The 64,436-nt window shown below is 36.5% G+C and overlaps 3 protein-coding genes across 5 annotated transcripts; all 3 read right to left on the minus strand.

Annotated features, from left to right (window-relative positions):
• Positions 1-6,797: 6,797 nt before the first annotated feature.
• Positions 6,798-14,488, minus strand: LOC108670600 (AFG3-like protein 1; the record flags this gene model as incomplete). The annotated part of the gene is given in 13 exon segments (XM_018158066.1): positions 6,798-6,996; positions 8,035-8,235; positions 8,591-8,672; positions 8,757-8,871; positions 9,305-9,386; positions 9,788-9,933; positions 10,413-10,566; positions 11,304-11,425; positions 11,708-11,754; positions 12,073-12,091; positions 12,324-12,489; positions 13,837-13,930; positions 14,421-14,488. Coding segments are annotated over 13 exon segments (1,495 nt in total), but the record flags the coding sequence as incomplete, so codon positions are not given.
• Positions 14,489-14,642: 154 nt separating this feature from the next.
• Positions 14,643-21,102, minus strand: LOC108670601. Its single transcript, XM_018158067.1, has 3 exons — positions 21,000-21,102; positions 16,133-16,516; positions 14,643-14,750 (listed from the first exon to the last, which is right to left on the minus strand). Exons 1-3 carry the CDS (start codon positions 21,069-21,071, stop codon positions 14,643-14,645), a joined length of 564 nt encoding a protein of 187 aa, XP_018013556.1. The 5' UTR covers positions 21,072-21,102.
• Positions 21,103-21,896: 794 nt separating this feature from the next.
• Positions 21,897-31,309, minus strand: LOC108670602. 3 transcript variants are annotated; one of them, XM_047883146.1, is made up of 3 exons: positions 31,226-31,309; positions 29,133-29,262; positions 21,897-23,023 (listed from the first exon to the last, which is right to left on the minus strand). In XM_047883146.1, the coding sequence occupies exons 2-3, from the start codon at positions 29,195-29,197 to the stop codon at positions 22,318-22,320; spliced, it is 771 nt and encodes a 256-aa protein (XP_047739102.1). In that variant the 5' UTR covers positions 29,198-29,262; positions 31,226-31,309; the 3' UTR covers positions 21,897-22,317. The 3 variants fall into 3 exon arrangements, with proteins under 3 accessions (XP_047739102.1, XP_018013558.1, XP_018013557.1); XM_018158069.2 differs by having other exon boundaries at positions 31,197-31,309; XM_018158068.2 differs by lacking the exon at positions 31,226-31,309 and adding an exon at positions 29,526-29,630.
• Between the last annotated feature and the right edge of the window lie 33,127 nt (positions 31,310-64,436).

A 64,436-nucleotide genomic window follows, 5' to 3' on the forward strand; every position in this document is an offset into this window, starting at 1 on the left:
TTCAACAGCGCCACATAACTCTAGTGTCCCAGCTACACGCTGGTTTAAAAGATGGTAGATGGATCAGATTCGTCAGGTGAAGAGACGATCTATATAAATTTTGCATCAATAGCAGAAGCATTTTTATATTTTATTATACCTCATAAGAAAACAAAAAAAATATATATGTTACGAATGTATATTTTGTAAAGTTTCATCCTACCGGTTAAATAAGTTGACATGTTAGCGGAAAATGATATTTGACTTGAAATATATTTTGTCTATTGTATTTGTGTCAGCAGTCTTAAATACCCGCATGAAACGAATAGAATATGTGTCACAATGTTTAAAATTATTATTTCGTGCAAATATTGCATTATTATTTCAAATATTTTTGTAGAATTTTTGAATATAGCTTTTAGGGCAGTTACCGAAAAAATTTTGAAAAGTTTTCTATTTCAAACCTTGTTATTGGGATAACTCACTTAAAAAAGTAGTGGAATGAAATAGATTGTATAAAACTCATGTTTACTCTCCAAAATGTACAGTAAGTTATTAGTTCATTAGTTGCATCATAGTAAAAAATTTTAAAGCCAAAGAAAAATATTTATCTAGAACAATTGTGTATATAAAGGGCAAAGTTTATAGTAAATAAAGATTGAACTTTATGTCACCTGTCACCTGACATCATGTGGTCATTGTGGAGTACACGATAATTATAATAATCCATCGCTATTATCCATTCATCGACCGTTATAAATGATTTTGAGGTCATGAAAATATTGAGCATTAGTATAAACTTCAATAATAATTCAGCGGATTATGGATTTTAGGGGAACTCTTACTAAATCGAGAGACAAGGTCGACCTTGTCGAGTCTGACGCGTTTATGCAGCGCTGTTCGAGCGTCGATGCAAACTGTCGCTTTTCCTCACAGTTGCCGGGGTTTTTTGGGCGGGCAAACGAGCTGGACACAGACAGACGACAGACACACCCAACCCAACTTAACCGATAAAAACCTCGTGTATTTTGTCTGTCTCCCTCAATTAATTAATTTTTTCATGATTGGGAAAACAGGGAAGGAATTAATGATTTACGCTAACAATAAATTAGGTTACTTTTTAAAAATATTTAAAAAGTTTTTGAGAAAAACATCCTGAATGAAAAATACGAATCCATTGCTTCCCAATGGTAATTATATACGCGTATATCAAATATATATATGTCAAAGAGTACTTCTAAGTTTACAGTAGTTATAATATATTATATATTATGTTAAAGTTTACATCAAGGTCTCGCTATGTATAATGTATCATTGGGATTTATTTTATCTCAATAAAAACTTTTTATTCATGCTACTTCTCATCTACGTATCCAAATAAATAAAATTTCCAATTTTTTTGAACATTTTTAATCTCCATAACGATCATTTAAGATATAATATTGAAATATTTCAATGCGGCATTTAATGAAGATGGTTATTTCCTAAATGTCATTCAGTATATGTAACTGATTCTTTCACTTGTCTTTTTAAGTTAACTATCCCCTGAGATATCATTTTTTACGATTGAAAACCGACGAAAATATTCGAGCGGTGACAGAAAAAGGCTTACAAACAAATATGATATACTGTATTATCGACGATAGGTTTAAAACTTATTATTTTGAATAATAACTGCATTATATATTATATATATTGCTTCAATTTGTAAAATTAATACTTAGAATTTACATTTTAATAAATTCATTCAGCATCAGGAAACTGAGGAGCTGAGCTGATTAATCTATTCAGTAATATTGGTATATGCTGGCAAAATTTGTTCCTTAATCCCTTTCGTAACGGCAATGTTTTCTACAACTTTTTATTCGTATTTTTCTACAGAATCATCATGAACTTGGACTAAATTTTACATCTCCGTAAAAAATAGTCAAATATATGTTAATGGTAAAAATTATATTAATTGGAGTAGAAAATCCCGGTAGTATATGGTTCCAACTGAGGTGACAAAAATTTGCGACATCACTGATTTTGCAAAAAAACATTTTCGTAATACTTTTTGTTAGTAGTTGAATAATATCACAAACTTTCTTTGGCAAACGCGTGTTATTGTGGCGTGTAATAGCTTATAACAACATACCCCAAAAAGAACAAATAATAATATTCCTTTAGATTGGACATATGTAGGCGCAGGAGTGTTTCTAATATGTCCCTGTAGTTAGCTATGCCTTGAATTTAGCGCTACATGCAAGTTATAGAGTAAATCNTAAGCTGTGCCTCGAATGGTACGCTGTATGCAAGTTATGGAGTAAAACATTGAGTGGGACGTCACAGTCCGTCAGTCACGAAAGGGTTAAAGCAGGTTTCATTGAAGACCAGAGAATTTGTTTCATTGACAATTTCCTTATTAGTTTATTCAATAGATCGAACAAGATTTTTAGTTTGCACGGGTAAATGGAAAATCAGATTACCGAAGGACATTTTTATTTCTTTAACGACGTTTCGAATGTCTCTATCATTCATTATCAAGTTAAAAGGCGAATTGATTGATGGAATTTGGCTCGACATTAAGTACAAAATCATAAGTACACCTAAGTTACTAAGTACACCTCATTGATAAATTCCGATAGTTGGCCATCAAATTTTTCTACGTCATCAGTATCTCAGGGCCGGAGTCGACGCCCGAGTTATTTGATATCGCCCAGTAACTCGAACGTTACTCTAAATTATTTTTGAAGGCTGAAAAGCCACTAAGTCTTTTGGACTCGTTATATTAGGGAGATGAGGCTAGCAAAATTGCTGGTGTAATCAACAGTCGGCCAAAATATTTGCAGGTACTTAACAGCAGAGGAAGGTCTATCTAGCGTTGATCTATAAAATGTATGAATTAAATAATGTTATATTTATGGCTGAGGTGTAACAATACCTCACCTGTAAATAACAACATACCAACTTATTATTCCTAAGAAATTTATATTACTAGAGAGCTTTGTTTGAACGAAAAAAATATTCTTAGCAGAATAGAAAACTTCAAGATATGAATTTCGGGAGATATTTTCATACAGACTAAAAAGTATGTTCACCGTATAGTTCAGTATCTTACGATTACGTACATGATAAATAAATTTAATTTCATAATCATTTTCTAAATATATTTTAAAAACGCCGTCGAAAGTGCTTTGGGCTGATTTTACAACGTATGAGCTTCATACGTTAAATAAATATTTTATATTTATATATATACAGCGTATATATATATAAATAATATAATATAGCGTATTATATTTATATATATGTATACAGCGCCTCATACTATGAGGCGCTGTTGAGAGGAGCGTTATTTCGTTGGCTCCCAAGAGGTTAAACTCCAAAAATTTCTATTGCGTCCTCTCATCTTCTTTAAAAGTATGTAAAATCGTCGTAAAATTTTAGAGTACAAATGACTCTATGAGTAATGCTAATAAGTACATCTGATAACCTAAAATTCACTGAATAATTCATTAGTATGCTAACTATGCTTTTCAACCTTGTAAAATTCACGCAAACAAGCATTTCTGTACGATTACCTTCTACGTTTTGATTTTTTTTTTTCAATAGCTCCCACGAACACAGTATACGCTCAAGAACTGTCCATAGAAAACGAAGAAAATGATACCGTAGAAAACGAGCTAACCATGACTGAATAAAAATTGCTGAGCAGTGAGAATTAAGTCGCCAAGAAATAAAATCGCCGCTTCCACCTCATTAAGTAAAAAATACTTTATCGAAGGGGAAAAAATATTAAATAGCATTTAATCGTACAATCGAGACTAAAAATCCACTAAAACTATGAGAAATTGGTTTGATTTTTTTTTCCAAATAGCGAATAGCGATGCATGTTATGGCGTTTGTTTATGTTACTAACCTTCAATATTTTGTATTTATTTTTCTAAGTACGTCACGCGTTCTCAAAATTGTATTAGCTAAATAATTTGTTAATTATTGTGTTAAAATATAATTAAGCGGTAAATAATAACTAATATTTAACAACGACGAATAAATAATAAATCTGTTTTACTCAAGTCGTCATGATAATATAAATTAATAAATGTACAATATCCACACACAAATGTGCAGATAATTTCATCACAGTTAATAAATACATTCCACACAATGTAAATAAAACAGTAAATACATATTTATACAATGTATATTTGCATTGAAATCCGCGGCAAAGTTTTTCGTGTTGATTTTTTTACAGAACATTTTTCGAGGCGCAGAGGCAATAAAGCTGTCAGAGTTTTGAAATTTTAGTCCACGGTAAAAATGTTCGTATACACTAAGAAAAATAAATAGATCATATTATCCAAATAATAACACACTACACAGCTCATGAGAAGCAAATTAACGCCATATAGCTCGATACTTGGACAATGACCCGTTACATTTCCTGGAGTATCAGGCAAAATGTGAAAATTTCGACAGAATTTTCGAAAATATTTCTAAATTTTCAACTGTAATACTGGGACGAAATAATCGATTTCTGCATACGAACCCATCATAAAAAAAAACATATCATCTGAAAAAAATTCCATCTCATTATATCAAAATAAACTATAAAAAAATAAAAAAATTATTCAGTATCAAGTATGGAATATACGTAAAATTTCGACAAAATTTTGAACTAAAGCAAAATATAATTAATATAAATATTTGCAGGCCAAATAGAGTGATATCAATAATCAAAAGTTTTCCCTAAAAAACGAACACAACCTTCGAAAACATCGCACAAACTATCACTCAGGAAAATCAATGAGTCATAATGCCCAAATAATGACACACTTTCTTACCCACAGTACGAGACGAGAGCGGACGTAGCACTGATACGCCTGAGCGTAACTGAATCAGGATGACTCACAAGAGAAAAAAGTGTGTCAATATTTGGAGAAATTGTCACTTATATCTTTGAGTGTAGGGACGACACATGTCCTTAGAAAATCCTCCATTGATCCTAAAGAAGCAGAGAATTTCCTCCATATCGCCAGCATATAAATATTTCTCAATCGATTTTAAATGGAAATCAAGGATATTCGCTACGAACGACTGCCGTGTTTCGATCAAATAATTTATCGTTACAGAAGATAGTTTACAGACAATCTGAGAGGACTAACCCCTTTGACCCCTCACAGTAACTAGGTCTGTGGACCCCCAACCCCTTCATCCTCCATGCCTCCCTTGAGCCCCAAACCCCACTGATTTCCAAACAGGAACTGTGCCTAAATATGCACTAATGATCCCAGAAACTAGGCTTTAGGGGGACACTAATATTTCCCTTAAGCCCCCCTGACCCCCTCTCAAGCTCTCGAGCCCCATCGATCCCCCAAGATACCCCCAAGCCATCCGGGGTGAATAGTAAATGAAGGCCCGCTTAATCCACCCCAGAGTTCCCAGGTCGCTTCCATAATCCCCCCTTCTCTAGATACCACCCCCAGCCCCCTCTGGTCCTAACCCTCAAGCCCCCCTGATTCTCTCTAAAACTAGGCTTGCACGAGAATGCTCACCGCTCATTGGCCAGGACAATATGAATAAATTTCAGGCAACTGTGCTCATTCATCTAACCTACAATGCCGTTCAACTCTCCTAGTCATCGTCAGTTAAAGCCGGTTCAGTGGCTGTGGTATATAATCACGACAAAGCACTTAAAATAGTTTATTCAATCACTTTGTTTAAAATCAGTAAAACATGGTAAAGGGCAAGCATAAATTCCGACTAAAATAACTTATGAGAAACGTTCAATTCTATTCCCTATTGCACAGCATTAATGCACGTAGTTCAGGTTACCGTAATTCGCATAGGCGAACGATTAGCAGGCAAGACTAAGTCCTCACGGCACAGCCACAACTCCAGCGTTAAGCACAGAATGCCGACAGTTAACAGAGCTGAGGGTTCAGTTATGAACCTCACTATAGGGCTGGCAGGACACGACTAACTACCTGGCGCACAGACGCTCAGACCTGACCTGGTACTAGACAGTTCCAACTGCTGTAGGTCTGACTCGCATGTCACTGGCGCGGCTTCGCCATACGTAATAGAATAATTTCGTCACAAGAAAATGCTCATTGAATAAATTAGTGAACGATGTTCCTCGTTCACAGTCCCAAATAGTGACACGCTTTCTTACCCGCAGCACGGGAAGTGTGAGCGGACGTAGCACTGATACGAACTTGTGAAGGGTCAAACTGGGTCAGGATAGCATGCACTAGGACAGAAAATGCATAGGGATAAGAGGCCCTTCATTTTTATAATCCGCTAAGTTAACGTAAATACTTACGCTCTATTTTCTTGTCTATGATTGGTGGATTTTGCTTGAAAGGCCGTCAATGATTGGCTGACTTACGATCTCTTAACTTTTCGTTGAAAGTATAGGCCCTAGACAATGTATAATTTCTTTCTTCGAATATACACATTTACCCACCTTCTTGACAAACTCCTGCACGACCCACCTTCTTGACAAACTCCTTGACCCACCTTCTTGACACACTTGACCCACCTTCTTGACACACTCCTGCTTGTCAGTAAGCAGCTTGATGGTGGCACTATAAGCCTGATCAATAAGCAGTTTGACCCACCTTCTTGACACACTTGACCCACCTTCTTGACACACTCCTTCTTGTCAGTAAGCAGGGTGATGGTGGCACTATAAGCCTGATCAATAAGCAGCTTGACCCACCTTCTTGACACACTCCTTGACCCACCTTCTTGACACACTCCTTCTTGTCAGTGAGCAGCTTGATGGTGGCACTATAAGCCTGATCAATAAGCAGCTTGACACACTCCTTGACCCACCTTCTTGACACACTCCTTCTTGTCAGTGAGCAGGCTGATGGTGGCACTATAAGCCTGATCAATAAGCTGTTTGACCTCCTGGTCTATGGCGGCCGCGGTCTCCTCGCTGTAGGGCTTCTCCATGACCATCTCCCCGGGCTCCGGCAGCTGGTACACGCGCTGCCCTATACGCGCGTTCATGCCGTACTGCACCACCTGTGCGTTAATATAAGCTCTTATATACATCACTTAATACCACCTCTTATATTCATGAGCTATTCCAGCTGTTATATGCATGTGTTATACCAGTCATGCCGTACTGCACCACCTGTTTATAAATACCAGCTGTTATGTCTGTTGCTTAATACCACCTCTTATATGCATTAGATATACCAGCTCTTATATCTCTTATTTAATAGCACTTCTTATATTCATGAACTATACCAGCTGTTATATGCATGTGTTATATATCAGTCATGCCATATATTGCACCACCTGTTGGTCGGTACCAGGTGTTAGATGGTGCAATAGGGAGTCAACATTCAGTTCAATGTAGAAGCACTCGACTTCTGTAAATAATCTCGTAAAAAAGCACGCAGGAAGTCATAAAAATATTATGCCTGGGCATTAGCCATACTTGCCTGGGCATAAGCCATACCCATAAGCCATACTTGTCTGGGCATAAGCCTTACAACTTGCCTGGGCATAAGCCATACCTGCAAGCCATACTTGCCTGGGCATAAGCCATACTTGCCTGGAGCTGTAGGGCTTCTCCATGACCATCTCCCCGGGCTCCGGCAGCTGGTACACGCGCTGCCCTATACGCGCGTTCATGCCGTACTGCACCACCTGTGTGTTAATATAAGCTCTTATATACGTCACTTAATACCACCTCTTATATGCATTACATATACCACCTGTTAAATGCATGTGTTAGACCAGCTGTTATATCTCTTACTTAATACCAGCTGTTATATGCATTAGATATACCAGCTGTAATACCTCTTACTTAATACCACCTCTTATATTCATGAGCTATACCAGCTGTTAAATCCATGTGTTATACCAGTCCTGCCATATACTGTATTGCACCAGGTATTAATTAGATGGTGGCCATAGGGGGAAAACATTCAGTTTCAAGTAGAAAAAGTACGTAAACTTGACTTGTATGAAGAACCTAGTAAAAAAGCATGCAGAAAGTTATAAAGATGATATTGTGCCTGGGCATAAGCAATCCCTATAAGCCATACTCGCCTGGGCATAAGCCATGCTGGTGACTTTCTGGAGGTCGTCCTGGGCGCCCGTGGTGATCTTGTCGAAGAAGATGCGCTCGGCGGCGCGCCCTCCGAGCATGACGCACATGCGGTCGAAGAGCTGCTCCTGCGTGAACAGGAACTGTTCCTTGGGCAGGTACTGCGCGTACCCCAGCCCTTTGCCCCGCGGGATGATGGACACCTGTTGACAGGGGCAGCGTCAGTGACAGGAACTGTTCACCTACAGGAGGGTCGGGACCCAATAGTATCCCCAGAACCCTCTTACTTAGATGGACAAGAGACCCAATTTTAACCTCAGGACCCACGTCGCAAGTGGTTCAGCGGACCAATTTCCAGAAGTCCCCATCTCGATGCATGGGTGTTTGGTCCACCCACCTTCAAAAGAGGGTTATCATCATAAGTAGGTCAGCGGTTGACCCACCTTGAGAAGTAGGTCAGCACAGGTTGCCCCACCTTGAGAAGTGGGTCAGCGTGCTCAAGGAACCAGCCACACACGGCATGGCCCGCCTCGTGGTGGGCTACGGTGATTGACCCACCTTGAGAAGTGGGTCAGCGTGCTCGAGGAACCAGCCACACACAGCATGGCCCGCCTCGTGGTGGGCTACGGTGGTTGACCCACTTTGAGAAGTGGGTCAGCGTGCTCAAGGAACCGGCCACACACGGCATGGCCCGCCTCGTGGTGGGCTACGGTGATTGACCCACCTTGAGAAGTGGGTCAGCGCAAGTTGACCCACCTTGAGAAGTGGGTCAGCGTGCTCAAGGAACCAGCCACACACGGCATGGCCCGCCTCATGGTGAGCTACGTTGGTTGACCCACCTTGAGAAGTGGGTCAGCGTGAACCTAATCATTTGTAAACCATGATGAATAATAACTTATACATTTTAGTTAGGTACTTCAGAGCCTATAACTGCTGAGGCTTCATGATGATGATAATCATAAAATAAAGCTATCACTTATGAATGATTACATAAAACTTTCAGCACAACTTTCCTTGCCTGCTCATAAATTACCCGCAAAAAATATCCATCCAATGTCTAGCACCAATTACCCCAACTGCTAAAAAATTAACTTAAAAGCACAAAAATTACCCTGCCTGCCCAAAAATTTCCACAAAAGACCCCAAAAATACCCCAAATGCCCACAAATTATCCCGACTGCTCAAAAATTACCTTAAAAGCACGAAAATTACCCTGACTGCCCAAAAATTACCCTGACTGCCACAAAATTACCCCGACTGCCCCAGAATTACCCGTAAACCCTGGGGTAAGCGCTGCCATTTTCCTTGCCAGCTCCGCCTTGTCCAGATCAGTGCGCAGCGGCGTCAAGTGAACCTGCAATCATGATTGTGATGATGAATCAGTGAATATGATGGAATATATATAGAATTATATCCTACATAATTTCATTATCTAGGTATATAGGTACATATGTAATAATGCTGCACTATTTCTCGTAAAATTATTTTAGGATTAAAAAAACAAATGAAGGCCTTGCCTACAGAGCAAGGCCTTGTAGGCGTAGATGAAAGGCTTATCTCCAGACATATTATTTACAATAACATTATATTATAATTTTATGAGATATAAATTAAATAATGCTGCAGCATTTACCATAATATTGTTAAAGGATAATAATAATAAACAAAGATACCTTAAATATAGAGGCGCGCCCCTTAATGTCAGGCGGGGGCACGTAGATCTTATTTAAATATAATAATAAGATATAAAGATACCTTAAATATAGAGGCGCGCCCCTTAATGTCAGGCGGGGGCACGTAGATCTGGCGGTCGAAGCGGCCGGGGCGCAGCAGCGCCTTGTCCAGGATGTCCAGGCGGTTGGTGGCCGCCAGCACCACCACGTTGCTGGATGTGTTGAATCCTGCACGGCATTTATACCTTAGTTCAACACGAATTAAACATTTTCAACGTTATTTAACCATGGGTTCAACATTTTTAACGTTATTTAACCATGGGTTCATCATAGGTCACACCACGTTGCTCGACGTGTTGAATCCTGCACGGTATTTATACCTTAGTTCAACACTCGTTCAATATTATCAACGTTATTTAACCATGGGTTCAAAATTGAAAACATTATTTAACCTTGAGTTCAACATTTTTAAGAATATTTAACCATGGGTTCAACGACGGCAAAATTTCAGCGTTGAAACTTCCAGCAAAAACCTTAACTCTGAAACTTCAACGCTGAATATTCAATGCTGAAATGTAAATGAAAAGTTTCAACGTTGAAACTTCACCGTCCATCTCCACCAGGAGCTGGTTCAAGGTGTTCTCCCTGTTCTCACCGTCCATCTCCACCAGGAGCTGGTTCAAGGTGTTCTCCCTGTTCTCTCTCACCGTCCATCTCCACCAGGAGCTGGTTCAAGGTGTTCTCCTGCTCGCTGTGCCCCCCGAAGCTCTTGCCGCCGCGCTTGCGCCCCACGGCGTCGATCTCGTCCAGGAACAAGATGCAGGGGGCGTGCTTGCGGGCCATCGCGAACATGTCCCGCACCTGGGGAGGGACATGTGTTAGATGGGCCGTAATAGGAGGGACATGTGTTAATTGGGCCCTAAATAGGAGGTGCATGTGTTAGATGGGGCCTAAATAGTCCCGCACCTGGGGAGGGACATGTGTTAGAAGGGCCCTAAATAGGAGGGACATGTGTTAAATGGGCCCTAAATAGGAGGTGCATGTGTTAGATGGGGCCTAAATAGTCCCGCACCTGGGGGAGGGACATGTGTTAGAAGGGCCCTAAATAGGAGGGACATGTGTTAAATGGGCCCTAAATAGGAGGTGCATGTGTTAAATGGGCCCTAAATAGTCCCGCGCCTGGAGGGACATGTATTAGATAGGCCCTAAATTAATAAACAGGGGGTGAATTAGTCCTGTACTTGAAGGAGGGACATGAATGGGCTCTAAACTGGAGTTACGGGAGAGGGAGGAGGGGAGGGCCTCGGAGGAAGGGTCTTAACTAGGGAGGTTATAGAGGGCTCTTTACATGGGGGTCAACACGCCCCGCGTCAAAGAGAAGCTCGTCAGTAAAAAAAGTCTGAGTGCAGAACCTGCTACAACGCCAGACGGTTTTGACCAGGTTCTCCTGGGTAGTTATAATGTACTTAGAAAAGGATAAATACTTCCTTCCTAAGCAGAAGTGCAGTTCTAGCCTTCCGAGCATTTAGGTGGGCCCCATTTACCCTGCATCGCCCACATACTCTAGAGCCCCACTTATCCTAAATGACCTTACTCACCCTGGAGGGCCCCACGCCCACGAACATCTCGAGGAACTCTGAGCCTGAGGCGTAGATGAAGGGCACGTCCGCCTCCCCCGCCGTCGCCTTCGCCAGGAGCGTCTTGCCCGTCCCGGGGGGCCCTGTGGGGCCAACATACAGGTTTATTGGGGCCCAAAATCTGAGGTCAGTGGGCCAAACACCTGAGGTCAGTGGGCCAAACATTTAGGTTCAGTGGGCCAACATTCAGTGTCAGGTGGAAGAAAGCATACATAATAATGTGGGGCCAAACATACGAAGTCATGAAGGGCCATACATTCGGAGTCACGTAGCGTAAAACATGCGGAGCCCTTGGGGGCGCACATACGCAGTCATGTGGGTCCAAACATACAGGGTGAGTACATCTCCTTCTTTCTGCCCCCCATCTGTAAGTATGGCCCCCTTGGGGATCTTGGCCCCCAGGTCCCCCCACCTGTAAGTCTGTCTCTTATACACATCTAGATGTGTATAAGAGACAGATTGTCATGATGGTGGACCATGCATTGTCATGATGATGNAGCCTGTACACATCATTTGTATTGTTATACATCATGTAGACCAGGAAGCCTTTATACATCATTTGTATTGTTATACATCATTTGTATTGTTACACATCATGTAGACCAGGAAGCCTGTACACATCATTTGTATTGTTATACATCATGTAGACCAGGAAGCCTGTACACATCATTTGTATTGTTATACATCATGTAGACCAGGAAGCCTGCACACATCATTTGTATTGTTATACATCATGTAGACCAGGAAGCCTGCACACATCATTTGTATTGTTATACATCATTTGTATTGTTATACATCATTTGTATTGTTATACAGGGTAATATTACCTACCTATATGTCAGCTACAAATAGTATGTCACCTACCTACAGTATGTCACCTACCTATATGTCACCTACATATAGTATGTCACCTACATATATGTCACCTACATATAGTATGTCACCTACCTATATGTCACCTACATGTAGTATGTCACCTACCTATAATAAGCAAGGTAGGCAGGAAGCCGAGCAGACTGGCGGGCTCGAACTCGTTCTTGTAGACGACCGCGAGCATGTCCTGCGGCTCCACCCCCAGCTCCTGCTGCGCCGCCTCCAGGTTACGCTCGAAGCTGTCCACGCTGCCTACGCTGAACCACAGGGTCGCCTGCGCAGGGCATGGGGAGGTATAAGAGGTATGGTGGGGAGGTATGGTGGGGAGGTATGGGGAGTGGGCAGCCTTTACTAAACATGGCTAGACAAATAAGTTGTCTATGCTGCCCACGCTGGACCTGCTGGAGGCTACGTTTGTACATGTATTTCAACATAGGAATTGATAAATACACAGGATAATACATGGATATCTAACATTAGACATGGATATGACAGGCTAGACATGGATATGCTATGATAGACCAGGATGTTGAAGGTTATGGACATACAAGGTACGTAACGTAGGTCAGGATGTTGAAGGTTATGGACATACAAGGTACATAACGTAGGTCAGGATGTTGAAGGTTATGGACATACAAGGTATGTAACGTAGGTCAGGATGTTGAAGGTTATGGACATACAAGGTAAGATTTTTCAGGAAATTCACGAATTCCAGGATTTCGATCTTGGCCTCCTCGCAGCCAGCCACGTCCCTGCAATGTTACGAATACTTCAGAAAACAGGCTCCTTAATATAATTTTATTTATTTAATTACATTTAAGTTAACTTCGTCAAAAGCTTCTTTAAATTAATTAAATTTAAGGTAACTTCATCAAAAGCCTCTTCAAATTAATTAATTTTTACTTTACTTCATCAACGGCCAATCAAAGCAAACTTCCTCAAAGTAACCTTCAACTTTGATTTAAGGCTGGCCCTTATGAATAAATAATTAAACCTTTTAATGTAAATTGTCACATTAAATAATATATAGTATATACCGGCTATATAAGAGGAATGGCAACTATAGGTAGATATAGTGAGGCATATAAGTGAAAATGGTACCAAAATTAATGATTTCACTAAAATTCATGGCATAAATAAAAAGCAAATTACAAATTACTGGCAAGAAAAAATTATTACTACATAATGAAAACAATCAAAATAAATAAGATAAACAAAATAAAAATCAAAATAAATAAAGGTACGTAACGTAGGTCAGGATGTTGAAGGTTATGGACATACAAGGTACGTAACGTACGTAGGTCAGGATGTTGAAGGTTATGGACATACAAGTTACGTAACATAAGTAGGTCAGGATGTTGAAGGTTAGGGACATACAAGGTGCGTAACGTAGGTCAGGATGTTGAAGGTTATGGACATACAAGGTGCGTAACGTAGGTAAGGATGTTGAAGGTTATGGACATACAAGGTGCATAACGTAGGTCAGGATGTTGAAGGTTATGGACATACAAGGTACGTAACGTAGGTCAGGATGTCAAAGGTTATGGACATACAAGGTACGTAACGTAGGTTACGTGTCGCACAAGGTATGTGGCATGCGGGTCCCTACATGTGAACTCACGGCGCCCTCAGCAGAGTTCCCCGGCAGGAGCTTGACGCGGACCCACTTCTTGTCCACCACCTCCAGCTTCTCAACCAGCCCTTTGTTCAGGTAACTGCTCATGGATAATGATTTTTTAATAAATAATATCCAGAATAAATAATTATATATATGCATATAAATAGTGTATAATGTACAGACCATCTCTATCTGTCTGCTCACGGATAATGATATTTTAAATAAAATCTATCCACAGGACCAGTAAAGAGTAAATACATAAATACATGTTATGCTAATAAAGACAGCACATAGACAGCACTATATGAATATAGTAAATAAGAAATGTATGATATATATAGCAACATTAGTCTAAATTATATTGAAAGTTTATCGTATTTTTAATGAATGATGAAAAATTATAATTAGAGAAGCTTTAATTCTTGGTGACGTCCTACCAGACACATATACTGCAAATTTATATTTTCACTGATTATATTGCTTGCTTATTAATTAAAATAATGTTAATAATTAAAATTATCATAATCTTATTAGAATAATGTTAATACCGGTAATCAAAATGATCATAAAGTTAAAAGAAGCTTTACTTCTTGGTGAACTCCTTCCACGTGATCTCCTTGTACGCGAGGTGGTAGTACCTGTCTCTTATACACATCTAGATGTGTATAAGAGACAGACTTAGCTCACTTGTAGCAGAACTTAGCTCACTTGTAGCAGAACTTAGCTCACTTGTAGCAGAACTTAGCTCACTTGTAGCAGAACTTAGCTCACTTGTAGCAGAACTTAGCTCACTTGTAGCAGAACTTAGCTCACTTGTAGAAGAAGTTGAAGTCCAGAGGTTTCTCAGATGGAATCTTTTTTTGTGCCTCAGCTGCTGCCTTGGGTGGAACGCTGCCGTCTTCTTTGGAAGCTGCAGGCTATAATTAAAACTTATGTATTGTTGAAAATTATTATAATAAATCCTGTTAATTATAAATAATTTTCCAAAATTTTCCTCACTTTAAATTTTTGCCACACCTAATTTCCAGGATGTTTTGTATTTTGCATCAAATTTTTCTCTCGCTTGAAATTATTCAAATGAATATTTAGGATTTATAATTATATTAATGTTCAGATAACTTCAACTCTACTTTTTATTAACTTTACATTTAAAATTCACTATAATTTTCAACTATGATTTCAAGATTACCATACCAGTAGGTTCTAGAATTTATTAACTAATTTAAAAATTGAAGTGCATATATTTCTTACATTGGGTTCTCAATACCTACATAAATAACATAATTAGTTGTGCTAAGAAATGATATTTTATGCACATGTTATAAAATTACATACAGCAATCCTTTGATTAACGCAGTTAATAAATCCCCGAGTTTTACCGTGTTAAGCAAAACCGCACTAATCAAACTTAAGAATATATAAAATAATTATAATGAATCCTCAAAAATAGCAAAGGAAAGGAAAATTATGTAGTTTGATAAAAGTGAGCAGCACCGCGTAGATTAAGGGTAGGTTGCAATTTTTTTTTCCGCGTTAATCAAAACCGCGGTATTCAAAACCGTGCTAATCAAGGGATTGCTGTATTTAAGAAAACAAAATAAATTTATATACCTACAATTTTACAATTATATATACCTAAATATTTAATAGGTAATTATTTGTATATTCTCCTGATAGTAAACTGTCTACCAGAGCACGACCTAGTCCGAATATCAAATTAATTAACTGAAATAATAATTAATTATCTTAATTAACTTATATACAATACAATCAAAATATTTAATAAAAAAACAATCAATACAAGTACTAGGCTGCATGGCAAAAAATTCTATTTGTTCTCAGTATACCTACAATTTTACAATTATAAATACTTAGCTGATAGTAAACTGTCTACCAGAGCACGACATAGTCTTAATATCGAATTAATTAACTGAAATAATAATTAATAATTAATTAACCTAATTACCTTATGATACATTACAATCAAAATATTTAATAAAAAAACAATCAATACAAGTACCTACTAGGCTGCATGGCAAAAAATTCCATTTGTTCTCTCATTTTAGATAATAAGTAGGTATTAATATTAATTATTATATTATATTATTGAAAAATAATTATGAAAACAATTAGCTAAATACAAACATGAATATTCACCAGAAATTGTAGTAAATAAAAAGCAAAACATTACCTCATTTGCACCAGCATCTCTTCTGAAATATTTTTCAAATCCTTTAGGAGGTTTTTCAGTAAATTTTAAANTTCACAGGAAATGTAGTAAATAAAAGCAAAACATTACCTCATTTGCACCAGCATCTCTTCTGAAATATTTTTCAAATCCTTTAGGAGGTTTTTCACTAAATTTTAAGTCCTGCCAGAGTCCTTCAACGCTCGGGAGGACTTCACGGCTGGCAAGGATATTCCGAGCTTTATGTGAAGCTTGCACGACCTCGGAAAAAGATAAACTTCTTAATAGCTTCTTCATGAATCCATTATTAAATATGTGTGATGATTGTGTATTATAATTAAGGGGAGTATTAAATGCTGTATTATAAGATCCATGAATTAAATGAGAATCAAAGACTGGTTCTTCAAAGTTTTGACGAGCGTCAGAAGAATTTCTTGGGCCTGCAGGCTGCCTGGCGCACGCAGAGCTGCTCAGCCGCATGCATTGCTGCAGCACCTGCAATATAAAAATGTTTACATGTTTAATGGAGTACAGAATGAATGATATTAAATAAATAAATGTATTGGTGCAGCACCTGCAATATTAAAGTTGACATGTTCAAACAAGTACAGAATGAATGACATTAAATAAATAAATGCATTGCTATATAAATAAATAATTTTTTTTAATAAATGAATGCATTGGTATACCTATAAATAAATAAATTTGTTAATAAATAAATGTATTGGTGCAGCACCTGCAATATAGAAGTTGACATGTTCAACAGAGTACAGAATGAATGATATTAAATACCGTCAACCTGGGCTACTTGGGACGGGCGGAGTAACTCGGGACAGTCCTCAGACACGGCGTAGAACTGTTTTAGTAGCAAAACTAATTGGAATATTGCAAAACTAAATATAGTGGTGTAAAGGTCAACATTTTTCCTATCTATGTAGTATAAAGGAAGTTAAAAAATAGGTACCGGTACTACATTTACTAGCTTTGAAAAATTCCTAAAAAAATGGTGAAAAACGATATTTAGAAAATTTACTTCTGCTAAGGTCTGTAGTAAAAAAAATATTTGCCATATTAAAAAATTTCGCTTAGAAAAATGTGGCAGACAAGTGTCAGCATGAAAACTTAATTTGCGTAATTTACATACAGTACACTCTGCATGCTTCAAATGTTTTAAAATGAAGTTTTATTCCAAGTGTCCAGAGTAGCCCCGTTCGACAGGGCAACTCGGGACACTCTTTTTTTGCTTCTGGCTCCTTACGAATAGCATATGGAATTTTTTTGAAGAAGCCATGTGATAGCCCTTGTAAAGAGCTTTGAAATGAGGCTAAACTTGTTTATGAAATGTTTCATGGTAAGAAGTTATTAATGGAAAACGTTCAAAATTGTCCTGAGTAGCCCCGGTTGATGGTAAATAAATGCATTGGTATATAAATAAATAAGTTTGTTAATAAATAAATGCATTGATGCAGCACCTGCAATATAGAAGTTGACATGTTCAACTGAATACAGAATGAATGATATTAAATAAATAAATGCATTGGTATATAAATAAATAAATTTGTTAATAAATAAATAATGAAATGAATTTCTTTAATTCAATGAAAATTATAGCCAATATTTCAGATTGGCTTCTTTTCAATACAGTTTCACTAATAACTGAAAGATAAGTCTAGTAATCAGTATACATAGTAGTACCTATTTGATAAATGGCAACTTGGTAAGTATGCAAGTATGAAGATGTTGCTGATGTGCCATTGAAGATGGCTATGATATCAATAACAAGAAAATCCTAATACTGAAAAATGTTCTAAATTGGTTTAAACTTTAAACCATAATACAAAACTTGTATTATAGAAAATGTTCATTTTATAGAAGTGATAATTACTTTATTTTGATAATTGAGAGAGGCAGGACTTTGAGAACTCAGGCATGTAACATTAATTAAAATTAGATGTTATTATAATTTAGGCATTATTAAAATGTTCTTGCAGTGATGTTTTCAAAATTTTAATTTAAAAACACACCTAAGTATTTAAAATTAATAATTTTATGGTAAATAACATTAATAAATTTCATAAATATGATGCAATAAATTTCATAAATATGATGCAAATATTATCAATCTGTTATGAATATCAAGAACATCATTCAACAATGTTTCACATTTATAGTAATAGCACCTAGACAAGTAAACAAGACAAGAGGTATTCTTGATTTTAATGTCAATATTTGTTGCTGTGACATTAATAAATCATTGATAGAACAATTCCATTGGCGTCTATTGATTACCATATGAATTAAATCACAATAAATGGATTCAGTACCGTAATTTATGAATCCCTATTATATATGGGAATAAAAACTTCCCAATTATTTCAGAAATATTTCAAGAATGAATATGCTTGTGAAAACTAAACTTTTGTAGTGACTGGAGTCTTCAAAATGATAAAATGGTTAATCTCAAGTATTAAGGTATAAGAAAGAGATCATTATAAGATTTGTAAGAAAAAAACCTTGTTATTTTCAACATAAAAGATAGAATGTTTTTAATATAAAAAAATATCCACTGCTCCACATCTTCAGTAATAAAAATGAGCTCTCACTCACTTGGCAACTGCCGACTGAAATTCCATCAAGTATATATATTAACTGCCAACCAGAGTCCGGACCAATCAACGAGACACTGAGATCATTGAGATGTGTGCATTGCTTTTGTTGTGTGTGTATGTAGGTCATTTGGCTCCTTAGTATACGGTATATCATTTGGATCCCTATTATATTTCACTTTGCTCTCCATATCATTGTCTTCAATTATGGTTAATTAACTAATTCATCTTATCAGTGTAGCTAATTCAATTTTTCAAATGTCTCTTTGAAGTTTGAACTTCCTAGTAATTATGTTGTGTGGCATTGATTTCATTGAAACAGAACAACTTTTTCTCAAATTATTAAACACAGTTTTTCAATGTTGAATTTTTTATCAAAATACTGGCCTACATAAATAAAAACTTCAAAAGTAATATATGAAGTAGAGTTGGCCATGGTGGCATTCTAAATGCCTTATCTATGACCATGAGACGTTTTGAGAATTGAGACCAGGCCCATCTTCATATGGAATTTAGGAGTGAGGCGGCGCATGGTGGCAGGGAATTATTGTGAGTACTTATCAGTCCACCGCCATGCGGCGGTCTTAACCCTTCACAAGGCCCCATGCCCTTGTCCCTTGGGCCCCTCTTGCAAGTTGTAATGGTCTAAACTCAACAGTTCGACCCCATGGTCTCATCACAACTCCCTTTAGAAATATGTGGAGTTTCGAAATTGATAGTAATAAATCAATAAATATTTGAACTGGGAAATTCCTTAGTTACTTAAGACTCTGATGCGTTTGGTGAAGCACCAGGATCAATAAGATCTTGACCCTCAGATGTATTAGTCATTGAGGGATCGTTTAGCACTTTCACAAATCACAATGATAAGAAAAACAGAGAGGTTCACAGGAACGTCCTCTTTCGACAACGGTTCAAGCTCTTTTTCGTGCAGAGAGTGGATGAATATTGCAAGATCTCTGGCGACGCTTCAGTAGCAAAATTTATGCCTTCAGAAGATCTTGCCGACACATTTAGATTGAAATTCTTTCATTTAATATATTTATTAGTCTTTGGCCAAGTATTTAAAAAAAGTAAGGTTTCCGCACTTTCTGGTATGTTGGATTGATCAGTATGCAGTGAAGCTTGTCCGGAATCAGTTGCAATGAGTTCCCACCAAAAAAATGTAAACATCAAGTTAACAATTACGTAGTTGTGGTCACATTAGAGTGGTCAGACTGCATTATCACATGTTCAGTTGACACTTGCTGTACAATCAGACTGTTTTTAAGGTAAAATTAGTTATTTGGAGTAACACGTGCATGCAACCTTTTAAATAAGTTCATGGCTTGTAAATAGTTTTTCATTACTCAGCGTAAATGGCTTTTCATTAAAAATTACCTGGCGACTCATCTTAAAATTACCCGGCGACGCTTAGGGCTTAAAAACCCATATATTGGCGACACTGCATCCACCCTCTGCACCATGGCTGTGAGAGAAGGTGCCAGAAAGCGCAATGGATTCAATTTAGTAATTTTTTATTTGAAATCGGTCTCAGTTCTTTGGACTAGGAGCGTAAATTACAGTGTAAAACCTATTAAAAGTTTACGTTTCTGCGTGAATTTTGATGCTGTTAGCATTGAAATACTTGGAAGTATCTCTGATGCAAGAAATACTGGCTAAATACATTTTAATTTAGAAATTAACATCGATCAAAATTACTGTTGTTCTGGGCTATGTTGGTTCTTGCGACCGATTTTTGCATCCAGTCGCTTATAATGAAAATAAAATTGTTTAAGCAAGTATTTCTTGCATTAGAGATACTTCAAAGTTTGTTGATGTTAACAGCATTATAATCGATGCAGAAACGTACATTTTTTATATAGATATTAAAAATTTAGGCTCTTTGACTTGTATACCTACTATAACTATGGCCCTATGGGTCTAGGATTTCAAATGGATGCATGTGTTCAAATTCAAATAAGGCCCGCCCACGGCCAGTATCACTCAGCTGACGAACTGCCCCTTTCTTCAGAAGCAAGAAAGCTTTTGCCGGGTAAGGTTGTGTTACATGATTGATCCTCACTCCTCGGTCCGTAAAGAAGTGTCGATCGGTTCAAAATGACACAAGACCAGGTTCTTTTGAATAACCTATAGAATTGCACCATGATCTGGCTGCGGAATACATTTTTTTATTTTAAACACTATTTTACAAATAAATGAATAGTATAAACTTTAATAACATCCCCACTTTTCTGTTATGTTGAAGCTGAAAGGTCCAGAAGGCTGGCTCACTTATCATCTCAATTCTCAATCTGTCTGAAGGACTGAATCCTGGAAAAACAAAACTTGACAAATTGTTACATAATACATCACTGATTTCAATATATTACCTGATTGTGGCGCTGGCACTGAGTTGTAGGCATCAGCAGGTTATTCTTCAAGGTTAAAAGCCTATGAGCCATTCCGGCCAACCTTGTTTTCTAGGCACCGGCGGCGGCANTATAAACTTTTGTGTCGTCGGCATACATGGAGCACACGAATAAGGTTATAATAAAAGCTTATGTCACTTTTGCTAATGAGGACTTTAAACCCATTATGAATTCTATTAGCGGCTCTTGCTTGACACATAACAATGACTTCTCTAATTCTGATTGCAAAGTTGGCCTTACTATACGAACTAATATTAACACGTCAAACAGAAACACGGTTTAGCGGCCGTAGTGATTTCATTAAAAAAACAAGAGATATGAACTCAAAATTATGCATTATCGGCATATCTTGAATAAAGTGTAGTAAATTTCTTATAGGCGACAGACCTACGGCCTGTAGTGATTTCAATACCTCGTCCTTGTACGTATGTTATGAAGAGTTCATCCAAATATGAGCGCGTCGGAAAACCCGAGAAAATATTATTCAGCTCCAGGTTTTGTTGCAACCGATCGCAATTTACACAAAATATTAGATAATATTAATTACTACAACACATGAATCACGCAGACTAGATTAGTGTTTCGACTGGAGGGATCCTACAAATTCTCCTTTTAATTCCTGAATATTAGTTATTTTATTATTGTAATAAAAACCTTCAAGGCAAATTAAGTTTAGTCATCAACAAACATTTCATGATGTAGGCAGGAATCTAAATTATGATTATAATTACCTGGAGCATCGAGAACCAATATAGGTGCACAATAATTGTAAACGTACATAATTGCCCTGCATAGAAGAGGAAGCGTATACAAGGTGAATAAAAATTCAGAAAGATTAACTTTTAGGTAAACATATTATTGATATTTTGAAGCTACATGGAGTATAGCTTCTAATATTTAAATTAAGAATACAAACAAAATTGGGCTGACTTACAGAAAGTAGAGCTGCTGGACACATAATATTTGCTTCTGCTACTTGGCTTTGTGACGCAGGAAGTTTGAGATCATAGGAAATTATTTCATAGAAATATTTTCATTAAAAAATATTGAAAGCTTCATGAATGTGTAAAAAATTTCCAATAAAGTTTGATCGGTCAACTTACCCCAGAATGACATTAAATAACATAAAATAAGCTTTACATTACACATACAAGAGATACTACATGGTCATTGTTATAAAATTCAAATAGTCAATTTTGGGACCATTATTTTAGCGCCCAGCTCTCTCAGCAGCACAGCTCCAATCGTCACTTGATTAGTTCCAAAACCTATAACCTTCCTATGAGGTGGCGTGATGGAAAAGCAGGTAATAATCGCCTCGTCTTGCCGTTGCGAAGTTGTCATTGCCTTCAAGGAACAAAGCCCTGAAGTCCTTGAGCATCACTGAAAAGGTTGCCTTGTCATCATCCTCGCTCTCACCGACTATCTTGATGACTTGGTTGTAGAAAAGCTCTCGTTCTAACCTCTTCATGGAACTTTCATCTTCTGCATTGAAACTATCCAGCTTGCGCCCTAAATCCTTCTCCATTTCATCCCGGTTAGCCAAATAATACTCCATATTGCAGGACAGCGTCACTGTGAGCAGTTCAAGAGCCTTTTCCAAAGAAATTTTTTCAATGGTCTCCACTGGATCGTTTGGATCAAACGATGGATCACCTTGCCATCGAAGCGAGTACAGATAATCAAATTTCTCCCTTGACTCAAAATAACTTGAGGGCATCAAAGACAGCCCGCAGTAATAGTCCCCAAAACTTGAGGCTTTCAGCTTCGGGTTTACAATTTCCTTCGTGTTCCAGTTTTCCTGACCCTCGAAATATTTGACCACATCTAAATTAAATCCATCCTTGTTCACATTAATTTTGTTATTTTCTATGTCGATCACCGTCGGTGCTTCATTAAGACGGTAAGTGCCATTTTCCAGGTTCTGCTGGAGATCACTATGGAAGCTGGTGAGCTTCTGGGTGGCCAATGTACGCAGCGGCGTCCTGCAAATGAAAGAGATGGTCAATCTAGAGTCAATACATAGTAAATATTTGTCATATATAGAGGCAGAATTAAATAGGGACATACAGTTAGATATTCATGTCAAATCATCATGTCCAGCCTTCCCAGCTGGACAAGAATATCCAATTCTTACCTAAATTTTGCAAGAATTTAGGAATTTAGAATCAGAAATTATTCTTGAACAAAACTAAGCCACTGGTTTAGTTTGCCTCAGAAATGCTAGTAATTGAAGTCATCTAATCAGTTATTCTCACATTCTTTGTCAGATTCAACCCATTTAACATTTAACCATAACATTTAATCATATTTTCTTAAAACTCACTTCATTAAAACATTTTGAAAATTTTGTAATAAATGAATCAAATGAACTTAATGATAATAATGCAGTAACAATAATAAAAATAAAGCCAGCAAAAAACATGCCCCCAAATAAGGCTACAGGCAACTATTTTCAAAATCTCAGGCATTCTTAATCAGTCCAACATCTGCTGACTTGAAAGAAAGTTTTATCAGAGTAGCATTTTATTGTCCTTCAAGAATCTCTCACAAACTATAGTTTGACCAATGATAATATTGTGCTACCATCAAATGGGGTGACTTCGGCCACACCTACAACAGAAACAAATGGCTGCAAAACAAAATAATAAACATTGGCCAAAGTCAACCTAATGGCCAAAATCACCCCAGTCACTTTGGCCAACGTTTATTATTTTGTTTTGCTGCCATTTGTTTCTGTTGTAGGTGTGGCTGAAGTCACCTCCAGTGGCCAAAGTCATCCACTTGACGGTACTCATTTCATGCATCAGCTATTATCTTTTTGTTAAGAAAAGTATTGGAATATTGAGCCAAATATACCTATTTCCGGACGGCAACACATTTCAATATGAGAGAACATTATTTTCTTATCTCAAGATGTATACTAGTCCTTATCAAATAAATTTTTTCACACATTATATCAAACTTTGACAACCAAGCTTCCACAAAACAAGATCTAAAAAATAGAGTAGCAAAAAATAGAGTAGCAAAGGTCAGAATCAAGCATAGAGTAACTTACAGGCTATTTTGAGTTTAAGCCATATTACATACTAACAGTCTAACATCGATATGTACTATATTCTTCACAGTTACTGAGTTAGTTCTCGAATTCTGGAATACAATTGCAGGTAAATGCTGGACTTCTTCAAAAAAAGCAGCAAGTATATAATTGAACTTCATCATAATAACTAACAAGTTAGTTTCCATGAGAGTTACCTACAATAATTATAATTTTAGTAACATAATAGTATACAGGGGTTACCAATGACTGGGTTACGACCATGCCTATGATAGGAAACAAGGAAGAGTAATATAAGGAGTCACGCACCACGCAGTGTGGAATTCTGGATAGTTAATATACTTTCACGTTTATATAAGAAAATGGATCAAAAAGCCTAGCACGTGTTACACCTTACAATGCTGTGACAATTGATACACTGAGCTAATCAGGAACTGCCGTGGTTCCGAACTTCCGTTCCGATATCGCGTGTGGTTCAGATTTCAGAATCCAATCCCGGGTCAGCAATGCCTTACTTGATTACATTCACTAGTCGTTTATCGTAGCTGACAAATTTTTGCAATGAACATGTTCTAAAATAAAAAGATTGTGTCAACTTTTACAGCTTATAGCTGTAAATATAGAAGCCTATAGCTGCAGTACATATCGACTGACTAAACAATCCGGTCGATCAGGACGGCATCTGTTATACGTTCTTCTCAGCTGGATCACGTTGAGAAGAAGCTGTGCAACGGCAGCTTTTAATTTTTCATTGTAAAATATAACTAAAGGTCAATACGTGTTATAGCGAGCACGAAATTCAAGCAAAGCAATAAGGAAAAATGATGAACGAACTTTCATTTCCTTTCATGTTGGGCAGAACCTAAATGTACTACCAAAATGTAGGCAGAAAACAAATCAATTATTAAGCTAAGCGGGAATAACGATTGAGTTTTTTACACTTAAGAGTCAGGTGGAGTGGTCGCTGAACGCCGTATCGAACCCAAACGGCCTCACGCGGTTAAAATTTCTCGGCCAGGCTCTGCCTTCTAGCGTCTGGCTGCACATTCCCCTCCTCCACTCCCCCTCCTCTACATTTTTAATCAGCGAGCGACATACTTCTAAATTTTCTACGAAATTGTACTCTATTATCAAATTGGTTGTTTTCTTACTAATAACCTTCATTGAAGGTTATATTCCTTCATTATATTATATTATATAAATAATATATTATAATATATAATTATTATATTATAATTATAAATTTTAACTAATTTATAATTTGTAACATTGAGTTCCCTGAAGTCGGAGTTCCCTGGGACCAGCAGATCTTTGTAAAATCTGCACTCGCGTGTAAGTTCGGCCGTCACCAGCCCTTGGTCTCGTTAGCACTTCAGCCACATATTTGTGGCTAACCCACCCCATGCCTCAAGGATATTGTTTTAGGCAAGGGGCGGCTTTAGGTGGCCGGTGAATTGCCAGTGGGCGGCCGGAGCTAACCTGCTCTGGCCGCCCGCTGGCCACCCACGGTCCGGGAAGGAGAGAAGGCACTGCTATGAAGGAGCACTTGACAGCGCCGAGAGAGAGATTTATGTGCTTGCGGTTCCCTCAGAAACTATTGGGCATGTTTTGACTTCAACAATTTAGGATACAAACTTTATTGGAACGTGCAGTCTCATGTAATACTAATGTAGCAGTTGCGCAAATATAGCTGCAATTTTTTTTACAATAATAATCCGTACCATGGTACTTCGCATCATTATAGTTTTCGCTCCATGCAGTTATTTGCTTTAAAATTAAGTACCGGTATTTATTTTTGCCTTTTTATTATCATATAAATCATAATTTTTACAATCACAGTATTAATAATTTAAATCAGTAATTCAGTATGATAATTCAGTGGGCTGATAATAATATTCCGTTTGATATTAATATTACAGATTATTAAGCAATATGCAATGTGTTGTTGTAATTTTTAGACTTTAGACGTCATCTAATCAGTTATTCTCACATGCCTTGTCAGGTCATATTTAACATTTAACCATAACATTAAATCATATTTGCTTAAAACTCACTTCATCAAAACATTTTGAAAATTATATAATAAATGAACCAAGTGGACTTAATGATAATAACAATGCAGTGACAATAAGAAAAATAAAGCCAGCAAAAAACATGCCTCAAACTAAGGCTACAGACAAGTATTTTCAAAATCTCTGGCATTCATAATCAGTCCAACATCTGCTGACTTGAAGGAAAGTTTAATCAGAGTAGCATTTTATTGTCCTTCAAGAATCTTTCACCAACTGTAGTTTGGCCAATGATTATATTGTGCTACTGTCTAATGGGGTGACTTCAGCCACACCTACAACAGAAACAAATGGCTGCAAAACAAAATAATAAACTTTGGCCAAAGTCAGCCCAGGTTGCCAAAATCACCCCAGTCACTTTGGCCAACATTTATAATTTTGTTTTGCTGCTATTTGTTTCTGTTGTAAGTGTGGCTGAAGTCAGCCCCGGCGGCCGAAGTCACCTACTTGCCAGTACTCATTTTATGCATCAGCCATTATCTTTTTGTTAAGAAAAGTATTGGAATATTGAGCCAAATATACCGTCAAACGGAGTAAAAAGGGATGGGTGGGGTAAATAGGGACGCGCGTCCCACATTTCGTGGAAATGTTGTAGCAGCTAAACTAATTAAAATATTGCAAAACTAAAAATAGTGGCGTAAACTTCAACATTTTCACTATATATTATGTATAAAGCTAGTCAAGAAATCAAACATTTACTATCTCTAAAAATTTGCTGAAAAAAAGTGTGAAAAGTGCGATTTTGGAGAAGTACCTCTGCTAAGGTCTGGAGCAAAAAAATTATTTGCCATATTAAAAAATTTTACTTACATAAAAGTTGCACCCAGGTGTCGGCTTGAAAACGTAATTGACAGATTTTGCCTATCTCATTCCAAAAAAATGGCAGCCATTTCAGCGCGATGGGGTAAAAAGGGACACCCCCCTGGGGTAATTAGGGACACCCTTAAAAATACATTTACAGTAGAACCTCAGTTAGCAAAGGCTCCAGTTAACAAAAAAATTGATTAACAACAAAGAATTTTGATTACATTTACCTCACTTGGCGAAAAAAATTCCCTTATCAAAAAATTAGTGCATCATCGGTGGTCAAAAAATTGTACATAGAATGCTATATATAGAATTGTGCACCGGGCATCATAGAATGAAAAGTAATTGACCTAAACTATGATTTATTTCTTTAAAACATATGATGGCTGTCACGAAAACATTATTTTCTGTTTCAGGTATGTTTTTACGATCTTTTTTGTTATAGTGAAATCACTTGACTCGACTAAAATTGTGTGAAATTACAAACCATCCTGTGAGCTTACAGATACAGAAAAAATGCTACATGGCTGCTGATATGAAGCTTGCAGTGGACAAGGTTGTTGTCAATGCTCAATGGCATGTCCATGGATACAGTAATATCACTTTAATAATACGGTAATTAATGAATATGGTAATATCATATCAATAAAGGAAAAACAAGTGAAAATCACAGAAAATGTCATTTATTCTACATTTACATCATCTACAAAGGAAGAGGAGGACTTCAGAGTACTGTTAGTAATAGATGAGTACACTCTGCATGCTTCATATGTTTAAAATTGAGTTTTATTTCAAGTGTCCCTTTTTACCCCATTTCCAGATTAATTCAGGAGCCTTTTATATTGCGTCTAGCACCTTACAAATAGCATGTGGAATTTTTTTGAAGATGCCATTCGATAGCCCTCGCAAAGAGCTATAAAATGAGCCTAAACTTGTTTCTGAAATGTTTCATGGTAAGAAGTTATAAACAAAAAACGCTCAGAACCGTCCCTTTTTACCCCATTTGACGGTACCTATTTCCGGACGGCAAGTTGCCGTCCGGAAATAGGTACCGTCACGTACCGTCACCCAAATAGGCGGGCGCTACCGCTACCGCTACAATTGCTTAAATGTAGTGCCACTACCGCTACTGAAAATGTAGCGGCCGCTACATGTAGCGTGCTACTGCCCACCTCTGCTAGACCATCAGAAGTTGAAAATACTTGAAACTGTGTGTTCAATTTAATGCAATGTTGTGATTCATCTCTAAAGTTGCACATCTCATCCACATCTGTGTTAGGGAATCTCTTGGCATCAACAAGCAAATTGAGACAGTTCTTCAACTGTGTTGTAGTCTTCAACTTGTCCAGTAGTTGAAGACTACTGGACACTTCTTCAACTTGTCCAGTATTCTTGCCTTCTTGTCTGCAAGCTTTTTTTTATCATGGTCCTGGCCATGTAAGCAACATCAACTTCATTGAAGGAAAACAAAACGCCTTTTGTTCCATAACTTTCCATGACCTGAAATGAAATCTAATGACTTTCCAGGCCTGGAAAATGAAAAATCAAATTCCATGACTATTCAGGTTTTCCATGACCGGTACACATCCTGGATGGAAGTCATCTAATCAATCATGCTCACATGCCTTGTCAGGTCTAACATATTTAACATTTAACCATAACATTTAATCATATTTGCTTGAAACTCATTTCATAATAACATTTTGAAAATTATGTAATAAATGAACTAAGTGAACTTAATGATAATAATAATGCAGTGACATTAAGAAAAATAAAGCCAGCAAAAACATGCCCCAAACTAAGGCTAGAGGCAACTATTTCCAAAATCTCTGGCATTCATAATCAGTCCAACATCTGCTGACTAGAAGGAAAGTTGAATCAGAGTAGCACTTTATTGTCCTTCAAGAATCTTTCACAAACTATAGTTTGGCCAATGATAATATTGTGCTACTCATTTTATATGTAAGGCATCATCTTTTATTAAGAAAAATATTGGTATATTGAGCCAAATATATTTACACAGACAGCACAATATGAGAACATGATATTTTTTATCTTAACATACATATTAGTCCTTATCAAACATGGATTTTTCACACATTATATTAAACTTTGACAACAAAACTTCCACAAAATAAGATCTAAGAATATTTATCTCACCCAATGACTCCAAGTAGCTTCTTGGACAAAGCTGCAAGCTCACTTCGCAGGGCTGGAAAATACATGGCCGAACTGTCACAATATTTTCAATGCTCCCAGTATCTTGTTTCCAAAACTCCAAAGGTCACTACTGGAAGGAATTCACAGAAAATTTATCAACAGTTTCTTAACAAGTATACTTTCTTATGCTTTAATTAGGTCCTTGAATAAATGGCAATACTATATTTAAAACTTCTTTTTGAAGAAAAAATGCAAAATAATATGAGATCAAGTGCATAACCTTGTGGTAGTTGCTCATAATTTTCAAAGGCACAGAGAATTTATAGCTTTTGTGTGCAATGGCTTCCAAAAAATATGGTAGCAAAAGTCATGATCAAGAGTTGAGGAACTTACAGGCAATTTTCAGTTCCAAGCCAATATACATAGATATATACTACAGTATATATTCATCACAGTTGGTTATAGAATTCTGGAATACAATTGCAGGTAAATGAGGGAATTTCTCACAAAAAGCAGCAAGTATATAATTGAACTTCATCATAATAACTAATAGGTTAGTTCCTATGAGAGTTAACTACTATAATTATAATATTAACATATAATATACTGTAAAGGCCTGCATGAGGGTTACCATTGCATGAGGTTACCAATGAGTGGGTTAAGACCATACCTATGGTAGCTAGGATATGTAATATAAGGAGCAGTGTGGAATTCTGGATAGCCTGATAGGTAATACATTCTCATGATTATATAAGAAAAGTATAAGAGCATGGATCAAAATGCCTACCTCGTTGCACCTTCTGCATTGTTTCTGATATCGCGAGTAGTTCGGAATCCAATATCAGGTTAACAATACCTTACTTGATTACATTCACTAGTTGTTTATCTGTAGCTGACAAAATTTTGCAATGAATATGTTCTAAAATAAAAAAAAATGCATCAACTTTAGCAGAAAATTTCACAATTTCCCTAGTACCAACAGTTTTTAAAAACACACAAAATGATGGGATAAGCTGCAAATCTTTCATGGCATATGACACATCTTGCAGTGATGTTAACATATGACAAGATGCCATTGCCAAGCTGGTGTCCCACACCATATTTTGGTAATGCCAAGTTTGGTTTCACAATAAATAGATTTGATCCAAATTCTCACTGAGATTTAAATGATGGAAATTAGTTTCAAAATATAAACACATATTGATATGATATGCATCCAGATATGAATTTTTTAATGTTTTTGTACTATTTTGTAATATTCTCTAAATAATTTCACTTTAGATTCTGAATGATTTTGTCGTTTAGAAGCGGCAAATATTGCATTAAATAAATCATTGAGTGCTTAGGCATGTACCATGTATTAAATAATTAAATTTTATACTACCTACAAACCACAATTTTTTCAGTCAAACAAAAATACATGACATTAGAGGCCCAAGTCCAAGATTTCATACCTTCTAAAATTATATTATAGCTATTAGAGATTTAGAGCCACGATAATTCAGATAAAAGTATAACTATTTCAGCCCTGGCAGTCCTGGCCTGATCAATGACCGTCGGGCCTGAAGGCTTGTTGCTGGTAGGCCTTTAGCCTCTTGTAGGTACCCTGTACAGCAAGTCAATGCTCTTAAGAGAGATCAGATGATGATGATGATTTGAATTTGATGGCTTCGTGTGCTAATGCACTGCCCAGCCTGATGCTGATCTCAGTCATTAGTTGGGGGCAAAAGGAGAAAGCTTGGGCCCAGCCACAAGCCAGAGCACTCCAGGCAGGAAAGTGTCATCAACAAGCACCGGACACTTGTCAAATGTCACATGCTTCAGAATGTAAGAGAGATCAGTTCTTGCGTAGCTCAGAACAAGATTTTAGGAGTTTAAAAAAGGCAAGTATTAGTGAATGGTCCGAGCCTCCGAAATAAATGCTCATTTGAGGCAAAACAGAACAGAGTAAATGAATGCTGGTTTAGCCTCAGGCATCACTTACACTAACTACTTCAAATAAATAAAACTCACGAAAAGACACGCCTAGATGACGATAAATATAGCTACAATAACAGTACCTACATAGAACATGAGTGGCACCATTCTCAAACCTGTGCATGGCCGCCGTGCATGCTTGTATGTATACAGCTGTGAGGAAGTACCCTTATCATAAATTTTAGCCGGCAATCGCAATTAAAAAAAATATAAATCGCGGAATTTTCCGGAAAAAAAGACCGTCTGGCAACCCTGTTTAGTAGCAGGGCGGGGTAGAGGCGTAGAGCAGCCGAGACCATTACACTTAGCGTTAGCAGCACGGCAGCATATCCACTGTTTGAATTCCCTCAATACAAATTGATCATTGTCAACTGGTCACTCAATCGTTCAAACAATTGAGACATGTAATAACAAGCTACCGGACAGTATTTGATTGATGAGCACACAACAACCTGATCGACTGCCCTGGGCAAACTCAAGCACCAGCAAATGGAATATGTCGGCATGAGATAAATAAAATAGGTAGGCAGCATACTAAGAGAAACACGTCAGTCAGGCATATCTGACATGAAATAAATGTAAACTAAGTAATCCATAGTAAAATAGAGCAATATCGGTCTTTATCAGGCACTCAGACCAACTCAATTTTCCACATTTGGCTTGTGCCGAGCCCACACGTGTGACGTGTTTTGGACCCACAGTCTATGCACACGGCGTCCAGCGTTCACTCACAGACATGAACTTTACTCCGGCTATCAACTTGCAACCACCACATATGTCAGATTGTTAAATTTGTTCCTAAAACAATTTTAAATTTTGATTTCGAACGTCTCTACGATATCTTTTGTATGTACATACGTCATTTCCAAATTTCGAGTGTTGCAAAACCTTTACCTGCTTGATAATGAATATTGCATATTCGAAACGTCACATTCCATTAAAATGTCGTTTGGTAACCTGCTTCTTGGTCTCCCGGCGCCAGCAAGAAATTTTCTTTGACTCGTTAAAAAAACGAATGAGAAGATTGTTAATAAAAAGCTTGCTATGGTCTTCAATCAAACTGGCATAAATGAAGAACTTCTGCCAAGCAACACTAGGTACTTTATATGTTGGAGTAATTCGGCAGAAGTTCTTCGTCGTGTAGTCGTGACAAAAATGCACGAAACTTTCAACGATTTTCAATCCATGCGCGCATCGGAATTCAATGCACGAATACGAAATTATTGAGGGACACGAAAATTATCCCAGTAACTAAGAGTGGAAGTGAGAATACGAGAAGACGATTTCATAAAAACAACAAATGTTGATAATATTATTTGAATTTCTGGAGAGTTGTGCATGTGAAATTTATCTTGTATAAAATTAAGTATCATAATATTAGAATTTAATACCATTAGACTTCTCTTCATCGATTATTTCTACAGTAAAGGTTAAGAAGATATTATCTATTAAACCCTCCTACCACGTCTCAAGAAAATTCATTCCAAAATCTGGAAAGTTCAAGCAAATCTTCAGTAAAATATCCAATCTTGGTTTTTCTGCATGATTTTCAGAGGCTAAAGAAGTGAGGCCTGCAGTTACAGCTGCATTGCAACGGCGTATTTATTAGTTGTGCGCATGCGCGACGGCGTATTTATTAATTGTGCGCATGCGCGACGGCGTATTTATTAGTTATACGCATGCGTGACGGCGTATTTATTAGTTGCGCGCATGCGCGACGGCGTATTTGTCAGTTATGCGCATGCGCGGCGGCCTATATGTTCTCTGCTTGAACGGTTCAAATTTTTATCACTGACGATGTAAAGATGATTGAGGATGGCTTAAATTCGAAATACTTCGACTTATTGACACAATGGAGTGCGAAAAGTTTCATCTACGGTGATGAATACGGCTAGAAGTAAACCTGAACAAATAATATTTTTATATAATACTGTATATGCGTAATTATTATTGATATATGGAAGGAATAATTCACTAGAATTATAATCACATTCAGTGATAATAAGACCAACTCTGCTGCCGCAATCACATCGAGGAATTTCCTTTCTACAGCGACACAATCATTTAGCAGCCGTATCACCTAACGGTAGGTACAGGCTTCAATAAATAATAATATTTAAGAAATGAACATTTCGCATAACACTGTATCTCGAAAAATGGGAGTCGTACACCACTACTGAGCATGAACGACATTTTCCTGATTTGAAGAGTAACTGGATTAAATACAAAATTCGGCTGACGTGTCTGAACCTTTTCTATGTTAAACGTACTATGAACGTTCGATGGCTGCATCAGAGTATATAAAATTGTACATCCAGAATATGCTTAAAAATGTGTAATGAGCTCCATTTGTGTTTCTTTTTTCAGAGATAATAATAAGACATCTATATTAAAAGATCAAATTGACTCACAGCGACCGTGATGTAGGGACGGAACTTTTTTCACTTACTTCAGTCGCAAGGAAATATTTAAGAAAGCAGCAACTGTGTATTGAAATTGGTTTGAGTTTACCTGAAAATATCCTTACCCGCTAAACTGTGAAATAATTCACGCGTTTCATTTTATTAAGGCCTAGATGGCGAATATCACACCTGTCGGTTTAAATATGCTACCCCGTCACTACAATCCGTGGCCACATGCTCTATGATCAAGAGGAAACAGCGAAAAAGTTTAGGGATAACTTCAATGAATTTCAGACCTATATTGCATAAAACAATTCTTTTCTCCAAGTGAAACGCCTTACTACAGCACCCTCCATCCTTCGTTGCAATTTTTAGAGCGTCCACACGGTGCCAACATATCTGTATAGTTTGCTCAGTTTTATGCGATCTCGCCATGGATTTTGTCAGTATTTTGGTCAATTTTGGCATTGTGCCTTGTTAAAAAAATATTGTATCATTTAGCCATTTAGGAAATGTGAGGAATCAAAATACCAGAGAGATGGCCTGTAGATGTCATCTTCTCCAGCTCCAGATGGAATCGATTTATTAATTTTTTCCCAATTATTTACGGTAAATACTCCTCCTATGATTTATTTTTTTACAGCTGTTTTTGTTTGCGCTTCCATAGATTTTTTTTTATTTTTCTACTAAGCTCTTATATGTCTCCACCTTTTTTGTCCCTGTTATGTCCCTTAATCCTTGAAATTTACCCGCCAAAGGCAAGAAAATCTTTCGTATGAAGCAATAAATTTCCAAGAACATTACCGCAGGTAATGTTCCTGATATTATATTTACGCCATTGTCGCCAGAATCATTGAGACTGAGTACAAATTGAACCGGAAAACGGCGCTACCGTCTGCACGTTCCGACTTATCTGCGCAGTTCATCGAATTCTATGCTCTGGAGCTCAGATATCGCTATATGTTCCAGTCTGCCAGTCAACTTACAACGTTTCACCTGGAAAGATATAAACATAGCAAGCAAATCTTCTTGTAAAACTGAGCGCATATACTGGCTTTACCTAAGTTATCGGATTCTTTCACATGAACAATATGTGAAATATATAAACAGTAACTGAGTAAGAAAGAAAAGGAACGCGATTTGAAGCTAAACTAATTTATTCGTAGCATACTTCGAACCCTCTCATGACATAAATTATATAGAACAATTTTCAACTCAAATTCGTATATTCTTGCACCGTGGCTCCATCTGCAATTTAGATACGAGAAGGAATTTAGTGTCGTTTACTTTTCGCAAATTATTGTAATATAGCACTGACCAGGGTTTCCAGATGTCCTAAAAACGCGACAAAACAGGCCAAAAAGGCCTATAACTCGATATATACTAGTATGTATATTTGTAGGTTCAGCAGTAAAAATTCCATTTCTTTTTTTTTTTATTTGGAAGAATCCCAATCATATTTATGTAGGAAGTGCCCCTATCATAAATTTTAGCCGGCCAACGCAAGTGAAAAAAACTGAGTCGCGGAAGTTGTACGGAAGAAAGACCGTCTGGCAACCCTGCATGGCACTGCCTACAGTGCATGTACATTTACAATGCAATTCAGTGCCCAGTACTGCACATCAGCATATGTTGTTGCAATCCATAATTTCTATATAATTTAGAGGAGTAAAAATTTAAAATTACTACTATTATATTATTATTTTCATTATACTTCTTGTTAAATAAATTTCAAATTCATATGAAAAAATTGATAATTTGTCTCTATAATAAAAAAATAGCGGTTTCAGCGTTATCAGGCCATAGGCCAGTCACCGATTCTTAACATCGCAGAACATTAACAGCATTTTGCGGTCTCGAACTCGCAACTCACTGCTACAATTCTGCTGTGCTTAACCGCCCGGCCTCCTAACGTGGTGGCCGAGGATACCGTGGCAGAGGTGGGTACCAGGGTTGCCATGTAGGCCGTTTTCCGGCATTTTTTCTACGGCTCTCAACGGCAAAAAATCTATTATGACCTTATCTTTGTTGTATTTTCGACGTATAAAATAAAAAGTTTAATTGCTGTTCCGTTAAATACAAACTTACTAGTTGATTTGGGGCTAATGAATCAGACTTGGAGGATTCCGACTAGTAGTGCCATTAATATTAATTTAAAGTATTACTTTAGATGTGTGAACGTTTCTTTCCAGCATATCAGAATATCATTTGACAAATATTATTATTACAGATATTAAGGATTCATTGTAAGCATATATAATCGGCACTGATTATCTTCATTCCAAATTCCGAATTTTTGTTGACCTAGTTCAATATTTTGAATTGTAAACTAGATTTAAGTTGAAGTTCTGTTAACTTAATTAATGATGACAATATTCAACAGTTTAAGGAGAGAATGCGATCCTTCCCACCGGAAATTTTGTCAAATATTAGTGATCCCAACTTAGCAATGCACTCTTTTATATCCGAGCTTTCAAAAATTTGTAACGAATCCTTTCCTGTGAAGTTTATATCTGTAAGAAAAGCAAGGCCTCCTTGGGTAACTGCTGATATTAAGTCTGTCATTAGGAAGAAACATAAACTTCTGAAGCTCTCATAAAGTTAGGAAGAAACATAAAGTTCTGATCTTTACATCACTGATGATGTATAGATGATGGCTTTAATTGGCTTATTGACACAATGGAGTGCGAGAAGTTTCGTCTTTGGTGATGAATATGGCTAGAAGTAAACCTGAACAAATAATATTTTTATATCCTATATGCGTGATTATTATTGGTATATGTGAAGCGTATATCAATCTCATTATAATGACACCCTCTGAAAATAGCAACTCGTCTCTATAACTCACTCGTAATGCACTACTATACTTCTACTGAGGCACAGTATCAATAAGCCCTTTTACCCATAGGGTAATTTAGGGCACAAAAAATTTATTTTGGAATACAATAAAAGCTATAAACATAACCAAAATGGGAGAAGTGGTGGTTGTACCGCCACTACTGAGCATGAACGACTTTTCCCAGTTTTGAAGCCTAACTAACCTATTTTCATCATTTGGTCGACATCGCTGAACCTTTTCTGCAGTAAACGCACTATGACCGTTCAGTAGCTCCACCACAGATGTGTAAAATACTTTCACATCTAAAATATGCCTAAAAATAAGTAATGTGCTTCATTTGTTATATTTTATAGATAATAATAAGACATCTATATTAAAAGTTCAAATAGACTTACAGCGGCCGTTATATATGAATAGAATTTCTCACTAACTTCAGTCTCATGCAAATCTTTAACAAAGCAGCAACTGTGTATTAAAATACATTCGAATTTACCTGAAATTTTACCGACCCACTGAACTGTGAAATAATTCACGCGTTTCATTATATTAAGGTCCATATGACGGATATGTTACCTACTGGTTTAAATATGTTACCCTGCCACCACAATCCGTAGCCATGTGCTCTATGACCAGGAGGAAACAGCGAAAATGTCTACGGATAACCTTACTGAATTTCAGACCTATATTGCATTGACCAATTCTTTTCTACTGGTAAAACGCTCTACTACAGCACCGTCCATCTTTCTTCTAAAATTAGGAGAAAAATTCGAATTCTGTTACAAATCATCAATCAGAAGTGTCATTTATTTTGCAGCAAAAACTAATTACAGACTATTTTCTAGGTCCAAACCGCCTAATTAATGTACGGCTGAAAGCGTAAAGCCCTAAGTTACTAGATAAATACGATCGAAAAGTTTAGTAAATGATGAGGCTGGTCTTACTATATAGATATAGTCTTGAATAAAAAAAAATAGCACACAACTAATTATGAGGATTTTGTTTATTAATAAGGTCGAGAAATATCCCCAACACAAAGATGCTATCGCAAACACAGCGAGATCCAGCGGACCTGCCTGCCGTATGTTTGCATATAACAATTTTTTACATTACACTTTACATTTACAATTTTTTACATTAACATCACATCAGGTTTGGTCCTTGTAGATTCGTCAGTTCATTAACCAAACCTTAAATATTACAGAGATAATGATCAGCATTTATGGTAGCGGACTAATATTATTTATTGCAGTTTTACTGTATATAAATACTGTAAATGGAGAATAATAAGTATTATTACTGATCGTGGAATTATTACTCGCAGACCTGGAATGCTGACCGATATAGCGCGATTATTTAATCCCATTAATCAATCAATTCAATATGGATATTACTCTGGAGTATAGTGTTATCTTCTACGTCGTCACCCAGTAATAATAATAACGATCTCAGTCGTAAGGACCGGAAAATTTTTAGGAAAATTTTGTGCAAATTCATGCCTTGAAGCGTTTGTTTAAACCACCGGATTTGTCAGGAGGTTGAATTTGTTCTCGGAATAACATTAAGTTTTGATCTCGAACGTCTCTACGATATTTTTTGTGTGAACTGATGTCATTTCCAAATTTTTAAATTTTGCAGAACCGTCACCTGCTTGATAATCAATATTGTATATTCGAAACGTCGCATTCCAATGAAATATCATTTGGTAGCCTGCTATTTATTCTCCTGGCGCCAACAAGAAATTTTGTTCGACTCATTGTAAAAAGCAAACAAGATTAGCAAGGACGAGGTTAAATGTTTGCATGTCCGTCACAAGGTCAACTTATATACACATACTTCATTATATAGATTTTTCATGTTCTGATGTACTGATAATGAGGGCCTCAGCTCTTGATAATGAGGGAATATGAATAAAATTCATGCTCTTTTATTTGCAAATAAAACATTCTTGATCATTTAATAGAATAATGACTGAACTCCACCATTAGGAGGTTAAATAACACCATCTTTATCTAATTCCATGTATATTGGAATTTTTCTTGTTTATCCTCATTACTTTCTTATAGTTGTGCGCATGCGCGACGGCGTATTTGTTCTTTACTAGAACCGTTAGCATTTCTATCACTGACGATGTGAAGATGATGGTTTTGATTCTCGTTACTTTGACTTATTGGCACAATGGAGTGCGAAAAGTTTCATCTTAGGTGATGAATACGGCTAGAAGTAAACCTGAACAAATATTTTTATATCCTACATGCGTGATGATTATTGAAAAACGAGAGGTGTAATTCACCATAATTGTAATCACATTCATTGAACATCACACCTACGCTGCATATCTCTCTCATGAAGTACAACTATGCTAAATCAGTTACTCATCCTTATAAGCCTACTTACCCTTAAGGTAAGTTTAGGCTACAAAAATTTAATTTTCAGAAAGGAAGCGAAATTTCATACTTTGAAAAGAGAGAATTGGTGGTCGTACCACCACTACTGAGCATGAACGACTTTTTCTTGATTTGGGGCATAACTGAAATATTTACATAATTGTATCAACCGTTGCTGAACCCTATCTACAGTAAACGTACTATGAACGTTCAGTGGCTGCTGCATAAAGTAGAAAACTTGTACCTCTAGAATGTGCCTAAAAAGCGTAATAAGCTTCATTTTTAATGATAATAATAAGATATCTATTTAAAAATTCAAACTGACACATGGTTACAGCGACTGTGATGTAAGCATGGGACTTTTCTCTTACTTCAATCTCATGCAAATATTTAACAAAGCAGCAACTGTGTATTGAAATACGTTTGAATTTACCTGAAAATTTCATGACGCGATTAACTGTAAAATATTTCACGCGTTTCATTGTATTAAGGTCTAGATGGCGGATATATTAACTGCGGGTTTAAATATGTTACCCCGCCACCACCAACCCTGGCCATATGCTCTATGATCAGGAGGAAATAGTTCATAAAGTCTACGGATAACTTTTATGAAGTATATGAACGAAATTTTGAGCTAGACTAATTTATTCGCAGAATACAGCGAACCCTCTCATGGCGTTCGTTGTATTGAACAATTTTCCGCGCAACTTCGAATATTCTTGCTCCATGGCTCCATCTGCAATTAAGACACAAAAATAAATGTATTGCCGTTTACTGTTAGCAAATTATTGTGATGTAGCAGAGACTACAGCGTATTCACAATTACCAATGCAATTAAGTGCCCAGTACAGCACATTCACGTATGTTATCGCAATCTATAATTTCTATATCATTCAAAGGAGTAAAAACTTGAAATTAGTATTATTTTATTATTATATAATCATTTTATTCCGCGTTAAATAAATTTCTAAAGCAAATGAAAAAAATGTTGTCTTTACTATAAAAGAATGATGCTGAATATCATGAAACTATTTATCAAAATTAAATTTAATATAATGGATTAATATACTATTGAAAAACAATTGCAGTAAATCAGCTTTAAGTTGCGGCTGTGGACATCCGGCGCTATGGCTTAGAGCACTTGACTTCATAGGCTGTTATGCCCTCTAGCGTTCTTACCTACGGAAAGAAATATGAAGCAAGTGTGAAGTTTGGCAAAGCTGGCCTCCGGCATGCGCCCCGTAGCGCGGCAGATGCAGAATAGGCTTGCTGGTGGCTGTGTCTTAAACGATGTTGCCAGAAGGCTTTAGTTGAAATTTGCGAAGCGCGGTAGAACTATCGTGAATTACATACTAATAATTGTCAGCAAGACGAGGTGATCATTACCTCATTTTCCATCACGTCACCTCATAGGAAGGTTATAGGTTTTGAAAATAATCAAGGGAAAATTGGAGCTGTGCTGCTGAGAGAGCTGGCGCTAAAATAATGGCCCCAAAAAAGACTATTGTAATATTCCAACTATAAAAATGTATCTCTTGTATGTGTAATTTAAAGCTTATGTTTTGTTCTTTTATGTTATTCAGGGGTAAGTTGACCGATCAAACTTTATTAAGAATTTTTTACACATATTTGAAGTTTTCAATATTTTTAGGGAAATATTTCTATTGAATGATTTCCATATAGACTGGGCATTCAATAAAATTCTATTGAATTTCTATCGAATAATAATAATTTTTTGAATTTTCTCAAACTTGCTGCGTCACAAAGCCAAGTAGCAGAAGTAAATATTATGTGTCCAGCAGCTCTACTTACTGTAAGTCAGCCCAATTTTGTTTGTACTTTAATTTAAATATTAAAAACTATACTCCTTGTAGCTTAAAAACATTTAAAATATTCTTACCTATAAGTTAATCTTTCTGAATTTTTATTTACCTTGTATGCGCTTCCTCTTCTTGGCCGGGCAATTATGTACGTTACAATTGTCGTGTGCCAATATACGTTCTCAATGCTCGATGTAATTTGACTTAGGATTCCTGCCTACATCACCAAACGTTTGTTGATGACTAAACAAAATTTGCCTTGAAGGTTTTTGGCACAATAATTAAGTAAATAATGATCAGGAATTAGAGGAGAATTTGTAGGATCCCTCAGTTAAGGATCAGTTCCAGTCGAAACACTAGTCTAGTCTTCGTGATTCATGTGTTGTAGCAATTAAAATTATCTATGATTTTGTGTAAATTGCGATCGGTTGCAACAAAACCTGGAGCTGAATAATATTTTCTCGGGTTTTCTGACGCGCTCATATTTGGATGAACTCTTCATAACATACGTGCAAGGACGAGGTTAAATGTTTGCATGTCCGTCACAAGGTCAACTTATATACACATACTTCATTAAATAGATTTTTCATGTTCCGAATTACTGATTAACAAAATCCATGCTCTTTTATTTGCAAATAAAACATTCTTGGTCATTTAATAGAGTAATGACTGAATTACGCCATTAGCAGGTAAAATAAGATGATTTTTATCTAATTCCATGTATCTGGAAATAGTGAATCGCTAGGCTTTTATATTCTTTCCGTGAACCCTAGGACTAAGTTGTTCCAATCGAGTCCAGTTTTTTTTCCGATATAATGTTAGGTCTTCTTTAGGTTTTATGTCTGTCTTAGAATTTTGATATAATAATTTGATTTTATTCATTTTAGTTTTTCGAACTGATGATGGAGCTGGATTCCGAAACGTTTTCAATATCGATATGGTGAATTTGCTAGGTGTTTTCTTTGCTTTTAAATTCCTTGTGAACTTGCGATATAAGCTGACTGACAATATAAGTACTAATTCCATGTATATTGGAATTTTTCTTGTTTATCCTCATTACTTTCTTTTAGATGCGCGCATGCGCGACGGCGTATTTGTACTCTGCTTGAACGGTTCAAATTTCTATCACTGATGAAGTAAAGATGATTGATGATGAATGCAATTCGCTTTACTTCGTCTTATTGACACAATGTAGTGCGAGAAATTTCATCTTTGCTGATGAATACGGCTAGAAGTAAACCTGAACAAATAATATTTTCATATGCGTAACCATTATTGATATACGAGAGGATTAATTCACTGTAATTATAATCGCATTCAGTGATAATAAGACTAACTCTGCAAACATCGTACCGTCGAATCATTTCATCTCTACATTAGCATATCTTCTAGCCCAATTACCATGCAGTAACTTCGGGCTTGATAAATATTTTATTTAATAAATATAAACTGAAACCCTAATTAGAGAAGGGAGTAGTGGGGGTCGTACCACCACTACTGCGCATGAACGAATTTTCCATGATTCGATGAATAACTAATCTAATCACATATTTCGGTAAACCGTCTCTAAACCTTTTCTACAGTAAACGTACTAAGAACGTTCAGTGGCTGTATCACAGGGTAAAAAAAATTCTACATCTAGAAAATGCCCAAAAATGGGTAATGAGCTTCATTGGTTATTATTTAATGATAAAAATCAGACATATATTTTAAAAGTTAAAATTGACACAGCGACCGTAATGTAGGCATAGGACTTTTCACTTACTCCAGTCACAAGGAAACATTCAACAAAGCAGAAACTGTGTATTGAAATACGTTTGAATTTGCCTGAAAATTTTTAGCCGCTAAACTGTGAAATAATTCACGCGTTTCATTGTCATATGGTCTAAATTTAGAATATGTTACCTGCTGATTTAAGTACGTTACCCCGTCACCACAATCCATGGCCTTGTGCTCTATGATCAGAAGGAAAAAGCGAAAAAGTCTAGGTATAACTTCAATGAATTTCAGACCTATATTGCATAAACCAATTCTTTTCTCCAAGTGAAGCGCCTGACTACAGCACCCTCCATCCTTCTTCCAAAATTAAGAGAAAAATTCAAATTCTGTTACAAATCATCAATTGCAAGTGCCATTTATTTAGCAGCACAAACTAATCACAGACTATTTGTTACGTACAAAGCGCTTCAATAATGTACTGCCGAAAGCGTAAAGCCCTAAGTTACTACATAAAAACGATCGAAAAGATTAGTAATTGAAGAGGCTGGTCTCATTATATAGATATAGTCCTGAATAACATGCAAAAAGCACATAACTAATTACGAGGACTTTATTCATTAATAAGGTCGAGAAATATCCCCAACACAAAAATGCTATCGCAAACACAGTGAGATCCTGCGGAACTGCCTGCCGTATGTTTGCATAACAATTTTATATTACACTTTACAATTTGTTATATTAACATCACATTAGGTTTGGTCCTATTAGATTCGTCAGTTCATTAACCGAACCTTAAATATTACTGATGCCTATAATGATCAGCAAATAACTAAATATTACAGAGATAATGACCAGCATTAATGGTTAAGGACTAATATTATTTGTTGCAATTTTACTGTATATAAATACTGTAAATGGTGAATAATATTACTGCTCGTTGAATCATTACTCGCAACCCTGCCCGATACATAATTCCAACTAACCGACGAATTGTCTCATATTTTTCCCAACGATAGAAAGTACTTCTATCTCACAAGTCTTCACCCGTTCCGTAGTAAAAACTCATAGCGTTAATTAAAGAACAGTATATTTATTATTTCTTATTTTACGCCCAATAATAAAAAACGTTTGTGGCATATCATAACAATGACTGAGCTTGGAAGAAAATCAGAGCGATTTGAAGGCAGATTAATTTATTATTGGAATACATCCAACCCTATGATGGAGTTGGTTATATTGAACAATTTTCCGTTCAACTTCGAATATTCTTGCACCGTGGCTCCATCTGCAACTTAGATACCAGAAGGAACTTAATGAAGGAATATTCACAAACTATTGTAATGTAGCACTGCCTACAGCGCATGTACAATTACCAATGCATGTTAGTGTTCAGTTCTACATATCAACGTATGGTCTTGCAATCTATAATTTCTATATACTGTAATTTAAAAAAGTGCTAACTTAAAAATCCTTCTATTTTAATATTATACTATTATTATATTTCGCGTTAAAAAAATTTCAAAGTCATATAAAAAAAATTAAAAGAAATTTGCCCTTATTATTATACAAAAATATATGGTGAATTTTCTGAAACAATTTGTCAAAATTAGATTTGCTATAATGGATTAATGTACTATTTTAAACAATTGCAGTAAAACAGCTTTAAACTCCTGTGCATTGTAGACCGTGAGCGGCCATATTTGTTAGCTGCGCCTTGTGCCTTACAGACAAGCATTCTAATGACTGACACTAATTCAGATGATCATTTAGATGACAAAACTGTCCCGACACCACCAGTCCACCTCTAGACGTCTGCAGTCCACCTCTAGACGTCTGCAGTCCACCTCTAGACACGTCTGCAGTCCACCTCTTAAAGTCTGCAGTCCACCTCTTGACGTCTGCAGTCCACCTCTTGACGTCTGCAGTCCACCCCTTGACATCTGCAGCCCACCCCTTGACGTATGCAGTCCACTTCTTAAGGTCTCGACCGCTGGCCGAGGAATGGCCAGCGGTCGGCTGTAACTAATTGGACTAGGCCGACCACTGGCCACGTATTATTCCTCGCCCCTCTTTGAGTTCGCCTTCACAGTGCCGCCCGTCGTGAACTGACAGTTCAGTAATTTACGACTTCTCTTTCCCCTCATACCTTCCACAACGCCTGCATTTGAGCAGTTAGTATACGGGATTTTCCCTCCGCGTATCAGCAGACTCGATCATAACTACTTTTTGGTAGATAATATCTACAACAAGAAGCCTGATCAATAAATATCGAATGTACCATTCAATGGAGAATAAAAATTATAACCCGTTGACATCTCAAAATGAGTGTAGAAGTCGCAGACTTGATGAACAATAATATTCAAAGTTTATTGAAATTTGCTTTCATTAACTTTTTTAATATAAAGTTTTCGTATTTTTTGTTCGTGTCCATCGTTAGTAAATAAATAGCTGGTAAGCATACAAAAAAGTCATTTTGCCATCTCATCAACAATTGGAATAAAGTCCAGCCTAATTTGAGAAAGAAATTCATAGGGAAGAGCCGAGCCTGTTCGAAGCCTCGCGGCTCTCAATCAGAGCCGTATAAGTCTCTGATTGAGAACCGCTTTGAGTACATGATGATGGCTTTGATTCGCTTTACTTTGACTTATTGAGACAATGGAGTGCGAGAAATTTCATCTTTGGTGATGAGAAAAATTAAACCTGAGCAAATAATATTTTTATATAATATATGCGTAATTATTATTGATATACGAGAGGCGTAATTCACTGTAATTATAATCACATTCAGTGGAATTCACACCTCCTCTGCATTACATCACGATGATAAATCTCACTCATAAGTTCACATCTCGGCGCTTTATCCTATTACCAAAAGGGATAATTCAGGCTGCAAAATTTATTACAAAATTACGCACTTCATATAATCATACATGTGATGTGTGGAGTGGTCGTGGTACCGCCACTACTGAGCATGAACGACGTTTCTCAGATTCGAAGCACCACTAAACTAGTTACATAATCATTCCGACGTCGCTGAACCTCTTCTGCAGAAAACGCACTATGAACGTTCAGTGGCTGCTGCATGGAGCAGAAAACTTGCACATCTAAAATATGCCTAAAAATGCGTAATGAACGTCATTTGTTAATTTTTATTGATAATAAAAAGACATCTAAATAGAAAGTTAGAATTGACTTACAACGACAGTGATGTAAGCAAGGGACTTCTCACTTAATTAAATCATACGCGAATATTTCCTAAAGTAGCAACTGTGCATTGAAATATGTTTGAACTTACCTGGAAATTTTCTGACTAGCTAAACTGCGAAATAATTCCAGCGTTTCAATGTATTAAGGTCTAAATGGCGGTTATGTTCCCTGCTGGTTTAAATATGTTACCCAGCCACCACAATCCTATGCTATGTTCTCTATGATCTGGAGGGAACAGCGAAAAAGTCGAGGGTTAACTTCAATAAAATTTAGACCTATATTGCATACATAAATTCTTTTCTCCAAGTAAAACGCCTTACTACAGCACCCTCCATCTTACTTCCAAATATAGGGAGAAAAATTCTAATTCTGTTACAAATCGTCAATTAGAAGTGTCATTTATTTAGCAGCACAAACTAATTACAGACTATTTGTTGAGTACAAACCGCTTGCATAATGTACTGCCGAAAGAGTAAAGATAAAAGTTACTGCATGAATACGATCGAAAAGTTTGGTAATTGATGAGGCTGTTCTTATTATATAGATATAGTCTTGAATAATATAAAAATGGCACATAACTAGTTAAGAGCACATAACTAATTATGTCCTAAATCTCAACAAGTCATGTGGACCAGACGTCTTCCATCTCAGATTGCTCAAAGAATTAGCAACCGTCCTGGCCGGCCTTTGACAGTATTATTATAAAAAACCTTAAACGAAGGAACTTTGCCGACCGATTGGAAAGAAGCTCAAGTAACACCATTGTTCAAGAAAGGTGACAAAAGTAGCCCCGGTAACTATCGCACTGCCAGTCTGACAAGTGTTCTTTGTAAGGTAATGGAATGTGTTGTGAGAGATGGGGCTATCGATCACTTGACTGTTCACCATCTCCTATCAGATTGTCAACATGTTTTTATTGCCGGTTGATCCTGCACCACTAACCTCTTGGTTACGTTGAACGGTTGGACTTGCCTGCTGGACGAAAGGGAGCCAGTGGATGCAGTGTACCTCGATTTTGCCAGAGCGAGGTACACTGTCAATGTTTCGCTTGAGCGGCTGATGCTGTACACAAAAAAGTATTGCATGTACATCTATAATAGTGGCTTTGTTGAACGCGTCTCGTTTGTAGCTTTCAAACGAGTGCAAACACTTTTTAATTAACGAGAGTAATTATCTATATATACAGATTTAATTCCAATAAATCTTTGTACATATTGTTAAAAAATGTTCATATATACATATATATATATTTAAAATTGTCTTACGCAAAAATTATAGCACGCACAGACATGCGGTAAACTGCGTTAGACGCTCCTTTTCAGCAGCTACAAAATGAGTCAAAAAAACAGTAAAGCCAAAATTACCGATTTTTAGGGTAGCCGGTCCCCTTTATAGTATTAAATATTATTTAAAAACCAGCATGATACATACATAATATAAATTACAGAATAAAAATGTACGAATGATTTCGGTGTAATGTTGTCAACCTCAGCCTGTTACTAGTGCCAACATGTTAGTTGTTACTTGTTAAGTTGTTACCAGTTACCACTTACAGGTTTTTTTTCATCTTTCAGTTTGCTTACAGTTATTTTTACACAGTTATTTTTATGTTTCACCTTCCCTACATGAATGTCTACTTTAATCTACCAATCTCAAAAATAATCCACATATATATACAAAACAAGAATGATTTTTATATGTCTATGTGGATAGTTTCTTAGATTGGTAGATTAAAGTTCACATCCATGTAGGGAAGGTAAAACATAAAAATAAATGTAACTTTTATTTACTGTATCTAACCCTGGGGTAACCCATACTAGTTCGGTTAAGTTAATTGCAATAAAGTTGCATTGATATGTTTTAAAAATGTTTTATTATCATTAAATGTTAATGAGTAAATCCCAATAGCAGAACAATAAATATTTAGAGATTTCCAATAACTTTGGCCATTGTAGCGGCTAATGAAGCGCGCTACATTTTACTGTAGCGGTAGCGGTAGCGCCCATTACAATCTAGTGGGTGTAGCAGCCCGCTACATTTAGAGCATGTAGCGGTAGCTGTAGCGCCGCTACATTTCCAAGTAGCGCTGCCCAGCTCTGCTCATAGGGAAGAGCCGAGCCTGTTCGAAGCCTCGCGGTTCTCAATCAGAGCCTCAAGGCTCAGATTGAGAACCGCTTTGAGTACATGATGATGGCTATGATTCGCTTTCCTTTGGAGTGCGAGAAGTTTCATTTTTGGCGATGAGAAGAATTAAGCCTGAGCAAATAATATTTTATGTGATATATGCGTAATTATTATTGATAGACGAGAGGCATAATTCACTGTAATTATAGTCACATTCAATCACACCTACTCTGCATTACTCCATCGTGATGGCACAATCACTTTTCAATTTCACAATTGGCCCTATTACCCAAATGAGTAATTTAGCCTGCAAAATATATATCATAAGATTAATTTAATTTTAGTAACCACAATCCAGATGTGTGAAGTGGTGGAGGTACCGCCACTACTGAGCATGATCGACTTTCCTCAAATTCGAAGCACCACTAAACTAGTTACATAAACATTCCGATGTCGCTGAACCTCTTCTGCAGAAAACGCACAATGAACGTTCAGTGGCTGCTGCATAGAGCAGAAAACTTGCACATCTAAAACATGCCTAAAAATGCGTAATGAGCGTCATTTGTTATTTTTTATTGATAATAATAAGACATCTAAATAGAAAGTTAAAATTGCCTTACAGCGACTGTGATGTAAGCAAGGGACTTCTCACTTACTTCAATCATACACGAATATTTACTAAAGCAGCAACTGTGTACTGAAAAACGTTTGAATTTACCTGAAATTTTCTGTTTCGCTAAACTGCTAGATAATTCAAGCGTTACAATTTATTATGTTCTAAATGGCGGATGTGTTACCTGCTGGTTTAAATATGTTACCCAGCCACCACAATTCTCTGCTATGTGCTCTAGGAGGAAACAGAGAAAAAGCCAAGGGTTAACTTTAATAAAATTCAGACCAATATTACATACACCAATTCTTTTCTCCAAGTAGAACGCCTTACTACAGCGCGCTCCATCTTTCTTCCAAAATTAGGAGAAAAATTCGAATTCTCTTACAAATAGTCAATTGGAAGTGTCATTTGTTTTGCAGCTCAAACTAATTACAGACTATTTGTTGAGTACAAACCGCTTGCATAATGTACTGCCGAAAGTGTAAAGACCAAAGTTACTGCATGTATACGATCGAAAAGATTGGTAATTCATGAGGCTGGTCTTATCATATAGATATAGTCTTGAATAATGTAAAAATTTCACATAACTAATTATGAGCACATAACTAATTATGCCCTAAATCCCAACCAGTCATGTGGACCAGACGGCTTCCATCTCAGATTGCTCAAAGAATTAGCAACCATCCTCAGATTGCTCAAAGAATTAGCAAACGAATTAGCAAACGTCTCTTCGACAGTATCATCTCAAAAAACCTAAAACGAAGAAACTTTGCCGACCGATGGGAAAGAAGCTCAAGTAACACCATTTTTCAAAAAAGGTAACAAAAGTTGTTCCGGTAACTATCGCCCTGTCAGCCTGACAAGTGTTCTTTGTAAGGTAATGGAATGTGTTGTGAGAGATGGGGTTATTGATCACTTCACTGTTCATATCTCCTATCAGATTGCCAACATGGTTTTATTGCCATTAGATCCTGCACCACTAACCTCTTGTCTACGTTGAACGATTGGATTCGCCTGCTGGACGAAAGGGAGCCAGTGGATGCATTGAACGTACTTCGATTTGACCGAAGCATTTGTCAGTGTTCCGCATAAGCGGCTGATGCGTAAAGTGAAGTCTTTATGAATAAAGGGAAATGTACTCCAGTGAAGCAGAGATTTTCTAGTAGGTAGACGACAACGTGTCAGTATCAACGGAACCGTGTCAGACTGGGCATCAGTGGCGCAGTGGCGTGCCACAAGGAAGCGTCCATTGGGCCTGTTTTGTTCTTTGCTTTTATAAACGATCTGCCAGAAGTAGTGTCAAAAGTGTGCTCCATGTATGCCGATGACACAAAAGTTTATAATACAGTTAAGGATGCGTCAAATAAAGCGCAATTACAAGATGATCTTGACAGTTTTGTTAACAGGGCTGATACGTTGCAGCTCCGTTTTAATGCTGACAAGTGTAAAGTGCTTAACCTCGGGAAAAACAATGAACAGCAAGATTACAATATGAGAAGACATGGTTGCCACGAGAGAGTAAGGATTGAAAAGTCTAGTGTGGAAAAAGATTTGGGAGTTTATGTCGACAAGAAGCTGAAATTTTCTAAGCATATTAAATTGAAACGCAAGATAAAAAATCCAGCAAACTTCTTGGTCTGATCAGACGTTCTTTCGAGTTTCTATGATGCAGAAGTGATGAAGCAATATTGTTTGTTGCTCTCATGCGCCCGAACCTAGAGTTTGGAAACATCGTGTGGTCACCGAGATTTGACAAGGACAAAAATCTAATAGAAAAGGTTTTAAAGACGTGCAACAAGGATAATTCCAGGTTTAAAAGGCAAGTCTTATGGAGAAAAATTATATATTATGAAGCTTCCTAGCCTCAGTTATCGACGTCTGCGAAAGGACCTCATTGAAGCATACAAGTATACTCATGGTTTATACAAGGTCCCAGAAGGATTACTAGAATTTGCAACAAGAACCAACACATCGGGCCACGGCTATAAACTAAAAAAACTGCGCTGCAACTTCTCAACGCGACAAAAATTTTTCTCGCTTCGAGTCACCGACATGTGGAACAGCCTCCCTGAAGATATTGTTGGCGCTCCGAGTATGAACGCGTTCAAGAACTGACTTTATAAAGCTATGGAGATATATATGTTCAGACTGATAATTCCTAGCTCATATCGAACCCGGTAGAAGTCTAGTAAATATTTCAAACTATCGACAGTTCGGAAAAGATCCGGTCGATGGGCCTGTTTTTTAGATCTCCTACGGACAAGTCACGAAAATTACATGAATCAGCGACAGGCCACATCAGGCCTATTCTTCAGCGCCGACTTCACTATGCTATATGCTATGCTATGAGGATTTTATTTATTGATAAGGTTGAGAAATAACCCCAACCCAAAGATGCTATCGCAAACACAGTGAAATCCAGTGTAACCGCCTGCTGTGTGTTTGCATAACAATTGTTTACATTTCACTTTACAATTGCGAGAAGTTTCGAAAAGAAGATGAAGAGTACGAGAAGTTTCATCTTCGGCGATGAATACAGATAGAAGTAAACCTTAACAAATAATATTTTTATATCTTACATGCGTGATGATTATTGAAATATGAGAGACGTAATTCAATGTCATTATAATGAAACATTCAGTGAAAACCGCACCTCTTCTTTATTAGTCTCATATTGCACGACAGCACTACTACCGTAGCACAGTATTACTAAGCCCTTTTACCGATAAGGTAACTTTAGGCCCAAAAATTTATTTATTCTACAATCTATATCCTAATCCTAAGTGAAATAGAATGAGTGGTGGTGGTACCGCCACTACTGAGCATAAACGGCCTTGTCCTGATTTGAAGCCTAACTAACCTATTTTTATCATAAAGTCAACTGTCACTGAACCTTTTCTGCAGTAAACGCACAATGACCGTTCAGTGGCTGCACCAGAGAGTAGAAAACTTGTACATCTAAAATATGCCTGAAAATGGGTAATGTGCTTCATTTGTTATATTTTATAGATGGTAATAAGACATCTATAAAGAGTTCGAATTGACTTACAGCGACCGTTAGCGACTACAATTTTACATTAACATCACATTAGGTTTGGTCCTTGTAGGTTCGTCAGTTCAATAACCACACCTCAAATATTACCGATTTTAATGATCAGCATTTATGGTAGCGGACTAATATTATTTCTTGCAGTTTTACTGTATATAAATACTCGAAATGGCGAATAATAAGTATTATTACTGATCGTGGAATTATTACTCGCAGACCTGAAAATGCTTGCCGATATAGCGTGATAACTTATTACCACTGATATACAACTTAAATAAATATTCATCTTACTACAGCGTAATCTTTATATTAGAATTCAACCAATCTAAGTAAAAGCAGAATCAATTACATTAAATTTAAACATTGTTTAATTATTTATAGACCCTCCTCGCCTGAAGCGTTATTTTATCCATGAGCATTGAATGAGCATGTAAGAAAATAAACGCGATTTGAAGCTAGACTTATTTATTCGCAGCGTATCTCGAACCCTCTCATGGCGTTAGTTATATTGAATAATTTTCCGTTCAACTTTGAATATTCTTGCACCGTGGCTCCATCTGAAATTCAGACACGTGAATGAATTTAATGCCGTTTACTAATTGCAAATTATTGTACTGTAGCACTGACTACAGTGCATGTACAATTACCAATGCTATTTAGTGCCCAGTATTGCACATCAACGTATGTTGTTGCAATCTGAAATTTCTATATAATCTAGAGGAGTGAAGACTTAAAATTAGTATTATATTATAGTTAAAATATAAGTATATTTCGCATTAAATATATTTCAAAAATAAATGGAGAAGAGAAATGTTGCTGAATTTCCTGAAACTATTTATCGCAATTAAATTTGATATAATGAAATAATATATTTATTGAAAAACAATTGCAGTAAATCAGCTTTAAGTTGCGGCTGTGGACATCCGGCGCTATGGCTTAGAGCACTTGACTTCATAGGCTGTTATGCCCTCTAGCGTTCTTACCTACGGAAAGAAATATGAAGCAAGTGTGAAGTTTGGCAAAGCTGGCCTCCGGCATGCGCCCCGTAGCGCGGCAGATGCAGAATAGGCTTGCTGGTGGCTGTGTCTTAAACGATGTTGCCAGAAGGCTTTAGTTGAAATTTGCGAAGCGCGGTAGAACTATCGTGAATTACATACTAATAATTGTCAGCAAGACGAGGTGATCATTACCTCATTTTCCATCACGTCACCTCATAGGAAGGTTATAGGTTTTGAAATAATCAAGTGATAATTGGAGCGGTGCTGCTGGGAGAGCTGGCGCTATAATAATGGTTCCAAAAAAGACTATTTGAATTTTCTAACTACAACAGTGCATCTCTTGTATGTGTGCTGTAAACCTTATGTTATGTTCTTTTATGTTATTCTGGGGTAAGTTGACAGATCAAATTTTGTTGAAAATTTTTTTACACATTTTTGAAGCTTTCAATATTAATGGGGAAAAAATTTTGTTGAATAATTTTCGATGATCTCAAGCTTTCTGCGTCACAAAGCCACGTAACAGAAGCAAATATTATGTGTCCAGCAGCTCTACTTTCTGTAAGTCAGCCCAATTTTGTTTGTATTATTGTTTAAATAATAAAAGCTATACTCTATGTAGCCTAATAACATATAGGGTAACATGGGGCAGCGAGCCCACTGCGGGTCATGGGCCCATAGCGGGTTTCTCGCTAAGTATGGCAGATATTGGTCCGTGTTCTCTACCGCCGGTCGACAGTTTCACTGGGATGAAGTGTACGGATTTACGTTTTGCTAAGAGTTTGCGTTATTAAGTTATTTGCGAATAACTGTTTTAGCCCATATAAAAATTTTTTTGCTGCTAAATAAAACTGTTTTCGATTACAGTAGATGAAGCTTTTGAAATTACTGTGAATTATATTCTGAAAGTAATATATATGGGGATAATTTTGAGATCAAGTTTAGACTATTAGCCTTTAAAATAAAATGCTGACACGATATAAATTGAAATGATACCAAGTGGGGCAACGGGTGCGCGATTTTTTATTTTCCGCCCCAAGGAGCAGGTTTAGTTTCTAGTTATGCGTATTTATGACCCCTTATCGAGTTATTGGCTCTTGCCTTGACAAAAGTTGATTTCAGTCAACACCAATGAGCCAAAAGTTGATGAGTTTTTTTATGGTGTTGGCTGAAATCACGATTAGGTACGAATTCTCTGCACATAATATCTGGATTATGGACGAAACTGGAACGAAGTTTTTTTCTGATTAACTAAATATATTTTTTCTAGCCAAGGATACATTTTTTCATGTCAAGGACGAATTTTTTATCGCAAGGATATATTTTTCAAGTCAAGGATATATATTTTATGTCAAAGAAATATTTTTCTTCACGTCAGTGATAGAATTTTTGAGCCAAGAGTATTTTTTTCAAGTTAAGGATGTGATTTTTTTGAGTTGTTAATAAATGAATGAATGTCTTATTTTTTATAAAATTTTTCTTATTTTTACTGTAAAGTGTTGTTTTATCAGTTTTAAACGAAAAATATGCAATTGTGGTAAAGGGAACAAGGATGGGTGCCTTGCCCCAAGCCCATGAGCCCATTGCCCCAGGGACGGGGCAATGGCCCATTTTGACACTTTTTACAAAATAGTGTTTCATAATAAATTGAATAACTCTATAGGCGTCTTATTCACATCATTCATTCCTCATTAGTTGTACCTTTAAACAAAGCAAAGAACCAACTCGTATCAATTAAAACTTCATCAAAAATATAGTTTAAAAAAGGGGGGTTGTTATGTTGCCCCATATGTTGCCCTAATACGTGCTTACCTGTATATTTATTAATTTTTGTTTACGTTGTATACGAAATTCTTTTCTATGCAGGGCAATTATGTGCGTTTACAATTGTCGTGTGCCAATATACGTTCTCAATGCACGAGGTAATTTAACTTAGGATTCCTGCCTACATCACGAAACGTTTGTTGATGACTAAACATAATTTGCCTTGAAGGGTTTTAGCTCAATAATAAAGTAAATAATGTTCAGGAATTAGAGGAGAATTTGTAGGATCCTTCAGTTAGGGATTTGTTCCAGTCGAAACACTAGTCTAGTCTTCGTGATTCATGTGTTGTAGCAATTAAAAATATATAATATTTTCTGTAAATTGCGATCGGTTGCAACAAAACCTGGAGCTGAATAATATCTTCTCAGGTTTTCTGACGCGCTCATATTTGGATGAACTCTTGATAACATACGTGCAAGGACGAGGTTAAATGTTTGCATGTCCGTCACAAGGTCAAATTATATACACATACTTCATTATATAGATTTTTCATATTCTGATTTACTGATTAACAAAATTCATGCTCTTTCATTTGCAAATAAAACATTCCTGATCATTTAAAAGGATAGTGACTGAACTACATCATTAGCAGGTAAAATAACATGATCTTTATCTAATTCCATGCTTATTGTAATTTTTCTTGTTTATCCTCATTACTTTCTTATAGTTGCGCGCATGCGCGACGGCGTATTTGTACTCTGCTTGAACGGTTCAAATTTCTATCACTGATGATGTAAAGATGATTGATGATGAATGCAATTCGCTTCACTTTGACCTATTGACACAATGGAGTGCGATAAGTTTTATCTTTGGTGATGAATACGGCTAGAAGTAAACCTGAACAAATAATATTTTCATATGATACGTATATGCGTAAGCATTATTGATATACGAGAGGATTAATTCAGAGTTATTATAATCACATTCAGTAAATTTAAGACTAACTCTGCAAACTTCATACCGTCGAATCTTCTAGCCCAATTACCATGCAGTAATTTCGGGCTTCAAAAAGTATTATAGCGAAGTAAAAAACACTCTTAAAGTAATTAGTGAAGCGAGTAGTGGGGGTCGTACCACCACTACTGCGCATGAAAGAATTTTCCATGATTTGATGAATAACTGATCTAATCACATAATTCGGTAAACCGTCTGTGAGGTAAACCGTCTTTGAACCTTTTCTACAGTAAACGCACTAAGAACGTTCAGTGGCTGCATCACAAGGATAAAAAAATCTTACATCTAGAAAATGCCTAAAAATGGGTAATGAGCTTCATTGCTTATTATTTAATAATAAAAATAAGACATATATTTTAAAAGTTAAAATTGACACAGCGACCGTGATGTAAGCATGGGACTTTTCACTTACTGCAATCACAAGGAAATATTCAACAAAGCAGAAACTCTATATTGAAATATATTTGAATTTGCCTGAATTTTTTTTTTGTTTGACCCGCTAAACTGTGAAATAATTCGCTCGTTTCATTGTAATAATGTCTAAATTGAGGATATGTTACCTGCTGGTTTAAGTACGTTACCCCGTCACCACAGTCCATGGCCATGTGCTCTATGATCAGGAGGAAACAGCGAAAAAGTCTAGGGATAACTTCAATGAATTTCAGGCCTATATTGCATAAACCAATTCATTTCTCCAAGCAGAACGCATTACTACAGCACCCTCCATCCTTCTTCCAAAATTAGGAGAAAAATTCGAATTCTGTTACAAATTGCAAATAGAAGTGTCATTTATTTAGCAGCAAAACTAATTACAGACTATTTTTTAGGTAAAAAAACGCTTGAATAATGCACTGCCGAAAGCGTAAAGCCCTAATTTACTACATAAATACGATCGAAAATATTACTAATTGATTGAGTCTTGAATAACATAAAAATAACACATAACTAATTATGAGGATTTTGTTTATTAATAAGGTTGAGAAATATCCCCAACACAAAGATGCTATCGCAAACACAGTGAGATCCAGCGGAACAGCCAGACGAATGCTTTGATAACAATTGTTTACATTACACTAATTAACGCGATTGGAAGCCAGACTTATTTATTCACAGAATACCTCAAACCCTCTCATGGTGTTAGTTGTATTGAAGAATTTTCCGTTCAAATACGAACATTCTCGCACCGTGGCTCCATCTGCAATTAAGATACAAGAAGGAATTTAATGCCGTTTACTGTTCGCAAATTTTTGTACTTTAGCACTGACTACAGTGCATGTACAATTACCAATGCAGTTCAGTGCCCAGTACTGCACATAAACGTATGTTGTTGCAATCTGTAATTCCTTTATAATTTAGAGGAGTGAAAACTTTAAATTAGTTCTATTTTATCATCATATTATGAACACATTTTGCGTTAAATATGTTTCAAAATCAAATGAAAAAATCTGTCTTTATAATAAAAAATGATGCTGAATTTCCTGAAACTATTCTTCAAAATTAAATTTGATATAATAGATTAATGTATTTATTGAAAAAACAATTGCAGTAAATCAGCTTTAAGTTGCGGCTGTGGACATCCGGCGCTATGGCTTAGAGCACTTGACTTCATAGGCTGTTATGCCCTCTAGCGTTCGTAGACTTAGGATTCCCGCCTACATCACCAAACGTTTGTTGATGACTAAACAAAATTTGCCTTGAAGGTTTTTAGCACAATAATAAAGTAAATAATATTGAGGAATTAGAGGAGAATTTGTAGGATCCCTCAGTTAAGGATCTGCTCAAGTCGAAACAATAGTCTAGTCTTCGCGATTAAAATGTGGTAGCAATTCAAAGTGTTAAATATTTTGTGTAAATTGCGATCGGTTGCAACAAAACCTGGAGCTGAATAATATTTTCTCGGGTTTTCTGACGCGCTTATATTTGGATGAACTCTTCATAACATACGTGCAAGGACGAGGTTAAATGTTTGCATGTCCGTCACAAGGTCAACTTATATACACATACTTCATTAAATAGATTTTTAACATTCTGATTTACTGATTAACAAAATTCATGCTCTTTCATTTGCAAATAAAATATTCCTGATCATGTAAAAGAATAATGACTGAACTACATCATTAGCAGGTAAAATAACAAGGTTTTTTTATCTAATTTCATGCTTATTGGAATTTTTCTTGTTTATCCTCATTACTTTCTTATAGTTGCGCGCATGCGCGACGGCGTATTTGTTCTCTGCTTGAACGGTTCAAATTTCTATCATTGATGATGTAAAGATGATTGATGATGAATGCAATTCGCTTTACTTCGTTTTATTGACACAATTGAGTGCTAGAAGTTTCATCTTTGGTGATGAATACGGCTAGAAGTAAACGTGAACAAATAATTTTTTCATATCTTACATCCGCAATGATTGTTGAGAAATGAGAAGTGTAATTCAATATAAATAATATGCTCAATATAAATTTATGTGATGCTCAATATAAATTTATTGAGCATCACACCTACGCTGAATATCGCTATCATATAGAACTACTTCCCAAGATCAGTTACACGTTCTTATAAGCCTAATTACCATCATGGTAATCTAAGGCCACAAAATATATTTATAGAAAATCAATAAAAGAGCATTTACCTACTTTCACTCAAGAGAATTGGTGGTTGTACCATCACTACTGAGTACGAACGACTTTTTCCTGATTTGAAGCATAACTGAAATATTTACATAATTGGATCAACCGTTGCTGAACTCTATCTACAGTAAACGCACTATGAAAGTTCAGTGGCTGCTGCAAAGAGTAGAAAACTTGTACATCTAGTATATGCAAAAAAGCGTAATGAGCTTCATTTTTCATTGATAATAATACATCTATTTAAAAATTCAAACTGACATACATGGATGCGGCGACTGCGATGTAAGCATGGGACTCTCTACTTACTTCAATCTCATGTAAATATTTAACAAAGCGGCAACAGTGTATTGAAATACGTTTGAATTTACCTGAAATTTTCATGACGCGTATGATTGTGAAATACTTCACGCGTTTCATTGCTTTATGGTCTAGATGGCGATATATATAACCTGCTGGTTTAAATATGTTACCCTGCCACCACAATCAGTGGCCATATGCTCTATGATCAGAAAGAAACAGTCCACAAAGTCTACGGATAACTGTTATGAATTTTTTACCTATATGCATAGACCAATTCTTTTCTCCAGTTTAAACGCCATATAGCACCCACCATCCTTCTACCAAAATGAGGTGAAGAATTTGAATCCCGGTACGAATTATCAATTAAAAATTTTTTTTGCTTAGCATCGCAAACTATTTACTGACTAATTGTTTAATACAAACCGCTAATGTACAGACGAAAGCGTAAAGCCCTATGTAGCTAAATGAAAACGATCGAAAAGATTAGTAATTGATGAGGCTGGTCTTATTGTATAGATATAGTCTTGCATAACAAACATAAAAGTAGCACATAACTAATTATGAGGATTTTGTGTATTAATAAGGTCGAGAAATATCCCAAACACAAAGAAGCTGTCGCAAACACAGTAAGATCAAGCGGAACTTTCTGCCGTATGTTTGCATATCTATTTTTTACATTACACTTTACAATTTTTTACATTAACATCACGTTAGGTTTGGTCCTTGTAGATTCGTCAGTCCATTAACCGAACCTTAGATATTACTGATATAATGACCAGCATTTTTGGTAGCAGACTAATATTATTTATTGCTGTTTTACTATATATATAAATAATGTAAATGGTGAATAATAAGTATTATTACTGATCGTGGAACCATTACTCGCAGGCCGCAGCTCTGGAATGCTGCCCGATATAGCCCGTGAATTCATTCCCACTAACCCACAAATCACATCAATATGGATGTTACTCTGCAGTATAGATTTATCTAGTACGTTTTCACCCAATAATAATGCTTGCAGTATTATAGCACGGAAAATTTATAGAATAATTTTATGCAATTCTAGGAGATGAAGCGTTTGTGTTATTAAATGCAGTATCTGAACAAGGAAGATTATGAATTTCTATCTAATTTACCCAGTCTTTGGTAAATAATAATTCTCTACCATAATATTACTATGTACCAACTGCAATCTCACTTTTTATGATACTTCCCACATACTCAAGCGTCAGCTCAGGCGCATTATTAACTTACTTGGTTAAGATGAGGCGCGTCACCGACTGAAGTATTGGCGCCCGCAATATTAACTACAAGACATAGGGAGCGTCTGTAATATATCAAAATTGCAACTGAGCACGAAAGAAATGTATTGCGATTTGAAGCCAAACTAATTTATTCACAGAATACCGCGAACCTCCTGATGGCATTGGTTATATTATATTGAAAGATTTTCCGTTAAACTGTGAATATTCTTGCACCGTGGCTCCAATTCCAACTTAGTTACAATGAGGAGTTTAATGCCGTTTACTGTTGGTCAATTATAATAATGTAGCACTGACTACGGGGCATGTAAAATAACCAATACAATTTAGTGCCCAGTACTGCACATCAACGCATGTTGTTGCAATCTACAATTTCTATGTAATTTCTAGGAATAAAACATTAAAAATATAATTATTTTATCATTATATTATTAAATTTATATTTTGCGTTAAATGAATTTCAAAATCGCATAAAAAAAGACAAAATTTATCTTTATTATATAAATAATGCTGAATTTCCTGAAACTATTTATCAAAATTAAATTTAATATAATGGATTAATATACTATTGAAAATCAATTGCAGTAAATCAGCTTTAAGTTGCGGCTGTGGACATCCGGCGCTATGGCTTAGAGCACTTGACTTCATAGGCTGTTATGCCCTCTAGCGTTCTTACCTACGGAAAGAAATATGAAGCAAGTGTGAAGTTTGGCAAAGCTGGCCTCCGGCATGCGCCCCGTAGCGCGGCAGATGCAGAATAGGCTTGCTGGTGGCTGTGTCTTAAACGATGTTGCCAGAAGGCTTTAGTTGAAATTTGCGAAGCGCGGTAGAACTATCGTGAATTACATACTAATAATTGTCAGCAAGACGAGGTGATCATTACCTCATTTTCCATCACGTCACCTCATAGGAAGGTTATAGGTTTTGAAACTAATCAAGTGATAATTGGAGCTGTGCTGCTGAGAGAGCTGGAGNTCCAGCGTAACTGCCTGCCGTATGTTTGCATAACAATTGTTTTACATTACACATTACAATATTTACATTAACATTAGGTTGGTCCTTGTAGATTCGTCAGTTCATTAACCGAACCTTAGGTTTTACTGGTATAATGATTAGCAGATAATTAAATATTACAGAGATAATGATCAACATTTATGGTAGCGGATTATTATTATTTACTGCAGTTTTACTATAAATAAATACTGTAAATGGTGAATAATTAGTATTATTACTGATCGTTAATCGCTACCCGCAGACCAGGAATGCTGGCCGATATAACGCGATTATTCATTTCCTAATAACCGACTAATTAATTCAACATGGATATTACTCTGTAGTTTAGTTTTATATAGTACGTCTTAACCCGAATATACGCAGTAAATATAGATGCAGCATATACTCCGACTAATTATTAATAAAAAAAATTCTGCACGTTTATAGAATGCATTCGTAGGATATGGCAACAATAACTGAGCACGCAAAAAATTAACCTGATTCGAAGCAACACAAATTTATTCGTAAAATATCGCGAACCCACTCATGGCGTTAGTTACATTGAACAATTTTCCATTCAACATCGAATATTTTTGCACCGTGGCTCCATCTGCAATTTAGATACATGAATGAATTTAATGCCGTTTACTGTGTGCAAATTATTGTAATGTAGCCGTGATTACAGTGCACGTACAATTCCCAATGCTATTTGGGCAGGGTGGCCCAGTGGTTTAAGTTCAGAGTACCAGGTTTAGAGCAGAGAGGCGCGGGTTCGATCCCAGCTCTGTGCGCCAGTTTCTGGTCAGAATCGGCGAGGAGGCCGGGCGGTTAAGCACAGTAGAAGTGTAGCAGTGAGTTGCGTGTTCGCGATCACAAGACCACAACATGCTGTAAATGGTCTGCGATGTTTAGAATCGTCGACAGGCCTACGGCCTAATAAACACTGAAACCGCTATTAGCATTATTATTTCTATTATAGTGTCCAGTACTGCTCATCAACGTATGTTGTTGCAATCTTTCTATATAATTTAGAAGAAATAAAACGTAAAATTAAAATTATATTATTATTATATTTTGTGGTAAATAAATCTATGAATCACATGACAAAAATTGTAATAAAAAATGCGCGACGGCATATGTAATAGTTGCGTTCATGCGCGACGGCGTATTTCTTAGTTGTGCGCATGCGCGACGGTGTATTTGTTCTTTACTAGAACCGTTAGCATTTCTATCACTGACGATGTGAAGATGATTAGTGATGGTTTTGATTCTCGTTACTTTAACTTATTGGCACAATTAAATGGAGTGCGAGAAGTTTCATCTTAAGTGATGAATACGGCTAGAAGTAATTCTGAACAAATAATATTTTCAGATCTTAAATGCTTAATGATTATTGAAAAATGAGAGGTGTAATTCACCATAATTTTATTCGCATTCAGTGAACATCACACCTACGCTGCGCATCTATATTATCTAAATCAGTTACATATTCGATTAAGCCTAAACACCACTCAAGTAACTTAAGGCTACAAAATATAATTTAGACAGAATTTTTTATTATTATATGCATAATTTAAAATTTAGAGAATTGGAACACGTACCGCCGCACTGAACATGAACGACATTCTCCTGATTTGATGCATAACAGAAATATTCACATAATTGGATCACCCGTTGCTGAACCCTATCTACAGTAAACGCACTATGAACGTTCAATGACTGCTGCATAGAGTAAAAAACTGGTACATCTAGAATATGCCTGAAAAGCGTAATGAGATACATTTTTTCATTGATAATAATAAGACATCTATCTTAAAAATTCAAACTGACACACATGGATACGGAGACTGTGATGTAAGCATGGGACTTCTTACTTACTTCAATATAATAAACAAAGCAGAAACTGTGTATTGAAATACGTTTGAATTTACCTGAAAATTTCATAACGCGATTAACTGTGAAATACTTCACGTGTTTCATTGTATTATGGTCTAGATGGCGGATAAATTAACTGCTGGTTTAAATATGTTACCCTGCCACCACCGTCCGCGGCCATGTGCTCTATGATCAGGCGGGAACAGCGAAAAAGTCTAGGGATAACTTTAATGAATTTCAGACCTATATTGCATAGACCAATTCTTTTCTCCAAGTGAAGCGCCTAACTACAGCACCCTCCATCCTTCTTCCAAAATTAAGAGAAAATTTTGAATTCTATTACAAATCATCAATCAGAAGTGCCATTTATTCAGCAGCGCAAACTAATTACTGACTATTTGTTAGGTACAAACCGCTTTAACTGAAATCGTGAAGCCCTAAGTTACTACGTAAAAACGATCGAAAAATTAGTAATTTATGAGGCTGGTCTCATTGTATAGATATAGTCCTAAATAACATAAAAATAACACATAACTAATTATGAGGATTTTGTTTATTAATAAGGTCGAGAAATATCCCCAACACAAAGATGCTATCGCAACCACAATAAGATCCAGCGGAACTACCTGCCGAATGTTAGTATAACAATTTTTGCTGACTAGTATTATTTATTGCAGTTTACTGCATATAAATACTGTGCATGCTGAATTGTAAGTATGTATTATTACCGTCATGACAGCTACCCGCAGTCCTGGAATATAATCATGAACGCGTGGTAAAATTTTAATTAAACAAACATTTCACTACAGATGGAGTGTTAGTACTATCATAAGCAATCACTGAGTACCGAAGAATAGGTGCGTGATTTGAAGTCAGACTAATTTATTCTTACAATACCTCGAACCCTCTCATGGTGTTAGTTAGTTTGAACAATTTTCCGTTCAACTTCGAATAATCTTGGACCGTGGCTCCATCTGCAATATAGATACAAGAATGAATTTAATGCCGTTTACTTCTACAAATTGTTGTAATTTAGCAGTGACCAGGGTTGTCAAATATATTAAAAAATATAACTCAATACTCAATGCAGGGAGTGACAGAGAGCGCATTTTCTCGTCCGTCCGTCCGTGAAGTCACGGACGGACATGACGAGCACAATGGCGCCTTTTTTCCATAAATGAGAAAATGCGCTGAAAATAGCCAAGTCCGCGAACAAAAAATGCCAAAAAAGGCATGTAACTCAATATATACTAGTATATTTGAAGGTTACGGTGTAAAAATTTATTTTCTTCTTTTGAATTAGGAAGTACCCTTATCCAATTTAATTATAAAGTACTCCTATCACTAATTTTAGCCGGCCAACGGAATTGAAAAAAATAATATAACTCAGTACTCACTGCAGTGAGTGGCAGAGAGCGCATTTTCTCGCCTACGAAAACGTGGTCACGAACGGACAGACAGACGGACGGACATGACGAGCACAATAGCGCCTTTTTCCAAAAATGAGAAATTCGCTAAAAAACTAAATCACGGAATTTGTCCGGAAAAAGGACCGTTTGGTATCCAAGGCACTGACTACAGAGCATTAACAATAATAGCACCTCTTCTGCATAACACACTTATATTACACTATTTCACTTCTACGGTGTAACAGCTTCCATAAGCCAAGGCAGCATTCATAGGGTAAGAGGGTTATAAGGCTTATATAAGGCAACTTATAATTTACTATTCAGAATCCATTTACATATCATAACTATCTGAAATGAGAGAAGTGGTGGTGGTACCGCCATTACTGAGCATGAACGACATCTCATTTTTTTGAAGCATAACTCAACTATAGAAATCATTTGGTCAACTGTCGCTGAACCTTTTCTACAGTAAACGCACTATGACCGTTCAGTGGCTGCTGTGTAAAGCAAAAAACGTGCATATAGAATATGAAAATGCATAAAAAAGCAGAATGAGCTTCATTTGTTATTTCTTATTGATAACAATAGGACATCAATATTAAAAATTAAAATTGATGTACAGCGACCGTGAAGGAAGAATGGAACTTTTCACTGCGAAATAATTCACGCGTTTCATTGTATTAAGGTCTAACATATGAGATTTTTTCCTTCGCTAGCTATAAATAATATTGGTGACCCTAACCATGCCAAGCGGGCTAGCTTGGATGAACTTTTCAAAATTTACAACTCGTCCTTTCCAATAAAGTCTGTCGTGATTAAAAAACGTGGACCACCTTGGGTTACCACTGAAGTAAAGACTTTAATCAAAAAGAAGCATAAACTCCTGAAGCTTTCCCGTTCTGGTGCAATTTGTCGTGGATCTTACTC

The sequence above is a fragment of the Hyalella azteca genome, unplaced genomic scaffold (assembly GCF_000764305.2).
Source record: "Hyalella azteca isolate HAZT.00-mixed unplaced genomic scaffold, Hazt_2.0.2 contig12133, whole genome shotgun sequence".
Lineage (NCBI taxonomy): Eukaryota > Metazoa > Arthropoda > Malacostraca > Amphipoda > Hyalellidae > Hyalella > Hyalella azteca.

What these genes read in the sequence shown, in the direction of transcription:
- LOC108670602 (XM_047883146.1), bottom strand. Translation starts at nt 29,197, where the DNA reads ATGTATTTTCCAGCCCTGCGAAGTGAGCTTGCAGCTTTGTCCAAGAAG. An exon ending in AAGCTACTTGGAGTCATTGG is followed by an intron (nt 23,024 to 29,132) that starts GTGAGATAAATA and finishes TTTCATTTGCAG; the next exon opens with GACGCCGCTGCGTACATTGG.
- LOC108670601 (XM_018158067.1), bottom strand. Translation starts at nt 21,071, where the DNA reads ATGGCTCATAGGCTTTTAACCTTGAAGAATAACCTGCTGATGCCTACA. An exon ending in AGTGCCAGCGCCACAATCAG is followed by an intron (nt 16,517 to 20,999) that starts GTAATATATTGA and finishes TTTATATTGCAG; the next exon opens with GTGCTGCAGCAATGCATGCG. An exon ending in GAGATGCTGGTGCAAATGAG is followed by an intron (nt 14,751 to 16,132) that starts GTAATGTTTTGC and finishes TTTTAATTATAG; the next exon opens with CCTGCAGCTTCCAAAGAAGA.